Source organism: Hylobates moloch, unplaced genomic scaffold (genome assembly GCF_009828535.3).
Source record: "Hylobates moloch isolate HMO894 unplaced genomic scaffold, HMol_V3 SCAFFOLD_15, whole genome shotgun sequence".
NCBI lineage: Eukaryota > Metazoa > Chordata > Mammalia > Primates > Hylobatidae > Hylobates > Hylobates moloch.
Genome location: NW_026652290.1, coordinates 88905564 through 88977652, shown reverse-complemented (window position 1 = coordinate 88977652; position 72089 = coordinate 88905564).

The window sequence follows — 72089 nt, the reverse complement described above, 5'->3', positions numbered from 1 at the left end:
AGTGGTCCCTGGCTGTCTTAGGATCCAGGAGTTTTCCTAGATATACAGAGCATCCGGATATGGTGCCCCTGGTGGGAAGGATTGGAATAGGGAACAAGCCTTCATTTTATTTGTTATGGAAGATGCCTGCATCAGAGAAGGCTAGGACATGAGGTGGCAAAAACGATGCCAAGATCTGAATGGCTTAAAAGAACAGAGTTCATTTCTCATGCAGGCTGTATGTCCTTTGGGGGTTAGCTGGGGCACAGGAAGAAGCACTGTACTTCATTCTCATTCAAGGACCGAGACCAAGGGAGATTTCCTCTGTGTGCTGCTACACTCGCCGTGGCAAGAATAGGAGAATGTGGCAAATCATGCACCAGCCCTTAAAACTTCAGCCCACGGCCAGGTGCAGTGGCTCACGCCTGTAATCCCAGCACTTTGGGAGGCCGAGGTAGGAGGATCACCCGAGGTCAGGAGTTCAAGACCAACCAGGCCAACATGGTGAAACCCCATCTCTATTAAAAATACAGAAATTAGCCAGGCACGGTGGCAGGTGCCTATAATCCCAGCTACTCAGGAGGCTGAGGCAGGAGAATCACTTAAACCCAGGAGGCAGAGGTTGCAGTGAGCCGAGATCATGCCATTGCACTCCAGCCTAGGCAACAAGAGTGAAAGTGCATCTCAAAAAAAAAAAAAAAAACAAAACTTCAGCCCACAGGGGATATTTGTCATTCCTGCTCATATTTCATTAGCCACAGCATGTCATGTGGCCCTATGGGGGCAGTGAAGTGCAATATTTCCACGTGTCCAAAAGAAGGGCTAAAATATTTCATAAACAGCACAAATGACTACCAAAATGTATACTTCATTAGGATGGCTCTTGGTTGGCGGGGGTGGGTCTGAAATTATAGTGTGGCTGAACAGTTCAGTAATTCAACAGACAAGAGACAGTAACTCAGGCGTTGCCACCCTCACCTGACCACCTGACCTCAGTCCTCTCCTCAACCTGTGAATAGATTTTAAGTATCAATTTCTCTGATAAGCTGAATAATGCCACCCCCAAATATGTCCACATCCTAATCCACAGAATCTGTGACTATGTTACCTTATATTGCAAAATGGACTTTGTATGGGGTGATTAAGGATCTTGAGACAGAGAGGTTATCCTGAATTATCCAGGTGGGCTCCATGTAATCCACAAAAGCCCTTAGAAGAGGGAGACAGGACTGTGTGTCAGAGAAGGAGATGTGATGACAGAGTCAGAATAAGAGAGAAATTGAGAGATGCTGCACTGCTGGCTTTGAAGAGGGAGGAAAAGGTTAGAATCCAAAGAAGGCGGATAGTCTTTAAAACCTGGAAAATATAAGCAAATAGATTCTTGAATACAGCCTCCCAAAAGAACATAGTCCTGCCTACACCTTGATTTTACTAGTTAGAGCATTTCAGACTCCTGAACTCCAGAACTACAATTTGTTCCAGTAGCAACTGGAAATGAATACAATGTCCCAGAAAATGTGATGTAAGATGTAGAGGATCAGATGACAGTCAGAGCCTGGAATGGGCAAGGTTAGATGACCTGAAGCTCTATTGCAAAGATGCAGCATCTATATATGATAAGTATGAGTTTCACTCCTAGCACTCAAACCTATTGATCTGGGAGAACAAGCAGCTCCAACTCCAAAGGTAGTTCCAACAGGAAAAGTTACCTTTGAAATGAATAAAACACAACCTCAAATGTGCAATAAAACATGTTTCTTCTTGCTTTTCTTCCTCCTAACCTTCCCCTCTTCACATTTTCTCCTCTCAGCCTCAATTCCTTTCCATTTTAGTTGAACCCAGCAGCAGAAGCCAAAGCTGATGGGGGTGCTTCCATTATTCAAACACTTTCAACTGCAGACTATTGCATAGTTTGAGCATTGGAGAGGATATTTTAAAAGTAATAGAGCCAACCACACATCCAAAACTTAAATCTGCTCCAAGATTAATAGCCAAACACCTCTGATGAGTGGGAACTCACTGCTTCTCAAGATAGTCTTGAGTGGCTTGATAGAAATCTCATCTTCAGATTAGTTCGTTTTCATGCTATAGTAATGACATTCTTTTGATGAAGAGGATGGAAGAAGACTGAGACCTAGACATCTCCCAGGTACTAGAGGTCCCTGTAAAAATAACCTACAGCACAGGTACCAGGATAATGAAGGGAAGGGAGGAGAAAACAGACCCTAGGAAGTAGGAAGTGTAGCACATCCCAGGAAAAAAGCAAGTCAGAATTGCTCTTGACCTGCTCCAGCGTGTTTCTTCGTAACTGTGTAAGATCAAAGAGGCTACCTTTCAAAAATGTGTCCTAGAATAAATCAGCCCCATTGTTAAGTTATCTCATATTCAATACATAGCAGCCAAAGACTTTGAAGTAACTGCTGTTGTTTTAAGAATTGGCCCAAATCTTCATTTTCTTTTTTTTTGAGATGGAGTTTCACTCTATTGCCCAGGCATGATCTCAGCTCACTGCAACCTCCACCACATGGGTTCAAGTGATTCTCCTGCCTCAGCCTCCCAAGTAGCCGGGATTACAGGCGACCGCCACCATGCCCAGCTAATTTTTGTATTTTTAGTAGAGACAGGGTTTCACCATGTTGGCCAGGCTGGTCTCAAACACCTGACCTCAGGAGATCCGCCCACCTCGGCCTCTCAAAATGCTGGGATTACAGGAGTGAGCCACCGAGCCTGGCCCCAAATCTATATTTTCTATTCACTTCCAACCAAATCCATTCCAGGCCATTCTCTGCTCTGGGCTGGGTCTAACCCAGGAGGCTATCCTGGGAGGCTAACCCAGGAGGTCTTAGCCAGGAGGCTAACCCCAACGGCCAGCATCACGCAAGATCACTTGTCCTCTGGTTTCTGGTTGGATTTGGCCAATGGCAGACCCTTATAGAAGATAATAAAGTGGGAGGAGATGAGATTGGGTGATTTATTATCCTGCCTGGGCAAATCAATTTTGATAAATCACCCAGTTCCTCCCCTGTGGCTTCAGTTAGCCTCTTGTTCCAGTAACAAAAATTCCTTTCCCTACTCCTTTAAGTCCCAGGATGGTAACAATTTCCTGTTGCTGCTCTTCCCTGGGTGCTTAAACATCCCTTAGTAGTTCCCTAAAACCTGCCCACACATTTGTAAGTTGCTCCTTTATTGAATTCTCTCTAAAATCCCTGTTGAATATACCTTCTGTTTCTTATCAGGACTCTGGCTAATAGACTGGTCTTTCTGCTTGCACTGTTGCCATTCTCCTAAAAAGTTATCATTTTAAAACATGAGCTGCATCATGTCATTCCTTTGCTCAACACACTCCAGTGGCTTCTCCTCTCACCAAGACTCCTAACAACGACATATGGTCCCTATCTCAACCTTATTTAACCAATCACAACTTTATAGAACAAATGTTTTAATTGTCAGCAAATGAAAGCACATATTGATACGGTTTGGCTGTATCCCTACCCAAATCTCATCTTCAGTTGTAACTCCCACAATTCCCATGTGTCATAGGAGGAGCCCAGTGGGAGGTAATTGAATCATGGGGGCAGGTCTTTCCTGTACTGTTCTCGTGATATTGAATAAGTCTCACGAGATCCGATGGCTTTAAAAATGGGAGTTTCCTGCACAAGCTCTCTTTTTGCCTGCTGCCATCCACGTAAGATGTGACTTGCTCCTCCTTGCCTTCCACCATGATTGTGAGGCCTCCGCAGCCATGTGGAACTATAAGTCCAATAAATCTCTTTCTTTTGTAAATTGCCCAGTCTCGGGTGTGTCTTTATCAGCAGCATGAAAACAGACTAATTCACATATTATGCAACATACCTAAATATATAATTTCAAAACATATTAATATAATGGCCTGAGGAATAAAAGAAAAACATTTGTAATAAAATAAATTTCAGTTTCAAAATACTCAAGCACAACTACAATAGAAGACAAAATAAAGTGGTCAGAAAGTTGCACCTATATGTAGAACCACCAAAAACAAATACAGACATAATTAAATGGCAACTGACAAACTGGCAAAGACAAATGGATTGCCATCAGTGACATGATTTTTCTTATATGGTTGTGCCAGTGAGTAGTTCATTGCCTTTCAGTTCCAAATCTATCCTTCATTGCCTGCTCCATGAAAGTAAAGCTGAGTCCTTTAAATATTTTTTCTTTTTATAATGTTAACCTATGTCAGTAGAGGGTACAGCAGGTAAGGGATTTCCTTCCTGGTTCCCTTGTGCTACTCTTTGCAAGATCCTGTAGTGTTTTGGCTTTTACAGCACATAGTTCTTACAGCATGGGCAGCTTCTTCAGTGCCAGCTTCGTGTAGCATGACTGCTTCTCTGGGGTCCAGATCCTGCAGTGTATGCAGTTTCTTCATCACCCAACTCCTGAAGTGCCTGTAGCTCCTCCAGTACCAGACTCCTGCAGCATGACCGCTTCTCTAGCGTCCAGCTCTGCAATGAATAGTGGTCAGCAGCACCTAGCAGTCAATAGTTCCTTCAGCATACCCCTCACTCAGTGTGTGTGTGTGTGTGTGTGTGTGTGTGTGTGTGTGTGTGTAAAGTTGGGGTCTTACTCTGTCACCCACGCTGTATCCCAGTGATGTGATCATAGCTCACTGCAGCCTCCAACTGCTGGGCTCAATTCTCCTGCCTCAGCCTCCCAAGCTAGTAGGACTACAGCTGTGTGCCATCACACAGGACTTCTTTTAGTTTTTGTAGAGACGAGGTCTCATTATGTTGCTCAGACTGGTCTCAAACTCTTGGCCTAAAAGGATCCTCCTGTCTCAGCTCCCCTTAAGTGCTGGTATCCTGGGGACAAGCTACTGTACCCCACCCTCTCACTCATTTTATAGTCGATCATTTCTGAGCAACATTTCCCAATGACTGGCTTTCCCTAACACCCGATTTTTTTTAATGTCCCAAGGGGTGGATTTTCAGTGCTGAATCCCAGCAACTTCTTTACCATCTAATGAGCCATGGCCATGCCCTCTCCAACAAGTACTGGCTCTCAGCATGCATCCAGCCTGCGTGGGTGGGCCTTCTTTGCATGTTCACCCTCAGCCTTAGGGATAGTGGTAATCATATCCATCATTCCTGTATTCTTTAAGATTCTTTTCCTACTAATATGTCCCTTATTATTCTAATTCCATATTATAGTTAATAATAAATTATATTAAATTTTTCCTGTTTAAACTACCATGTGATTTATTTCTGATTAGATTCTGACATGTACAATTGTGAATAACTCTTAGTTAAGTTTCTGAGAAAATAAAACCATTTTCTTTTATATGCATAGCAGTTGCATTCCTAAGAAATTCCATAATTATAAAATACTACCAAAAAAAAACCCCTTTGTGTTTATATGTAACATACAGTTAGGTTCTAGACTCAGAAAATTTTAGTTTTTCACCTGCATTCAGGGATTCCACTTATAGCTATATAGATTGTGCTCGACACAATCTCATAGAGCCACCATGCCCAGCTGATCCCTATCAATGATGCTTCCAAAAATTCTGCCATCCACATCTGCACAAGTATATGTAGCACCTCTATAGTACACAAATACTCATCCATATATTTGAAAGTTACATGAGATATAAGACAATTCTTCACTGCAGGACTGTCCCACCTATTTCAGTACATCTAGCGTCCCTATTCTCCACTCATTATGACAGTAGCACACCCCAATCATTCTGACAACCAAAAATCCTCCACAAATTTACAAATTGCCCTCTGGGAACAACAGCCAACCAGCCAACATGTGCTTCTTTTTTTAATTTTAATTTTTTTTTTTACCGTGGTCATAACACTTAATGTGAAGTCTACCCTCTTAACACATTTTTAAGTACACAGTACAATAACTGTAGGCACAAAGTTCTACAGCAGATCTCTATAATTTATTTATCAGGTCTCATCTTTTAAACTCTCATTTTTGCTTGAATTATACCAAACTTCTTGGGATTTTTTTAAACAGTCCATGTTCTCTCCTTCCTCAAGAGTCTTTACAACTTACTGTTTCTCTGCATGGAACAGTTTTAGCCTTAATCTCCAAACATTCCTTCACTCCTTCAAATCCCTGCTCAAACATTACCTTATCAAAGCTATATAAATCAGTAATTCTATATCCATACCAGCACTTCTTTTCCCTCTTATTTTGTTTTATTTCATGACATCATGATCACTGTCTATAGCATCATTTATATTTGATGTATTTATTTTCCGTAACCCCTCACTAGCACTTAAGTTTCATGAGGCCAGGGACTTGACTGTTATGTTCACTATGGTATCCTCAGCACCTAGAATAGTGCTGTACTTGTGCTAGGAGCCCAATAATTATTTGTGCAATGAATAATGACACATGCTCATAACACTCATAATAACATACGCTCAGTAGCAGCCCTTTTTCCATTTTTTCATGTCAATAAATTCACTCACTTCACTTCCTCTATCACTTCCCAAAAGAAAAAAAGATCAGAGAGTTGTCGAGTTCTGTTTTAGAATATTAGATTACATTGATTTCTTGTACGAGAAGATGAATGCAGAGTAGTTTTCACCTGAGAAGATGTGTACTCTCACTAAGTTCATTTAAGATAAGCGTGCTTCCATAGAGGTTTGGAAGGAAAAGACAAGGATGCAAACTGATTCTGGCATGACACAGGCATTTGACATGCAGTATCGTATTTAATCTGTACAGACATCCTGAAAAAAAAAAAAAAGAAACTAAACCTACTTCATCTAAGAGAAAATTAAAGCTCACTGATATTAAGTAACTAGAGTGAAATTCAAAACCATGTTCGTCAGACTCCAAAATCTATGGCCATTTTACCACATGACTAGAATGAGACAATGAAATGCTGAACATAAATGCAATTTCCCCAGAATTTGGGCATCATTTTAAAGGTCACAATTTGGCCAGGCACAGTGGTTCACGCCTGTAATCCCAACACTTTGGGAGGCCGAGGCAGCCGGATCACAAGGTCAGGAGATCGAGACCATCCTGGCTAACACGGTGAAGCCCCATCTCTACTAAAAATACAAAAAAAAAAATTAGCTGGGCATGGTGGCATGCGCCTGTAGTCCCAGCTACTTGAGAGGCTGAGGCAGGAGAATCGCTGGAACCCAGGAGGTGGAGGTTGCAGTGAGCCGAGATCTTGCCACTGCACTCCAGCCTGGGTGACAGAGCGAGACTCTGTCTCAAAAATAAATAAATAAATGTCATAATTTCTAGATAAATATCCTGATTTATTTCCAAGAATATATATTCCACATCATTTATGAATATTATTTAGAAACACTTGAAAAATAAAGTCAACTCGTCCTCTTCTTTCAGTGAATTATGCAAGATTTTGGCTTACGCATGGCAAACTTTTGTTTGAAGTCAATTTATTAATTAAAGCACCTATTCTTCTGAATGAATTGCTCTGTTGATATTATTAACAGTTTATATTCTGCCTACTTGATTACCGTGTTCCAAAATAATAAATTTCTTTTGGCATACCAAGGCCAAGGTAAAATTATGAGACAGATTCTTCCATGCTCCTCTTCTTCCTTCCTTGTTAGAATTTGGCTCAAGGAGAACAGAAATACAAAGGGAAGACAGACTGCAAGGAGAGCTGCCTACTCAACAACAGATCTGACCCCTAAACGGTAGTAACCAGAACCCAGGTAGACCAATATCCATTCCAGTAGCCAGTGCTTATGTCTTTGGGCCAGTGTTCTTATCCATACAAGTCAAAGAGATATTAATCACTCCTATGTGGACCATATTGTGTGTTTTCTACATTATTATTTAATCTTCCCAGCCTAAAGATTTATTGTTAGCTCTAATTACAAATAAGAGGTTGAGAACCTCGACTAAACTTAGATATAAATGAGCTGGAAGGCAACCCAGGTCCATCTGACTCTAGGGCTCATGCCCTTGGCCACTGTGGTACAGGATAAGAACAACCCATGCCAGACAGGGAGGAGCGTCACAATTCCCAGTGGCCAGTTTTTGGAAGCATGATCCTTAGCTAGTGGCTACATAGGAAAGGGCTAGAATCTGCACCCCCATGGAAGAGCAAGACACAACCAAGTGTACCCAGGCCCCAGCTAAGTGTGTTAGGGTCCAGGGCAGGCTCCAAATCTCATCCAGGAGCTGGAAGGCTAAAGCAAGAAACAGACTCAGGGCAGGACACAAGAGTAAATCAGCACAACAGGAGTAAAGAAATGCACGTCAGGTATATGAATGCCTAAGTCTCTTCCCAGGTACACCACTTCCCCGGTAACATATTTAATCTGTGATTCCACAGGCCAATGAATCTCCTTCATATAAGGCACTGAGCGTGGCAGTTTGTGGATGGAGCTCTAAACAAGGGCTATCCTGTGAATAAAAAGCTACAGAAAACGATATTTCAACCCAGCAAAAATCATCAAGACCTTTAAACATGTACCTTTTTGACTTGATTCACTCAACTAACATTTCTTGAGTACACACAATGTACTAGACACTTTTTCAAGTTTAGGCTTTTGAGATTCCACTCAAATTCTAATAGTCTAAATATACATTTTTGCTCATCCTCTTTAGATTTGCACCTATTTGTAACTACCTATGTTCCTGAGATATATATCCTGAAATTTAACCTAGTAAGCGTTTTCCAGATAGAAAAAGAAAAGGAATGCCAGGCCAGGAAATATGTGGTATGAACAAATGTCCTGAAATGTGAAAGATCTCTATCTGCTTAGGGAAAGGTAGGATGTACAAAGTGGGTGGAACATGAAGTGGAGGAGGTGGTGCTTGGGGATTACAAAGTCGCCATCTTTATTTTATTCTGTGGGGAATTTTCTGGTCATGGAGGAAAATGATGTAGAAATAGCTGAAGTCAGGTGGGACTTGTACTATACCTCATATTACACTCATTCTTCCTGTCACTTTAGCTTTGCAGTTAATGTTACTCTGTGGAGGAATGTGCTTTGAAATCCAATCACTTCAATTTAGGATCTCTTCCAAGGAAGGTTTGATTTCTGTGAGAAAAACCTGGATGGATTCCCAGCTTCTCCTCAGTCTAGCCTTCATTCACAGCACGGTTTCCTCATTCTCTTTGATCATGAATTTTCAGAACATCAGATATAACCAATATTCAAACATGAGCTCAATAAACCCATCCAAAGCCAAATTAAAATGCTTTCACAATATTCCTCATTTTAGATTGGCCATGTCTTGAACTTATTCACTCACCAGACTGAACAGTCACCTCCTTTTGACCATCAGACCTGCCATTCATTGCCCCTGAACAAGAGTGTGCAACAGGGAAGAAAAGTGGAGGCTAAAGTCCAGCACCAGCTCTGCTCTTGAAGTTGTGTAGTCTGAAAAAAAAGGCAGTGTACACCTCACAAATACAGCATCTGGTTTTTCCTATATGAAGAAACTATTTAGGATACTAGAAGTTATAGGGCTCACCAGAGAAAAACAGGTTTATCTGACACATTTACTACTACTATTTCAACCAAAAAGAACAATGACAAAAGAGAAATAGTTTTTCCAGAAGAAAATGAGTTGAACTCTAGGACAATAACAAAAATGTAATTTTATATAAAATAATACAACATATGTAAATAAGTGCCTGTTATATCATAAAAGCAATGATGGTTACTTATTATGATTGGTAATAATGTTTGTATCATTATTATCATTTTGAGGGTATTAGGAGTATTTATGTAATTGACTTTTTTAAAAGTTGCAAATGAATCCATGGCTAATGTGCTGTTATTTCACTGTAAATTGAATGTAATGTTTCTGATCTATTAAAGAATACTTAAACTCATGATTTTTTTAAATCTGACATAAATATGGCAATGTCTTATCTTTTGACAGAACTGGGTGGCAAGGTACCCTGGAGTATTATTGTTGTTCATTTTCAGGATGCCTGAAATGTTTTATAATTTTAAATAATATACATATACTCAAATTTCCTCTGATAGAAAAGACAGCCTTGATACTGGAAGTGGGAGCAAGGAGTCTCTGGCACTAAGTCAAGTACCTGAGATCTGCTCCCGTTTACTATTGCGTGACCTTGAGCCGGTCAATTTACTACCTCTCTGACCAAGAGTTTTCTCACTTATAAAATACAAGAATTGGACTGGATGATATCTCAGGTTCTTTACTCTCAAATTTTATGACCAAGTCTATTTTTTGACAGCTAAAAAAAGATAGGGCTAATTTTAATGCATATTGTCTGTCCTTATATCTTGCATATAACTGATTGCAAATGCCTAGAAGCTAAAATGAAGGGTCAAAGAAGTGCCATCTGCTTCTATTACTGATTATATTATGAAGCTGCCTCAAGTTTGTTTTTTGTTAACATTTAGTGAAAAACAGAAGTTGGCAAGAAATGTGTTGTAAACAATGTTGCCCCCACACATTTATTGAATAATTCATAACCAGTATATGGTAGAAGCATAATTTTTAAAATGGCGTTTTCCCCAAATACCTGAGTGTTCTGACATCAGTAACAAATGATTTCTTTGGCATTACTTTGAAAATTACAGTGTTTAAAGATGATGTCTCAGATTCAATTTATTTTATTCTTATCAATTTTCATTGAATCAATTTTGCTGTATTATACTGGAATAAAATATTTGCCATAGTTGACTACCCCCCTTTATTAGTTTTTACGTATAGTTTTTCATTTTTTCCAGCTTTATTGAAATATAATTGTCAAACAAAAATTGTGTACATTTAAGGTGTGCAACAAGATGTTCTGATATATGTATGCATTGTGAAATGATTACAATTAAACTAATTAACACATCCATTAGCTCACCTAGTTACCATTTGTGTGGGAGGGAGAGAACAGGACACTTAAGACCTACCACCTTAGCAAATTTCAAATATACAACACAGTATTATTAACTGTGGTCCTCATGTTGTACATTAGATCTCCAGAACTTATTCCTCCTGCATAACTGAAACTTTGCACCCTTGAATTAATATCTCTCCTTTTCCCACAACCCCCAACTCTTGGTAACCACCATTCTACTCTCTGCTTTTATGAATTCTCCTTTTTACATTTCACATATAAGTGAGATCATACAGCATTTATCTTTCTTATCTAATATTGCACTATGTCTTCTGGGTATATCCATGTTGCTGCAAATAGCAGCATTTCCCTCTTTTTGAGCTGAATAATATTCCACTGTATATATACGCCAGATTTTCTTCATCTATTCATGCATCCATAGATACTTAGGTTGTTTTCCTATCTTGTCTATTCTGAACAGTGCTACAGTGAGCATGGGCATACAGATATCCCTTCAAGATTCTAAACTCACTTCCTTCGGATAAATATTCAAACGTGGAAGTGCTGAATCATATGATAGTTCTATTTAAAGTTTTTTTGAGGAAACCTCCATACTGTTCTCCATAATATCTGTACCAACTGGTATACCCACCAACAGTGTACAAATCTTCCCTTCTTTCTACATCCTTACCAACATTTGTTATCTTTTGTCTTTTTGATAATAGCCATTCTAACATGTATGAGGTAATATCTTGTGATTTCTATTTGAATTTCTCTGATTAATGATGTCGAGAACATTTTCATATTCGTGTTGGCTATTTGTATGTTTTACTTGGATAAATTTCTATTCAGGTTCTTTTTTCATTTTTTAATCAGTTGATTGTGTGGGGGATGTTGTTATGTGTCATTTTTTTTTTTGAATTTTTATGTATTTCAGGTATTAACCCCTTATCAAATACATGGTTTGCAAACATTTTCTCCCATTCTATACCTTGACTCTTCACTCTATTGACTGTTTTCTTTGTTGTACAGAAGCTTTTTAGTTTAATGCAATCACACCTGTCCAATGTTGCTTTCGTTTCTTGTGCTTTTGGAGTCATGTCCAAAAAATCATTGCCTGTAGCTATGGCAAGAAGCTTTTTCCCTATGTTTTCTTCTAGAAGTTTTACACTTTCAGGTCTTACATTTAAATCTTATTCCAGTTTGAGCTGATATTTGTATATGCATGAAATAAGAGTCCAATTTTATTCTTTTGCATGTAGGTATCTAACTTTCCCAATGCCATTTAGTAAAAGACTGTCCTTTCCCCATTGTGGGCTCTTGACACTCTTGTCAAAGATTATAAATAGGTGTCTATTACTGTAAACTTCTGACTTAGAACTGCTTTTGCTGCATCTCATAAGTTGTGATGTTGTATTTTTATTTATTTATTTATTTTTGAGATGGAGTCTTGCTCTGTCACCCAGGCTGGAGTGCAGTGGCACAATCTCGGCTCACTGCAAGCTCCGCCTCCTGGGTTCACGCCATTCTCCTGCCTCAGCTTCCTGAGTAGCTGGGACTACAGGTGCCCGCCACCGTGCCCAGCTAGTTTTTTTTTTTTTTTTTTTTTTTTTTGTATTTTTAGTAGAGACGGGGTTTCACCGTGGTCTCAATCCGCCCACCTTGGCCTCCCCAAAGTGCTGGGATTACAGGCGTGAGCCACCGCTCCCTGCCAAGGTATTCTTTTATTTCTCTTTTGATTTCCTCTTTGATGCATTGGTTCTTCAGGAGCATGTTGTTTAATTTCCACATATTTGTGAATTTTCCAAGATTCCTCTTGTTACTGATTTTTATTTTCATACCAATATGATCAGAAAATAAATTTGATATAATTTCAACCTTCTCAAATTGCTAAGACTTGTTTTGTGGCCGAACATGGTCTATCCTGGAGAATGTTCCACATGTGCTTGAGAAGAATGTGGATTTTGCTACTGTTGGATAGAGTGTTCTGTGTATATTTCCATTTGGTTTCTAGTGTTATTCAAGTCCACTGTCTCCTTATTGATTTTCTGCCTGGATGACCCAACTATTGTTTAAAATGGTATGTTGAAATCCCCTACCATCATTGTATTGCTATCTATTTCTTCCTCCAGTTCTGTTAATATTTGCTTTATATATTTAGATGCTCTGATGTTGAGTGCATATATACTTACAATTGTTATATCCTACTGACGAATTGACTCCATTGTCATTATATAATTACCTTCTTTGTTTCTTGTTGACAGGTTTACTTAAAGTCTTTTCTGTCTGAAATAAGTATAGCCACCTCTGCTCCCTTTTGATACCATTTGTATAGAATATCTTTTTCTATTTATTCACTTTCGGTTTATGAATCTCTTATAGGTAGCATAGCGTTGGATATTGTTTTTTTATCTACTCATCCATGCTATTTCTTTTGATTGGAGAATTTGACCCATTTATATTTCAAGTAATTATTGATAGGTAAGGACTTATCATTGCCATTTTATCAATTATTTTCTCATTTGTACTTCCCTTGTTTCTTCTTCCCATTCTTTCTATGTGATTTGATGTTTTTTTTTAAAATAGTGGTATACATTGATTTCTTTTCTTATTTTGTGTATCTACTGCAAGATTGTTTTTATTGTTTTTCATTTGTTTTTGCATTTGTGGTTACCATGAGGCTTACATAAACATCTTATATTTGTCTATTTTAAGCCTATAACAACTTAACTTCAATTGCATAGATAAACTCTACACTTGTATTTCTCCATACTCCCCAGATTTTATTGATGTCACAAGTTATATCTTTTATATTGTGTAACCATTAACAAGTTACTATAGCTTTAGTAATGTTTAATACTTTTGTGTTTTCATTTTAACACTAAATTTAAGATATGTACCACCATTACAGTATTAGAGCATTCTGAATTTGACTATATACTTACCTTTACCAGTGAGCTGTAACCTTTTATATGTTTTCACGTTACTAATTAATATCCTTCTGTTTTAACCTAAATAACTTACTTTAGCATTTCTTGTAAGGCAGGTCTAGCAGTAATCAACCCTCTCAGCTTTTGTTTGTCTGGGAAAGTATCTCTCCTTCATTTCTAAAGGACACTTTTGTATAGTATTGTTGGTTGGCAGGGTTCTTTTTCTTTCAGCATTTTAATGTGTCATCCCACTCTCTCCTGGCCTGCAAGGTTTCTGCTAAGAAATTTTCTGATAGCCTTGTGATGGTTCCATTGCATGTTATGAGTTTTTCTCTTGCTTTTCTATTGCTGCTTTCAAATCTGTCTGAGTGTTGAGAATTTGATTATAACGTGTCTCAGTGTAATCATCTTGGGGCTTATCCTATTTGAGATCAAGGTTATAAAAAGTTATAAAATCTGGTAAGATGCTAAGGCATAAAGTTATTATATAAAAGATGGTAAAGGACTAAGGCCAGTCCACAAAAAAAACTATTTAACTGGCAACAAAACTCCATGTTGTTAAATGACTCCAAAGCTCTTCTGGGTCCTGCATGTCTTAGTACTTTCAGAGACTTAGTTCCCTTAGTTCCCAGTTCTGCTCTGAGCTGGGGCCCCCCTGAGCTATAACCCCGATCTCTGCAACTCCAGGCTGGAGAGCTGAGCAGCTGTTGGGAGTAGCGCCTGTGGAGGCTCTGTTGCTAGGCAGCTTACACCTCAGGAAAGCAAGATTTAAAACATGTGGACACATCAGTAATATTTACTGCCTTAATTTTCCCTCTTGTTTATACTCTAAGAGTCTAATTTTATAACACCTGATATTTTGCACTTTTAATGTCTTTCTAGTATTTTTTTTTCTGAGTCTTTAAGTGGCCAGTTTTTTAGAGCCAATCTGAGGAATTTTAATACGCAATTATAAACCCACAATGGTCCATATATTTGGTTCCTCCTTTTCTGCCACCAACAAATTGAACCCTGGAATCACCAATAATCCACTAGAAACATAAGTGTTGGTGATTCAATGTGAATGAAAGAAAAGGGTAAAGAAAACTTAGACATATTGAAGTCACAATACCTTGAAAATGTGTGCATTGCAGATCTTCATTCATTCTTTTCTGGTTCATTCTCAGCTCCATTGTAATCTATTTGCAGAACTTTTCCTGATCCCACCTCCATCTCCAGGTTTGTTATGTGAGTCTCCTCTGTGCTTCTGTATTTCCTATGTCTCTCTCTATAATCGTTTTTACCGTATGGCATTAAAACTATCTATTTATATGCCTGTCTCTTCCATTAGACTATAACCTTCTTGAAGGTAAGAACTTTGACTTATCTGTCCTTTAATCCCCAACACCTAGCACAGTACCTATATTTAGTAAGTGCTCAATACATTTTTATGAAAAAATGAGTGTCTATGAGGCACCAAACATTATGTTGGATATCTTATAAATATTTGGATGTATATAATATTACAAAGTATAATCACATCTAATTCCAGCAAAAACCTTACGAGATAGGTATTCCTATAGCCAGTTTAAAGGGGTTACCATTGAACAGATCCGAACTGGAACTGAAATCCATGTGACAGAAACTCCAAAGCCCAGTGCCTATCACCACTTCCTATTGCTTGTATGAGCTATTGCCACTGCAAGATGCTGCATTATTCACTTTTTCTTTCCCAGAATAAGCCATCCATTTGTTCTCCTCCATTAATAGGTAATCAAGAATCAGTAAGATTTGCTTGCAATTATCTTGTCTTAAACATTACACTTAAGAATCTAGTCAAGTACCCATTTGTCTATTGATGTGCAAGTGACAGCATTAGCCATGTAGCTTCGATATAATAACTGAGACATAACTCTTAGAAATCTCATGAGCCCTTCAGTATAAGTTGTATAGGCTATATATGTAAAGCCCTGTCTTTTTTTGTTACTTATAAAATCTTGTTTTCATCTGCTGTATAAACGGCCTGGAGATGATGTAAAGATTCATCTGGCCATTGTGGGCACCATCGTCATGAATTAATAGATGAAATATAGTCTGCACACATACTTGGAAAACACCACTGTTTGTATTCTCTATAGTCTTATATTTTCCATTTACAGGCTACAGGATCAGAACGGAAATCTGGAATCATTACAAATGACAGCAGAAAAGCAGAGCTCATTCATTTCCAAATGGCAACAAATTGATCAGGAGACCAAGTTTCAGGACCCTGGTGCCCTACTCCTGAGAGTGAAAAGATTAAAAAGGATAAGACATTGCTGCTAAGGAGAGGAACTATCTCAGAAAACTTGGAAAGTGACTCCAAGACATATGGTCAAAGCATGGACTTCTAGTCAATTTCCCTGGTCCAGATGCAAGATGAGGTCATCCCCAAGGATCAAGATGAAGGCTCTGGGTTGGCATAAGAGTACGAGACACCTGGAAGGATACCCTGGATTGCTGTCTCAGGCAGAATTTGCTTTCATGGTATCTAAGGTCAAACCAAGCATTTTTATTCTTGGAGGCCCAAGTTGAGTCCATATATATGGGCCATTAAAACATTATTGTTAGAAGGAAGTCATTCATATCAACCAATTTGCACCCTTTGAATTTTTGCCTTCAGTATCCTCCATGGGATATTACGGCCCATTTGGAGACTACAAGTAGGAATCCAGGTTTCCAGATGATCTAGGAACCTCACCCAAATAAAAGATCTTCATCCTCCTCCTTGGCAATTCAAACTCTGGTGACAAGCCCAAATTCAAGGCTCAATCAAGGAAGTTGTTTCGGTCTAGTTCCCTTGCCTTGCCGTAAACTTAAAATCTGGCTCTATTGAAGAGTAAACAGTAATTGGACTCTTTAGATAAGTAAAACTTCTTTTTAGTTTTAGTGATTATTTTAATGAATAAGAAAATTTCTTCTTTAGTCCAACAGAAAGTAAGCACCCTATCTCTCCCTCACCTTCCATCTTCTTCTCTTCCTCTCTCTCTAATTCTTATTACTTTTTCTACATAATACTGTGTAAGTGACAACAGGTTGAAGAAGACAGTGCTTAGCAATACCATATATCTGCAGCTTAAGGTGTCACAAATTCAAACAATAAAAGAGGTTTTGTTACCAATGAGAAGAAACAGAAAAAAGACTCACCTAAAAGATTCAAAAACATGCATATTTTACTAAAATTTTCTGAATGCCCTACTACGTTATGCAAAATGCTTTAAGTGTTGTGATGATGAAAACGTTCTGAGTCGCACATAATGGCAACAGAATTTAAACTAACATATGCAAAGTCAAGGGAGTTTATTGGAAAACCTCTGAAGGGTTGCACCGAAGCCAGAATAAAGGATTCAGACTAGCTCAGGAATACAGCTGGGACTGGGGCATCTTCCAACCCAGAAGGACCAAATAGTGCATTAATCCTTTCCCAGGGAACCAGAAAAAAATTTCTCTTCTCACAGTAATTTATTTCTTTTTTTTTTTCTCTATCTGCTTCATTCTTCTTTCTAACTGCAGACATTCTTCTGCTCATAAGTTTATAGGATAGACCCTGACCACCGATAATCACTTAGTTTTACACTCTATAGTGCGAATACTCAGAAAGACATAACTCCCTATTTCTCTCTGCTCCCATCCAAATTTCTATTTAGACTCTTAAATGAGTCACTGAATTAAGTAACCCCTAAGTAGGCTTGAAGATAGTGAACTGCCAATAATAAATATAATTTAACAGATTTCATGAAAAATATATGACAAAATTTCCATGACATCCTTAAGGATGTGATGATAAAATAAGAAATAAGATATTATATTAAAACCACAGGGTTTACATCATTGAAAAGCACAACAGTTTGGACATTCCTAACTGGAATAGCAAAGACTTATGAAAAATGAAAACAGTAGAAAAACAAGAAAAATATTATTAAATATATGGGGGGGGTATAGCAGGAGGGTATTGGACGCTCTGGGATGCAGACACAGAGATGAAGTTAGGAGGTGCAAGAAGTTTTTGAGAGGATAACACCTGAGAAAGATAAAAGGAGGAGGAAGTAGGATTGGGAAGGACAAAGCTCAGATCACAATGTAGATTCGACCAAATCTCAGCCAAACGAAACGGAAGCTCTGCAGCAAAGACTGCCTGTTAGAGGAAGCCAGCATTGGATAGAAATGACCAGGGCCTAGCACCCCTGCCATGCTTAGTTACTGACTGGGGGCTGCCAGAGTTGAGTGCAGCCTTGGCTTGAAAGCTGAGGCGAGCCCTGAAAGCATTTGCAGCAACAAATGGTCCGCTGACTACACTCCCTGCAGCTGACTAGCAAATTCTTTCTCGAGGAGAGATTTAAGTGATACAACTCCACTTTAACAGTATATAAAAGTAGAATGACAGGAAAGTGGAAAAACGCCAGCATTCCTACCAACAGAAAAAGCATTTTCATTTTCTTGCACCTTTACCAACATTGAATATTACGATATGTGGGTGTGGTATTATTCTTTAGATGTTCAAGTTTACTAGTATAAAAATATGCATAGTATTTTCTTGTGTTTAAATATATATATATACAAAAACTTCCATAACTATTGTTACAAAAAACTGTAGAATGACATTTATCTTCTTTTTTTTTAACTGCACAGAATCCATTTCTTTCTGTAAGAGCACTCTGTTTTTTCTTTTGTTTTGTTTTGTTTTGTTTTCTGAGAGAATCAACTCTCTTGCACACTGTACCATCAATGAAAGAGAAACCCCAGCATTTAGGCTAAATTGTGTCTTCCCCTCCCCCACAAAAATTTTTATGTTAAGCCGGGCACAGTGGCTCACAACTGTAATCCCAGCACTTTGGAAGGCCGAGGTGGGTGGATCACCTGAGGTCAGGCGTTCAAGACCAGCCTGGCCAATATGGTGAAACCGTGTCTCTACTAAAAATACAAAAACTAGCTGGGTGTGGTGGCACGTACCTGTAAACCCAGCTACTCTGGAGGCTGAGGCACAAGAATTGCTTGAATCCAGGAGGCAGAGGTTGCAGTGAGCTGAGATCGTGCCACTGCACTCCAGCCTGGGTGACAGAGTGAAATTGTGTCTCAAAATAATAATAATAATAATAATAATAATAATAATAATAATAAAAGTTCTAACCCCCCGTACCTCAAAATGTATACATATTTGAAGATAGGATCTTTAAAGAGGCAACTGAGTGGAAATGAGGTAATTAGGGCAGGCTCTAATCCAGTGTGACTGGTGTCTTTATGAGAAGAGGAAATCAGGACACAGACACGTGCAGAGGGAGGACCATGTGAAGGCACAGGAGCAGAAGGTGGCCATCTGCAACCTCAGGGTAAAGGCGTGGATCAGATCCTCCCCTCACAGCCCTGAGAAGGAACCAGCCCTGCTGACGTCTTGATCGGGATCTTCCATCCTCTAGAAGCATGAGAAAATAGTGTATTTAAGCCTCTCTGTCTGTGGTATTTTGCTGGGGTAGCCCTAGAGTATAGTCAGTTTTCTCATTCCCACTATGAAAGAAAAGAGGAGCAGATCCTTCCCTCACACTCCCAGGTGTAACTGGGGAGCAGGCACATGATCTAAGCCCCACCAATCAGAAGACAGTTCTCAAGACACAAAATCCCAGAGTCATCCAGACAGGGGCACTGCAGAGGTTATTCATGGTTGTAGCAGTGGTGGTAGCAACACTGGCGTTCTGCTAGGCTCATTCTGGCTCTGAACAGCTTGCTATGCTCCCTAACTTCTTAGACATCACCCCCACCTATCGTCTGCTTCATTTCTTGTTTTTATTCCGCTCCCCGACAACATCCCTCCAGTAAGTTCCCTAGTTAAGATTTGATTCTCTTGGTTTCAACCAGGAAGCACAGCTGATATAGAAAGTCCATCCATTACAAAATAAACTAATTAGGCAACAAAACTTAGGGTGAAGAATTCCTTCTGAAAATATTCCAATCAACAGAAAAAGAGGGAATAATCCCCAACTCATTTTATGAGGCCAGCATCATCCTGATACCAAAGCCTGGCAGAGACACAACAAAAAAAGAGAATTTTAGACCAATATCACTGATGAACATCGATGCAAAAATCCTCAATAAAATACTGGCAAACCGAATCCAGCAGCACATCAAAAAGCTTATACACCATGATCAAGTGGGCTTCATCCCTGGGATGCAAGGCTGGTTCAACATATGCAAATCAATAAATGTAATCCAGCATATAAACAGAACCAAAGACAAAAACCACATTATTCTCTCAATAGATGCAGAAAAGGCCTTTGACAAAATTCAACAATGCTTCATGCTAAAAACTCTCAATAAATTAGGTATTGATGGGACGTATCTCAAAATAATAAGAGCTATCTATGACAAACCCACAGCCAATATCATACTGAATGGGCAAAAACTGGAAGCATTCCCTTTGAAAACTGGCACAAGACAGGGATGCCCTCTTTCACCACTCCTATTCAACATAGTGGTGGAAGTTCTGGCCAGGGCAATCAGGCAGGAGAAGGAAATAAAGGGTATTCAATTAGGAAAAGAGGAAGTCAAATTGTCCCTGTTTGCAGATGACATCATTGTATATCTAGAAAACCCCATTGTCTCAGCCCAAAATCTCCTTAAGCTGATAAGCAACTTCAGCAAAGTCTCAGGATACAAAATCAATGTGCAAAAATCACAAGCATTCTTATACACCAATAACAGACAAACAGAGAGCCAAATCATGAGTGAACTCCCATTCACAATTGCTTCAAAGAGAGTAAAATACCTAGGAATCCAACTTACAAGGGATGTGAAGGACCTCTTCAAGGAGAACTACAAACCACTGCTCAGTGAAATAAAAGAGGATACAAACAAATGGAAGAACATTCCATGCTCACGCGTAGGAAGAATCAATATCATGAAAATGGCCATACTGCCCAAGGTAATTTATAGATTCAATGCCATCCCCATCAAGCTACCAATGACTTTCTTCACAGAATTGGAAAAAACTTTACTTTAAAGTTCATATGGAACCAAAGAAGAGCCTGCATTGCCAAGTCAATCCTAAGCCAAAAGAACAAAGCTAGAGGCATCATGTTACCTGACTTCAAACTATACTACAAGGCTACAGTAACCAAACAGCATGGTACTGGTACCAAAACAGAGATATAGACCAATCGAACAGAACAGAGCCCTCAAAATAATACCACACATCTACAACTATCTGATCTTTGACAAAAATAAGAAATGGGGAAACGATTCCCTATTTAGTAAATGGTGCTGGGAAAACTGGCTAGCCATATGTAGAAAGCTGAAACTGGATCCCTTCCTTACACCTTATACAAAAATTAATTCAAGATGGATTAAAGACTTACATGTTAGACCTGAAACCATAAAAACCCTAGAAGAAAACCTAGGCAATACCATTCAGGACATAGGCGTGGGCAAGGACTTCATGTCTAAAACACCAAAAGCAATGGCAACAAAAGCCAAAATTGACAAATGGGATCTAATTAAACTAAAGAGCTTCTGCACAGCAAAAGAAACTACCATCAGATGAACAGGCAACCTACAGAATGGGAGAAAATTTTTGCAAGCTACTCATCTGACAAAGGGCTAATATCCAGAATCTACAATGAACTCAAACAAATTTACAAGAAAAAAACAAACAACCCCATCAACAAGTGGGTGAAGAATATGAACAGACACTTCTCAAAAGAAGACATTTATGCAGCCAAAAGACACGTTAAAAAATGCTCATCATCACTGGCCATCAGAGAAATGCAAATCAAAACCACAATGAGATACCATCTCACATCAGTTAGAATGGCCATCATTAAAAGGTCAGGAAACAGGTGCTGGAGAGGATGTGGAGAAATAGGAACACTTTTACACTGTTGGTGGGACTGTAAACTAGTTTAACCACTGTGGAAGTCAGTGTGGCAATTCCTCAGGGATCTAGAACTAGAATTACCATTTGACCCAGCCATCCCATTACTGGGTATATACCCAAAGGATTATAAATCATGCTGCTATAAAGACACATGCACACGTATGTTTATTGCAGCACTATTCACAATAGCAAAGACTTGGAACCAACCCAAATGTCCAACAATAGACTGGATTAAGAAAATGTGGCACATATACACCATGGAATACTACGCAGCCATAAAAAATGATGAGTTCATGTCCTTTGTAGGGACATGGATGAAGCTGGAAGCCATCATTCTCAGCAAACTATCACAAGGACAAAAACCAAACACCGCATGTTCTCACTCATAGGTGGGAATTGAACAATGAGAACACATGGACACAGGAAGGGGAACATCACACTTCGGGGCCTGTTGTGGGGTGGGGGAGGGGTGAGGGATAGCAGTAGGAGATATACCTAATGTTAAATAACGAGTTAATGGGTGCAGCACACCAACATGGCACATGTATACATATGTAACTAACCTGCAGGTTGTGCACATGTACCCTAAAACTTAAAGTATAGTAAATTAAAAAAAAAAAAGAAAAAAGAAAAAAAAACTTAGGGTGGAGAAAGTGTTCACTAATGGGGTAACAAATAAAAATATTATTTACCTTTCTCAAAACAAAACAAAATGAGAAAGCATTTCAGGAGGAGGTAGATATAAATTGCTGCCTTTTTTTTTTTTTTTTTAGATGGAGTCTTGCTCTGTCACCAGGCTGGAGTGCAGTGGCACGATCTCGGCTCACTACAACCTCCACCTCCCGGGTTCAAGCCATTCTCCTGCCTCAGCCTCCCAAGTAGCTGTGACTACAGACACGCACCACCACGCCAGGCTAATTTTTGTATTTTTAGTAGAGACGGGGTTTCACCATATTGCCCAGGCTGGTCTCCAGCTCCTGACCTCAGGTGATCCTCCCACCTCAGCCTCCCAAAGTGCTGGGATTACAGGCATGTGCCACCGCACCCCGATATACATTCTGACTTGCCTTCTTCCTCATTTCACTCTAGCAAGCCACAGGTAAAGATCTGTAAAACTTACTAGACTTTTCACAATTTGTTGTGGCATTTAAATTTGGGGGAGAGAAATTTTCCATTCATATTTTGAAAAGGAAGACAAATCAACGTCCTCCTGCACTGCCCCACAGACCAGAGCTCACAAATATAAAATCTCACTGTCTCAGAAGCCTCGCCTGCCCGCCCGCCCGACCGCCCGACCGCCCGCCTGCCCGCCTGCCCGCCTGCCCACCTGCCTTCCTTTTCTTTTTCTTTCTTTCTTTTTTGAGACAGTCTCCCCCGGTTGCCCAGGCTGGAGTGTACTGGTGTGATCTCGGCTCACTACAACCTCCCTGCCTCGGGCTTCCGTGATTCTCCCGCCTCAGCCTGCCTGGGATTGCAGGCACGCGCTGCCACGCCTGGCTGGTTTTTGTATTTTTGGTGGAGACGGGGTTTCGCCATGTTGGCCAGGCTGGTCTCCAACTTCTGACCTCGAGTGATCTGCCCGCCTCGGCCTCCCTAAGTGCTGGGATTACAGACGGAGCCTCACTCACTCAATGCTCAATGTTTCCCAGGCTGGAATGCAGTGGCGTGATCTCGGCTCGCTACAACCTCCACCTCCCAGCCGCCTGCCTTGGCCTCCCAAAGTGCTAAGCCTCTACTAGGCCGCCACCCCGTCTACGAAGTGGGGAGCGCCTCTGCCTGGCCGCCCCGTCTGGCAAGTGAGGAGCGCCTCTGCCCGGCCGCCACCCTGTCTGGGATGTGAGGAGCGCCTCTGCCTGGCCGCTGTGCTACCTTCCAGGTGTGAAGTGACAGCCTTTCTGCAGGTGTACCCAACAGCTCCGAAGAGACAGCGACCATCGAGAACAGGCCATGATGACGACGGTGGTTTTGTCGAAAAGAAAAGGGGGAAATGTGGGGAAAACAAAGAGGGATCAGATTGTTACTGTGTCTGTGTAGAAAGAAATAGACATAGGAGACTCCATTTTGTTCTGTACTAAGAAAAACTCTTCTGCCTTGGGATGCTGTTAATCTATAACCTTACCCCCAACCCAGTGCTCTCTGAAACATGTGCTGTGTCAACTCAGGGTTAAATGGATTAAGGGCTGTGCAAGATGTGCTTTGTTAAACAGATGCTTGAAGGCAGCATGCTGGTTAAGAGTCATCACCACTCCCTAACCTCAAGTACCCAGGGACACAAACACTGCGGAAGGCCGCAGGAACCTCTGCCTAGGAAAGCCGGAGACCTTTGTTCACGTGTTTATCTGCTGACCTTCTCTCCACTATTATCCTATGACCCTGCCACATACCCCTCTCCGAGAAACACCCAAGAATAATCAATAAATACTAAGGAAAAAAAAAAACTTTCTCCCAGCACAGTATGTAACATTTCTTCTTTTTCAGCAAAACCTCGAACCTTCTCTTTGTTCTTCAGACATACCAAAGATCACCCAGATTGTATGTGTGATTCACATGGCAATTCTTTCTTCCCAAATAAAACATTAAATTAAAAAAAAAAAAGTAAGAAGCCTCAGTTTACACAGCAAAGTGCATGTTACCTGGATTCGACACTACTTAAATAATTATATGCTAATAATGTTGATTAATGTTGCCTTGCTACTTAGACGTAAATCTCTAATAGGGTAACTTTCCTTACTCATATTTGGTGAAAAATTTTTTCAGGGCCTCGACAAAGGCATAGGAAGTGTCCTTTTCAAATTAAAGAGGCACAAAACTGAAAGAGATAACCAATGTGTTAGACACAAGCTACAATTTAAAATGGCACTAACACAGAATTAAAAACAAAAGATGACATTTTAAAATTTCGTGAATTGTTTTAAAATCTTAAATTTAGTACCAAAATTCCAATGACAATACATGTGTTTTCAAAATGTTCAAGGCAAACAATCTAACTGAGCAAGGGATAAGGAAACTAATTGAGATATAGAGAACATAGAAAACAATTTCCTATTTTTATAAGAGCATAGATATGTGTGTGTATCCATACGTGTGTGTGTGCATGTGTGTAAATGCATGAAATCAGGATCAGAAAGATAAGCACTAAACTGTTGAATGCTTTAGCTATAAACAGGCGTGTTTTGGAAGATGCAGTGAAATAAAAGAGTCTCTTATTTTATTCTAGATATTTGTTAGTTATGAAACTTTTACAGAAAGAATTTTTATGTATTAATTGTATAATAAAAGATTAATTAATCAAGTATATAAAGTGCACGTTAAAAACTTTGAATTTCACCTTATGCTTCAAGGTAAAATTTTTATGCCCAAATTATGGGAAGAATTAGCCCTGTCCTGCACTGAGCTCACCAAACCTCATCAGGAAAATGTATTTGATCCTCAGAAGAATGTTTGCCAAAGTAAGGTGTATGCAAGGAAGGAAAATCATAATTGTTAGGGGTTTCAAATCTATTTCATAAGTTGAAAGAAACTGAACTGATGAACACAGTGAAGAATAAATCAAAGAGTGATTAAGACTTTGCAAATATTTTAAATGACATTAAGCAAAGGAATCAAAAGGTTTAACTAAAGGATATAACCAGCATCAGTGGAAGTATAATGAGGCGGATTTTTGTGTCACTATCAGAAATTCTGACAATTACAGCTGCCCCAAAATGCAGTAAGTCATTATGAGGTAATTAACTCCCCATCTCTGGGTGGGGCTAGGTGACCCACAAAGACGCTGTGAAAAGAACGCTTGTACTTTAGTGTTGTACTAACTATATAGTGTCTAGGCTTGTTCTCTAATAAATTTTATCTGGAGTACCCTTTCTTCGTAGATTCAAATTATCATGCTCATGTTCTGTATTAGTTTCCAAGGACTGCCATAAGAACTACCCTAACTGGCTGGCTTAAAAGAGAAATGTATTGATTCACAGTTTTAGGAGCTAGAAGTTTGAATCACAACGCTGTTAGGGCCATGCTCCCTCCGAAGGCTCCAGGGAAGAATGCTTACTATGTTTTCTAACTTGTGATGATTGCTGTTAAACCTTAGCATTCCTTGGCTTTTAGATGCACCACTCTGATCTCTGCCTCTAACTTCACATGGCCTTCTCTCCTGTATGTCTGTGTCTCTGTCTACTCTTATGAAAACACCAGTCATCGAATTTGAATTCGTCTTAATCCAGGATAACAGCATCTTAATTTAAGCAATTTCATCTGCAAAGACCCTATTTCCAAATAAGGTCACATTCTGAGGTTTCAGGTAGACCTTTTTTTTTGAGGCGAGGAACACTATTCAATCCAGTGTATGTTGAAATTAGGAATTTTGGAATACTTTATTCTGAGTGAGTTGGTGCTGTACTTGAAGCCCAATCTTACACCCATAATTCTGAAGGTAAATGGAAAAACCATAGAGATTGGAAATGGGAGAGAAAGTATAAGTACTGTATACGGAAGATGCAGAAGAACTTGAGATGAGGAGCAGAAATAAGTATGGATAACTATGCTTTAGATTCTTCTGAAGCAAAGTACAAGACAGAAGCAAAGTACGAGATCTTCTGTAAAACTGGTGTGATTTTTTATAACCGTAATTTTAATATTCTTGGATGCCATTTACATGGCACCATGTATAATAGATATGTTAATATTAGTTTGCTTTCTTTGTAATCAAAGATAATGCTACCAAGAAAGTAACCTATTACTGTTTATAAATGTGGACTCTTGGCAATCTCTCTATGAACAGTCATTTCCTGGCATCCCACTGCAGCAAATTATTGAGAGCTGGAATGATTCCCAAGAAACTATATTGAAATTTACTCTATTTTCTCATTAAAGTCAGACAATTGCAGTGTAGAGTATAAATTATGCCTCCATTTAAATTACATGTTTTCCTTTAAACAAGGAAGAATTCCTTCCTATTGTAATCTTCATAAGTCTATCTATAAATCCATAAGCGAAAGGAAGAGTTTTAAAAAATATTCCCAAATAAATTTTAGCATGAAATTTTGCAGTATGCTAGCATTACATTCAATCTTGCCTAATTGAGAAATGACTATTCCATATAAGTGATTTTTCTAGTTAATTGTCAGAAACTCCTAATAGAGTTTGCTTTCTTTGAAATCTTAACTATTTTTATGAGACTACCCCTTAGGTGTATTCAACTGGCTTATATTTGTGAGTAAATCTTAGTACATTATATTTAATACTATTTTCATGGTTTCAATTGAAAGTTACATATTTGCAGTGGGCCGAGTGGTGACTCTGCAAAATTCATATTGTGAAGCCTTGACCCCCAGTATCTCAGAATGTGAATGTAGTTGGAGATAAGGTCTTTAAAGAGATGATTGAGCTGGGAGGAGTGGCTCACTCCTGTAATCCCAGCACTCTGGAAGGCTGAGGCAGATGGATCACTGGAGCTCAGGAGTTTGAGACCAGCCTGGCCAACATGGTGAAATCCCATCTCTACTAAAACTACAAAAATTAGCCAGGCACAGTGGTGTGCACCTGTAGTCCCAGCTACTTAGAAGGCTAAAGCAGGAGAGTTGCTTGAGCCCAGGAGGTGGAAGTTGCAGTGAGCTAAGTTTACACCATTGTACTCCAGCCTGGGTGACAGAGCCAGACTCTGTCTCAAAATAAACAAAAATAAATAAAGAGATGATTGAGTTAAAATGAGGCTGTTAGGGTGGGCCCTAATCCAAATTTATAAGAAGAAGAAATTTGGACACACAAAGAAACATCAGGCATGCATGCACACACATGTCCTCACATGCAAAGTACATGTTCTCACACAGCAAAGAATGTGGTCATCCGCAAGCCAAAAAGAGAGGTTTCAGAAGAAATCAAACCTGCCTACACTTTGTTCTTTAACTTCTAGCCTCTAGGAATATAAGAAAATAAATTTCTGATGATTAAACCCTCAGTCTGTGGTCTTTTGTTATGGCAACCTGAGCAAACTATACAATGTCTTAACTTCTGAAACCCGCAAATAATACCTTACATAACAAAGGAGTGAATAGTACTTTATATGGCAAAGAAGTGATAAAGTTAAAGATCTTAACGGGGAGAAACGCAGATCCAGGATTATGTGAGTGAGCTCCAAATGCCATTACAAGTATCTTTATAAGTGAGCAACAAGTGGAATTTAAAGACACACAGAAGAAAAGAGAGTATGAAGAGATCTGTCAAAGAAAGCCCACAGCCATTAGAAGCTGGAAGAGGCAAGGAAGAGACTCTCCTCTAGAGCATCTGCGGGGAGCGTGGTCCTCCCAACTTCTGGCTTCCAGATCTGTGAGAGAATACATTTCTGTTTTTTTAAACCACTAAGTTTGTGGTTATTTGTTAATAGCCCTGAGAAACTAACACGACAGTATATTTGATTTTGATATAGTCATGTCCTCATGACTCTTAGCATATGGAGAATTTCTAATTGACTCCAGACTACGCTGCAGTTATAATTGCACTGGAAGTATTTGCTCTTTTCTGACACTATCACTGATAAATGTGTTATTTTTATAAATCATTAATTCAAGACAAATTAATGCATCACAAATTATTTAAGAGTCAAAGTGCCTTATGACCTTTCCTTTCCTCAACTTTTCTAATCTATTTTTTCCGTAGATGTATTAAATACAAAGCTCCACATATTTAAAGTTTAAAACTAGACTTGCTTTAAATCAGTATTAGACAGCAAAGGGCACTCTATCTTCTATGTGGGGTAAAGTTTATGGCTTCGCAAGTATCATTTCCCTTTTTTAACAGCATTTTGCTTAACTTTCAATGAGTTTGTTGTCATTTACCGTATTTTTGAGGTTTTCAGAAGTCTGATCACTAGCTACTAACAGATTAGTGTCAATTTATCAAAAACATTTTCTAAACAAATATTGTTTTATGTCTTCACACAATGAAATTTTACCCTGCAAGTGTGCTATTTAATACCTTTATTGATTCTTTCAAACTCTGTTTAAAATCTTAAAAATCTAGAACAAACATTTTAATTCATTTAAGGCCAAGATTAGAGTTTGGATTGCCAATATAAAGTAAATTTATCTTCATAAAATTATGTTTGCTTCAGTATAATTTTAGCTAAACATAGAATTACAAGGCTCAATAAAGAAAAAGTTCATTTGGAAAACAATACAGTTTAAAATTTTTCTGTGATAAGTTAGTAACCAAGGACAATCAACCTCAATCTTATAAATATTTCATATGTAGCTACTTGATGCCATGCACACTGCTAAGAGCTGCTAGGGATTTATAGATGAGTAAGACATCTTGCCTTCAAGGAGTTAATAGTCAAGAGAATGGTTTGCAGAGAGACTGACGTCAAATGAATGTGGTCTTGTAATTTCACACTTTGAGTCTTCACCAAATAGACCCCACAATTCTGAAAATATATCAGAGAAAGAGAAAAATGATAAAAAGAAAAGAAAAAGATCAAAGTAGTGTTCAAATATAAATGTGTATCCCTACTCATATCTGTATCTATCTATTGGTGTCGTGTGTGTGTGTGTGTGTGTGTGAGTGTGCATGTGTGTGAGAGAGAGAGAGAGAGACAGAGAGAAAGAGAATCTCCAGATCTGCAGAGTTCCTGGACTAGAAGTTAGCAAAGGCAGCCATTTGCTTTGGATCTTAGTGAATAAAAGGAATGGAAGTGCTTCATGAATACAAGATCAATGTAAGCTTTACTGTTCAAAGCTGAGACTGGAATAAGACTCCAACACCTGTGAAAGGAGCCTGAAAAACCCTATACTTAAAACTACCTGGGGCCATAATTTATGTAAACCTGTATATCTAAAGGAGACAGATCTGACCTCAAGGTCAAGAACAGGAACAAATTGTCATCTGGTTTGTTGACTGGATCTGCAATATTATCACTATCAGAACAGGACATGAACTCAGTGAATTTGAAAACAGAAAATTAATACCAAAAATCAACAAAACAAAATGTAATTCTTTGAAATGATCAATAAAATTGATACGCCTCTAACAAGGTTAATTAAGATTAAAAAGAGAGATGACACAAATTGCCAATATCAGAAATGAAAGAGGAACATCACTACAGATCCCATGGACATTAAATGGATAATAAAGAAATATTATGAACAACTCTATGCCCACAAATTTTATAACCTAGATGAAATGGACCAATTTATTGAAAGACACAATCTGCCAAAACTCACAAAAGAAAAAATAAACAAGTTAAATAGCCAAATATATAGTAAAGAAATTGAATCAGTAAATAAAATCTTCCAAAACAGAAAGAACCAGACCTAGATAGGTTAACTGGTGAATTCTACCAAACATTTAAGCAAGAAATTAAACAAATTTTCTACAATCTCTTCCAGAAGATAGAAGCAGAGGGAATACTTTCTAACCCATTCTATGAGACCAGCATTAACAAAGCTAGACAAAGATAATACAAGGGAAAAAACTACAGACTAAAATGTCTCATGAATATAGATGCAAATATCCTGAAAAAATTAGCATATTGAAACCTACCATGTATAAAAAGAATTATACAACATGACCAAATGGGATTTATCCCAGATATGCAATAGAGGTTCAATGTCCAAAATCAATTAATGTAATCCATAAAATGAACAGGCTAAGAAGAAAAGTCACTTAACCATATCAATAGATACAGGAAAAAGCACTGGACAAATTCAACACCCATTCATGATAAAATATCTCAACAAACCAGGAAGAGAGAGGAACTTTCTCAATGGGACAAAAAATATCTTAAAAAATTTTTATAAAACCCTACATCTAACTTCATACTAAATAGTGAGAAACCTAACTCTTTCCACTATGATCGGGAACAAGGCAAGGATGTCCCGTCTCACCACCGATTTTCAACATTGTACTGGAAGTCCCAGCCAGTGTAATAAGACAAGAAGAAAAAAACAAAAGATATATTGAATGGGAAGAAAAAAATAAAACCATCTTTGTTTGCAGTTGGCAAAATTGTCTGTGTAGAAAAATTCAAAAGATTCACACAAAAAAATCTGGACTAATACACAATTATAGCCAGGTTGCAGGATACAAGGTTGATGTACAGAAGCTGCTCATTTTCCTATATACCAGCAATGAGCAAGTGGAATTTGAAATTAAAAACACAATGCCATTTACATAAACCTAATAAAATATGTATAAAATCTATATTCAGAAAACTACAAAAGTCTAATGAAAGAAATTTAAAAACTAATCAACTGGAGAGACGTTTTGTATTTATGGACAAGAAGACTCAGCAGTGTCAAGACATCAGTTTTTCCCAAGTTTATCTACAGAGTCAATGCAACCCCAGTCAAAAATCCCAACAGTTATTTCATAAATATTAACAAACTGATTTAAAATTCTGTATAGATAGACAAAAGACTCAGAATAGCTAACACTACATTGAAGAAGACCAAAGTCAGAAGACTGACACTACCAAACATCAAAATTTACTACAAAGCTACAGTAATCCAGACAATACAATATTAGTGAAAAAATAAATAGATCAATGAAACCAAATGGAGAACCCAAAGACAGGCCCACATATAATCAACTGATCTTTGACAAAGAAGCTAAAGCAATACAATGGAGGAAAGATAATCTTTGTAGGCCAAGGCAAGAGGATCACCTGAGGTTAGGAGTTTGAGACCACCCCGGTCAACATGGTGAAACCCCGTCTCTACTAAAAATACAAAAATTAGCCAGGTGTGGTGGCCCGTGCCTGCAATCCCAGCTACTCGGGAGGCTGAGGCAGGAGAATTGTTTGAACCTGGGAGGCAGAGGTTGCAGTGAGCCAAGATCATGCCACTGCACTCCAGCCTGGGTGACAGAGCGAGACTCCATCTCAAAAAAAAAAAAAAAAAAAAAAGATAATCTTTTTAACAAATGATACTGCAATAACTAAACGTTCAATGAATCTAGACACAGACTTTAAATCCTTCACAAAAAGCTCTAAATTGATTATAAACCCAAATGTGAAACACAAAACTTTAAAACTCAACTACTAGAAGATAATATAGGAGAAAATCTAGATGTTATAGAATATGGCAATGACTTTTTAGATATAACGCCAAAGGCACAATCCATGAACAAAACAATTGATAAGCTAGACTTCATTAAAATTGAAAACATCTGCTCTACAAAAGACGTTATTAACAGAATGAGATGACAAGCCACAGACTAGAAGAAAATATTTGCCAAAATATTTATCTTTTACCTGATATAGAACTATTACCCAAACTATACAAAGAACATTTAAAACTCACCGATAAGAAAACAAAGCAACATGATTTTAGAACGGGCAATTGCGCATGGATTGCTTGAGCAATCATCTGTCTGCCTGGGTGAGAGTGAGACAGGTCTCAAAAAAAAAAAAAAAATGTGGGGAGACAAAACATCTGAACAGAAACCTCACCAAAAAAAGACATACAGATGGCTAATAAGCATATGGAAACATGCTCAACTTCATTGATATTAGGGAACTGCAAATTAAAACAACAATGAGACACTACTATATACCTATTAAAGTGGCTAAAATCTGAAATACCAATACCACCAAATGCTGGTGAGGATATGCAGTAACAGGAACTCTCATCCATTGCTGGTGAAAATGCAAATTGTACAGCTACTTTGAAGACAGTTTAGCAGCCTCTTACAAAACTAGAGATACTCCACATATGATCCAGCGATCATACTCCTTAGTATTTACACAAGGGAGTTGACAACTTGTGTTCACACAAAAGTGCACACACCAGTGTTTACAACAGCTTTATTCATAATTGCCCAAACTCAGAAGCAACCAAGATATCTCTCAGTAGAAGAATGGATACAACACTGTGATATACACAGACAATGGAATTTTATTTACACTAGAAAGAAATTAACTATCAAGCCATGAAAAGACATGGAGAAACCTTAAATGCATATTACCAAGTGAACAAAGCCAATCTGAGAAGGATACATACTTCATGATTCCAAATATTTGACATTCTGGAAAAGGCAAAGCTATGGAGACACAAAAAGATGAGTGGTTGCCAGGGGTTAAGGGAGAGGAAGAGATGAATTGCAGGGCACAGAGGATTTCTAGGGCAGAGATACTACTCTGTATGATACTATAATGGTAGATACATATCATAATACATTGGTTAAAACCCATAGAAGGTACGACACCAAATGCAACTCCATTGTAAATTATGGACTGGTGGTGATAATGATAAATTAAGACAGGTTCATTGATTATAACAAATGTACTATCATGTAGGATATTAATGAGGAAGGTTATGCATGTGGGGGCAGGATGTGAAAGTGGATCAAATGTCCATCAACAGATGAATGAATAAACAAAATGTGGTATATGTACAATGGACTATAATCCAGCCTTAAGAAGGAAGTTCTGACCACATGCAATAACATAGATGAATCTTGAGAAAATTCTGTTAAGTTAAATAAGCTAGTCACAATAAGACAAAAACTATATGATTGCATTAATATGAAGTATCTAGAATAGTTAAATTCATAGAGACAGAAAGTTAAATTGTTGGTTGCCAGGGGCTACATAAAGCAATATATTAGTTTACTATGGCCGCCATAACAAAATACTAAAAACTGACTTGCTTAAAAATCAGAATTTATTTTCTCACAGTTCTGGAGGCTAGAAGTCAAAGAATAAGGTAGCAGGTTTGCTTTCTGCTGAAGCCTCTTTTCTTGGCTTGCAGATGACTACCTTCTTGCTGTGTCCTCACATGGTCTTTTCTGTGTGTATGTATGCAACTCTGGTGTCTCTTTTTGTGTCCAATTTACCTCCTCTTATAAAGACACCAGTCAAATTGGATTAAGGCCCACCCTAACAGCCTCATGTAAACATAATCATCTCTTTAAAGACCCTATTTCCAACTACAGTCACATTCTAAAATACAGGGGTTAGAACTTCAACATGTAAATTTTGGAGTAACTCAATTCATCCCATAATGGAGAAATAGAAAGTGGCTGTTTAATAGGTATAGAATTTCAACTTTGCAAGATGAAAAACTTCTGGAGATTGGTTGCAAAACAATTTAAATATATCTAACACTACTCACTGTACACTTAAAAATGGTTAACACGGTAAATTTTATGTGTATTTAACCACAATTAAAAATACTAAGTTTTCAAAAAGGTTAAAATATACCTGATTTAAAACAACAGAGGAAAGAACCAAACTGAAGTGACATAAATAGAAATTGCTCATTCGCACAACAGAGAAAAAATTTAACCTCAAATAAACAAATAAAACCCCAGAGCGCTGGAGACCTATGGGATGAGATCCTAAAATCTAACGTTTTTATTTTTGGAGTCCAATAAGGAGAAAAGAAGGAGTCGAGATTAAAAAAAAAAAAGTGAAGCTAAAAATAATATTTAAAGGAAAAAGTTCTAGTGTTTGACAGCATGGTAGGGTGACTACAGTTAACAACAATATATTATATATTCAAAAATAACTAGAAGAGAACATTTAAAATGTTCCCAACACAATTAAATGATAAATATTCAAGGTGACAGATATACTAAATACCCTGACTTGATCATTACACATTATTTGCATATGATACGTTTGCATTTACATATGACATTCTGTGTCAGATGCAAACATATCATATTGTGTCAGAATATCTATCATATGTAAAAGATAAATATGTATAAATATTGTGTAGCAATAAAAAGAAAAATGAAATGTTCACACAATCCACAAATGTGTAAAAAGAATTATGCTCCATGACCAAGTTAGAATTATTCCAGGTATGCAAAGCAGTTTCATCATTTGAATATCATTTTTTTTTTTTTTTGAGACGGAGTCTTGCTCTGTCACCCAGGCTGGAGTGCAGTGGCGCAATCTCGGCTCACTGCAAGCTCCGCCTCCCGGGTTCACGCCATTCTCCTGCCTCAGCCTCTCCGAGTAGCTGGGACTACAGGCGCCCGCCACCACGCCCGGCTAATTTTTTGTATTTTTAGTAGAGACGGGGTTTCACCGTGGTCTCGATCTCCTGACCTCGTGATCCGCCCGCCTCGGCCTCCCAAAGTGCTGGGATTACAAGCGTGAGCCACCGCGCCCGGCCGAATATCATTTTAATATATCAGCAGGATAAAAAGAAAAAAACATAAGGTCATATCAGCGGATGCAGAAAGAGCATTTGACAAAATCCAATACCTATTGATGACAAAAACTCTCAGCAAACGAGAAGTAGAGAGGAATTTCCACACCTTGATAAAAATCATTTTTAAAAAAAAACTTACAGCTAATACCATACTTAATGGTGAAAGATTAAATGTTTTCTAAGATTAGAAACAGATCAAGGATGTCTACTCTCACTGCTCCTACTCAACATATTACTGAGATTTTTAGCCAGCACATATGGGAAACAAAATGAAAAGAAAGAAAATAAAAAATAAAAGGCATATAGATTAAAAAAGAAGAAATAAAAAGCCCTTTCTATTTACAGATGATATGATTGCCTACATAGAAAATCTTAAGCAATCCATAAATAAATAAATAAATAAATAAATAAATAAATAAATAAATAAATCCTCCTAGTACTAAGTGAGTTTAGCAAAGTTTCAGAATACAAAGTGAACACATAAAAATCAGTTGGGTTTTTGACAATGATATTAACAATGATAATGCAGAAACCAAAATTAAAAACACAGTATCATTTTTAACTATCACAAATAAAATGAAATATTTGGATATAAATTTTTTAAAAAGTACAGAATCTGCATGCTGAAAATCACAAAATGCTGATGAAAGTAATCAAAGAGGACCTAAATAAATGAAGAGACATTGTGTGGTTCATTGATTAGAAGACTCCACAAAGATATCAATTCTTTCCAAATCAATCTATAATTTTAATGTAATTTCTATTAAAATCCTAGCAGAGCTTTTGTACAATAGACAAGTTTATTTTAAATTTTATGTGGAAAGGCAAAAGACCTAGAATAGCTAAAAACAATTTTTCAAAATATAATTAAGTAGAAAGAATCACTCTACATGCTGTTAAGTTTGCTATATAGCTACGGTGTTTAAGACTGTATGATACTGGCATATTGATAGACACAGCAATGAGATGAGAATAAGAAACCCAGAAATAGACCCACACAAATGAGCCTAACTGATTATTTAACAAAGGTTTAAAATTAATGCAACAAATGGTGCTGGAGCTTTTTAACATTCATTGCAAAAAACAAAAAAAATTAACTACCGCCACCTAAACTTACATCTTATACAAAATCTAACTCAAAATGGATTATGAACAGACAACAATAATTCAATTAGAAAATGGGTAAAAGACTTGAACAGACATTTCACTGAAGAGAATATAAAGCTAACAAATAAGCACATAAGATCTTCAACATCATTAGGAATTATTAGGAAAATGCTAATTAAAATTACAATGAGATGTCACAACACACCTATAACAGTGACTAAAATAGAAAGTATGATAGCACCAAATGATGGTGTGGCAGTAGAGACACTAGATCACTCATACTTATGGTGGAAACATAAAATGGCATGACATCAGAACATCTTAGAGTTCTGGTTTTCATAAACCCCTATCTGTTTCTGGTGACCAAGGATTTAATTTTCTTTCTCATGGGTTCAGATCAAAATTTATTTCTGCATTATCTTAGTCTTCCATCTTACAGGAACCACAAAAACTTGTTTGAATTTCCTAATACATACATACATACATATATACATATCAAGCAAAACTCTGTATATTTAAAAAATAAAGTTTTTTTAAATTAAATACATCTATCTGTGTGTGTATACTCAAATGCACATACAAACAACTTTATTTTTTTTAATGCATAGAGTTTTTCTGAAAATAAAGATTTTGCTTATTTTCATTTTGTTCTTTTTACCTTTCTAAAGTATAAAAATAAACTTCATTTTTAAAAATAAATAAATGTATTTGATATCAACATAACCTTTAGAAAGTAAGATAATTCCTACATTTATCATCTTCATTTATCATCTTTTATTTAGCTTTTAAAAATAACAAAAATTTCAAAAATTTCTTTCCTACTTCTTTATTCCATTCCTCAACATTATCCATATGTTAATTTTTCATTAATCAAAATAGGACTTGGATCGTTTAAAGTCTACCTTTGAGTGTGTTACCAGTTCTATTAAACCAGTCATTTTCTAATCTCTTATAAATCTTTTCCAATTTTATGCCTCAAAAAGAGGTCATTATCTAAATTCTGGAAGGCACCTAGAGACGGAAATATTGGCCAAAATTAATTAAATGAGCCCACTGCAAGAAAGCTCTTTTGTTCCCTTCTGGAAATTTTAAGTTATATGTAATATTATTTTAAAAGCACAAATCAAATGGTAAAATTAGACTAAGGGGATACTATCATATCAATTTTTACGTTGTCCTTAGTTCTGCTATTTTGACTTCTATCCTCTTACTGGTAGACTTTAAGACTTAAAAGCTCATTATAAAAGATTTCAATCCCAGTTTCCCTGACTTTAACAATCCCCAGAAGTGTGAAATTTTTTCCTTTTTATTCCTACTGTGAGGGTAAAACAGTTATATTATTCCTAGCGAATTTTCCCAATGTTAGCATTCAATCTGAATCAATTGAGATAAAAAATCTTTGTGCTACATCTGCACTCAAAACTAGACACTTAATTTTCAAGATACCATATTTTAATCAGTCATCAGGGGACTCTTATCTGTCTCCAGTCTGGCTGTTTCAGAGGTAATTGGCATTAACACAGCACTGAGGTGATTCCCAATCTAATCTCAATGTTAGTGAATTAGTGTATCTAAAATTGTAGATATAAAATGACCCTGAGCATCTAACCTCAGAAGTGGTGGCCTGAGACCAAGTTCGAATATTCTTATGGGGGGAACACTTTATAGGCTTACCAAGGATGGAAACAAAACACAGTCCTTCTACTTTTCATAGGAAGAATAACAAAAGGGTGATCCATATGCCCTAGATAATTACTAATCCCAAACATCCATCCTCCATCATTGTCAGAATAGCCAATCAAAGAACAGCACCAGGTCAGTATTTTTCAGCTTTATTAATGTAAGTATATCCCTATCAGGAACTGAATCCCTAGTAGAGAATTAGAAGGTCTTCCCTGGGATATCCATTGTGCATATCACTAACACTGCAAATCCAGGGAGAAAACTCACAAGCTTGAGTTGGCTTTGCATTCTCATTCTATAGCAAAGTGGAAGCAAACCAATACTCTAAAGTGTGACACGGGTTAAATAAGGAAAGCTTCAAACCACCTAAATAATCAAGTTATTGCAAATGGGAAAATGTCTTTTGAAAACAAAATGATAAGCGCTAAGAATAGTTTTACATTTATGAAGTGCTCAATTAATATTTGTTAAGTTTAACTGATAGATTAAATTGATCCAGTGTCAGTATGTTAATAAAAATTTAAGAACCGGGGTGGAGAGGTGGAGGGCAGAAAAAGCCCTTGATTTGTAGTGTTGCAGATTTCTGTGGTGAAAATACTTGCACCATGGTTAATGCTTCCAACGTAATGTCTGAACCTGGAATTGGGAAGAGATGCTAACTAACGGCTCTCACTGGCTGGTTGTATGGCTTGTTCCAGTACTCCACTGTGAACAAGACACAAAAAAAGACAGTCAAAAAATATGTCTTAAGTGCCTATTAGGTGCTGGGCTTTACCTTAATCATCATGAGTAATTTAGGGACAAGAGATATGTCTCATTCACCTCTGCATATTCCTTCAGATTGTCAAATATGGTAGATGCTCAAAACACATCTGTGGACAGAACTGGTATATCCACTTTTCACTCACAGTGTTCATGCTTGGAGTTCTGTATGGCTCCTTCAGGATTCACCCGAGTTCACCCAAACTTCAACCTACATTTTTCAACTCCTCTAACTACTAACATTGATGCCCAGCCAATGTTTATATTTTCTCCTGGTCCTGCCAGCTTGTCAGTTAACCCAGCTCTTCTCAGCTTGCAGTCTAAGATTCCTATGCTGGCTACACGTTCACCGCTCTCCCTGCGTCTGGCCCTCAGTGGCTTCCAATCCTTCCCTCCCATATTCACCCCCAGACAGGTCCCACCCAGTTAGCTGCACAAGCAGGACTCACATACCTGGAACACTCAACATATCTTTCTTTTATTCTTCTTGATTTCTCAACCTGTCTTTGGGAATTTTGTGGGGGGACTAGTGAAATTCATCTCTTTTTTCTTTTTTTTTTTTTTTTTTTGGAGAGGTAGTCTCGCTCTGTCACCTAGGCTGGAGTGCAATGGCACCATCTTGGCTCACTGCAACCTCCACCTCCCGGGTTCAAGCAATTCTCCTGCCTCAGCCTCCTGAGTAGCTGAAATTACAGGCACCCGCAATCATGTCTGGCTAATTTTTGTATTTTTAGTAGAGATGGGGTTTCACCATGTCGGCCAGGCTGGTCTCAAACTCCTGACCTCAAGTGATCTGCCCACTTCGGCCTCCCAAAGTGCTGAGATTACAGGTATGAGCCACCTTGCCCAGCCCCATCTACTTATTCTTGATTCTAATGTCTGGCCTTCTGTCTCATTTGCCAAGGGAACCACAGCTTCTTCCTGAAGAATCTCTAATCTTCTGTTACTGCTTATAGCTCCTCAGGTGCTTTTGCTCTTTACTTTGGCATTATGCTGGGTTACTCTTAAAATTCCTTTTAATTAGCTATGTTTGAATGTGATTTTATATGAATATTCCCTGAGGTGTGATACTGATTGACTCTTTTTTTATGAACAAAATAAAATGTCCACTGATGGGATTTGCCTGTAGTACTTAGTGAGTCATCCTCTTTCAAACTGGGCTTCAATCAAAGCTACATATCCTCAAATAGCTAGGTTACTTCATAATGATTCTTTTTTTTTCTTTTAATTCAACCACTGTATCCCATTCTTTTCCAAAAATATGGAGAACTAGAATGTCTTGTTCTGCAAATTAAATCCTAGAAAAAAATTAGAAAACTCCATTAAGTAAACCCAATAGGAGGTATGAAAACTAAAGGCTAAGAAAATGTGTAGGTATTATCAACTGTACTCAAGTTTTCACTCTAGCCTTCCTTTGGAAGCTTCCTCTGCTTTCCCCAGCTAATTTCTGAAAGTGCTAGACTGCATTGAAGAGGAGCCAGGCCCTGCTCTGATGGAGCTTAGTGAAACTGGGACAGAGATCACATCCAAACTCCAAGCTCAGTTGATTCAAGCGGTGATGATAAAGCATTCAGGTCAAGACACCTGCTGATTTGGGAAACCTGGTCTTTGGGATCTGACAGGGTAGCATCTCTAGCAGCTCAAAGGCTCGTACAGTAGCCCTGAAAGTCTGGGTATAAGCTCAAGTTAGAAGTACAGGGGTGAAGTTAAGGAGTGGAGGGAAAACCTCAGGTTCAGCCTTACAAAGTAAAAGGTAAAATTGGAGAATCAAGCCAACCATGGAGGGGAGTGCCTGAGTGTCTCAGAGATATTTTGTGCCTGAGTCTGATGTGATTAACATATAAAAGCTATACGTATTTAATATATACAACTTGTTGAGTTTAGATATAAGTATACACCAGTGAAACTATCAACAAAGTTTCCTACTGCCCTTTTTATTTTTTTAGTATTTGTATGTGTTTATGTGTGTTAAGAACACCTAGCATAAGATCTACCCTCTCAGCAAATTTTTAGTATACTGGCAGAGGCCTTTTCAACCACATGCTTGCAACTGGGTTCACACCTATTACCCATAAAGTCCTTGCAGAAACATGAATTCTTCAGGACAAATGTATTAATATTATTCAACTTTAGAAATAATAACTTATTTTTATATTTTCATGTATGAATTTACTGTTTACCATATGTGAATCGGGTTATTATTTCTCTATGGGGGAGGTGTACATGGAATGGCTGAGATATAATGAAATCTGACACTCAAAACAAATGTTAAAAATAAGAATTATTAGCAAATAACCTCAGTAAAATAAATGGTATGATAAAAGATCTTAGATCTTCTAAGTAGAATTTTTTAGGTTATTGTTTTATGTTGAATAGTTGCATCTTTAGAAAAATCTATAAAATGTGAGGAGGAAAAGGTTTTAAATTGAATAATGTTAAAACTATTATATTTCAGTGAATTATATTTTGAGTCAAAATTTGGTATTTATAATGAGCTTCAAGAGTACAAGATTTTTTTAAATGTATGCTGAGACAATATTTAAGCTAAAGAGACAAATTTTGCCAAATGCTTGTACAGAGATGAACAAGCAAATGAAGAGATCCCAACAAAAGGGCTCTATTTTGTAGCATTCCTAAACCTTCATTGATATTCCCCATTCCTGAAGTTGCAAAGTCCTTGATTATTTCAGTATATTGTTTCATCGTAAGATTGTTATAAATATAGGGGTTTTAAAACTCTAGTTAGAAAATTATGAATTCTGGTTGTTAGCTATCTGTAGGCATCAAAGTAGACTTCCCAGAGGGTCAGCATTTTACAAACAGGTGTAGAGCCACAATAAATTAAAACTTAGAGTAAAAATCACCAGTCTTTTGAATTGTGGGAATTATAAAATAAAACTTTCCCACTCTGGAGATGGCACTGCCAACATGTGTTTTTAGTCATAAACATGTCACATTTTACTGTTTCACACCAATCTACATAACTATACTCTTTCCTCATACAAGAGCAGAATCTGTCTGCCTGGCAGTTAGGTGCTGGTAAACAGTGTCAGAAAAGCAAGTCTTCCATTATTTAGTCATGAGAAAAGCATCAGGAGAGGTAGAACCAAGAACCAAATGTCAATGATATTGCCAATTCCTACTAAACCCACTGAAACAGGCAACTAATCCGTATATCCATTGTTCACTCCATGACAACTGCTGCAAGAAAATCCTACAAGGTGATCAGGCTTATCCCAGACAACCTCAGAGAAACTCAAGAAGCACCAAATGAACAAATCACCTGACCTCAAGAGAAACCACAATTTCCATGACCATCCTTGGCTCAAAGAGGAGAATTTGGCCTAATAAGTAGGGACATGGTATATTTAGTAATGAGCTATTGTGTTTATTTTCAAATTCTTGATCCATTTCTTCTCCTACAGCGCCTTGCTTATCAGCACTCTTTAGTCACTAAGGGCTAGCTAGCATCAGCAGTTGTAAGGCTGCAGCAAAAATTCTCAAACCTCATTTGCACAGTGTGTTTCTTGAGCATATCATGGGTGACTGCCAGTTCCATTTATCCTCAACCCTGACTTTGGTTAGGAGGGTCTCCATTCTTAAAATAGTTCCCAAATGGCTCTGTGCTACCATGCAACAGACATCAGCTCTGTCTCAGGAATTTTTCTTGTTTTCAGTTTAACTTCTATGAGACATTATTTTAAAGCAATTCACATATTTTGGAACAGGTTTCACATTACCACTTTGTGAAAAAGTTAATGAGCTTTCATTGCTAAAAGTAATTTGGAGTCATTAGGTATCAAAAAAGAGCATGGTCCGTTTATTCCAACCTGAATTTGTTTGTATCTTATTGACCCTCCTTCTAGTAAGCATTTGCTTTACTATCCACAGAGCAGGCATAATGAGCAAGTCCCCTTGCACTGACTTCATGCAATCTAATGTTAGGTACATGTGAGAAGCAGGAAGTACATTTCAATTCCATTCAGCAAGAATCCACAGTATGCTTACAATTTCCCTGAACTATGCTAAGCATTTTGAGACCTATAAAACTGTAAAAAAGATTATTTGACCTCAAGTTGCTTATAATCTTGTTGCAGTAACTCATAAATCAACTGGCAAATAACACAGGATGTCATAAATTATTAACGTAACCAAGAAATTCCTCCCACATGTGTGCACGCGCACACACACACACACACACACACACACTTTACACTGTGGAATGCTGAAAGGATTCCAAGACTGTAAATTCCATCTTCCTTCTCTTCTTCCAAAAATGGCCCTATATTTTCACAGTATGCTGGATTGTCAAGCCCTGAAGGAATAATGCTTAACATTCCAAAGAATTATCCCCACTTTTCCCTCACATCGTTGGGCAGTTGGCATTTATCTTTATATATGGTGATAAGGAGATGGAAACCAGAAATGGGATCCATATCACGGAATTCAAGAGAAAGGACTTTGAAAAATACAAAGAGCTATATGAGTGTAAGAAACTGTTAGATGATTGTCTAAAGGCAGGAACAAAAACACAACATCAAGAGGATCATTTTGTTCTCAGAAAAAAAATTGCAGGAGCATCTACCCAAGCCTGTAATAGAAAATTGGCCTGTGGAGTTACAAGATTGGTTACAAGATTTGATATAAAATAATCTCATCTTACCTATCAATCATTCCATGTGAACTATATCCAGTATAAGCTATGCTTATACTAACTGGTTAAACAAAAGGATCAAACGTAATTGTCATTTAATCTGTAACAGTGTTTTTCAATTAGATTATAATGGATGATCCTAGTATATATGAATAAAAAATATCAACAAATTATTACATACATAACTGCACCATAGAACACTATATTTAAAGGTACATTATTTGTTAAAAGAAAAATGGTATATATGTAAACCACTATCTGTGACTGCTCAATGCAATAACTGCATCCATTACTACCCCAAGTTGAAGGGAATGAATGAAAAGACCACTACGCTGTAAATCGCTTAGAAGCAGAATTTACTTAATTGAGAAATTATGTTCAGGCTAACCTATCCAGATAACGTCCTATCTATGTGGGGCAAGTTAATAGGAATTCCGTGCTAGCTCCATGAATTGGTTCAATAACAGGAAAAAATACAGATGAGGAGGAAGAGAGAACTGACAATGTGAAGTGACAGGTGTCAAAAACAATTCCTTTGTACTTATTCAGAGCTCCTAATCCATCCATACACATCACGGGAAATGTGACGATGTCCACGCACATATCATTAGATTCGCTCTCCAAAATGTCAACAACTACCAGAAATTAAACTCTCACTGTAGGCCAGCTTGGTTTTTAAACACTATGTCTAATCTGGCAGCAACACCAGGACATAGGCTTCATTGTTGTACAGCTTTACAGATAAGGAAGCTGGGACTCAAAATAGTTGAATGAGTTGCCCAAAGTCACAAAGCTATTAAATGACCAAGACAGGACTGGGATGAAGCTCTTGAGTATAAAGTTTCTGTAACATGTCCACTGTTGCTAGCTGTATTAGTCCATCTTCACGTTGCTAATAAAGACATACCTGACACTGGGTAATTTATACAGAAGAAGAGGTTTCATGGACTCAAAGTTCCATGTGGCTGGGGAGGCCTCACAATCATAGTGTAAGGCAAAAGGCACATCTTACATGGTGGCAAACAAGACAGAATGAGAGCAAAGAGAAAAGGGAAACCCCTTATAAAACCATCAGATCTCATGAGACTTATTCACTACCATGAGAACAGTATGGGGGAAACTGCCCCCATGATTCAATCATCTCCCACCAGGTCCCTCCTATAACACAAGGGAATTATGGGAGCCACAATTCAAGACGAGATTTGGGTGGGAACACAGAGCCAAACCATATCACTAGCTGTTTGCCAGTAACAGAGAGGAAAAAGATTCAGAAATAACATTTGTCTCTGTCTGGGCATTTGCCTTAAACTGCAAGCTTCTGGAGGGCAGGGCAGCATGTGTTCCTACCTGGTTCTCCTTATATAGCTCTAAGCAGTATGAGCAGGTGCTGTGGAATGTCATTTGGTACTGAGAACAATAAAGAAGCAAGAACACAGATGATGGTAGGAGCCTAGCTTGCTGTCCTGCCTCTGAATTTATAAAAGGTCTTAGGAATGACACGCAGGATAGGGACATATACAGCCTCTGAGCCTTGGTAACTACATACAACTCACGATGCACACTGTCAATCTTGCTATGTTAACCGGCAAATGTCCAAAGGAGGCATTAAATCATTGCCAGAAACCACTCAGCTCACATTACGTTGTACTGAAGGGGGAGGAGGGGCAGATTTCAGAGTCCCACCTTCTTCCAAACCCCCCCACTCTCCTCTATGTCTGCCCCACAGCTCAGGCCTGGAATTTTATGTGCAGCAAAAAATCAAAGTAAAATAAATGCTGAACAGCGATTGCTGTCATTGCCTTCCCCGCAGTCATTTCGCTATTAGCTGTTGGAGGAGCAGACCATGTAGGTTGACGAGATCTGAGTAAGGATGAGAGATGAGATGTCAAGGCAGGGAACACGGCTGCCTTTGCGAGGCGGCTTTGACGTGCGCTGCAGACATCACACGTCAGCTCGGTGGAGACAGCAAACCCAACTGCAGCCGCAGAGAGGAAGCAAAAGAGGACTGTGTGAAAAGATCAGCATATTCAGCCTGCCAATTATTTTCCTCCCTCCCCAACCCCACCCCCAAACACAAGTTCCTTAATATTAATAGTGCTGGAAATCTCAGCAATGAGCATGTTATTGGGGTGAAACCAAACATTACTCTCCAAATGAGATCCTGGGTGTGAACGCAGAAGGTCCTCTCTGTCTCCCAGGTCAGAACATTATCTGAGGCCAGCAGCTCTGCAGCAGCTCTTAACCTCAAGAGAAGGGCTCGGCATTTCTGGTTCCCCAATAAAGCCACAGCACACCCTGGGACTGTTCAAATTACAGATACACACACACACACTCAAAGGAGATTATTACTAAGCTTGGGCTACAGCTTAAGAGGCATAAGTGGCATTCTCTTATTCCTCTGACTTGAATCCCTACACCTGTTACCCAAACCTCACTCACTGTTCTCCTCCACAAAAACACATTGTATCTTTGACATTAATATCAGTTTTGATATCAGAAGAATATGTGCCCAGGCAGCAGCATGACATATGTTGAAAGAGCTAGAACACTTGGAACTCTAACCTACTTTTATGAGACTTTTTTTTTTCTGCATAAGAGTCCCTTAGCCCATCCTTAAAGAAATATGACCAGCACCCATTCCCATCATTTAACTTTCCCAGATTAGAATTGAAACCTCTTCCCAACTGTACTGCAGGAGGAGAAACTAATAGTTCTTTCTAAAGATTAAACCCTCTTAACCTTGAGGTGAAGAAATAAATATTATGTTGTTAAAGGATGAACCCCAGTCTAATGTCTATTAAATTCTTCCTGGCAGATCTTCCAGAGGTACAATGGGCAAAAGGAAAGAATAACATTTTCAATTTGTTAGATAAATGTAGGCAGGATTGGAGGAAAATAAATGAAGAGTACTTGCTTAGACCCTCGGATTGCTAATAACACTGGAACATAATCTGAAGGGTTATTTAACCCCAGAGAGTTCGGGCTAGTGATGGAGGTCTCTGTGGGAGCAAGGTTTAGTCTCTGGATAATAGGCCTGCAAGGCCTGGGAAGTTAGCAGTGCCCCAGCAAGCAAGATGCATTTCAGAGAAAATCCTAATGGAAATTGGGAAGTCATCTATCAGTAAAGAACTGAGTGATCTCATCATGGGTTAGGGAGAAACAAGCAATTTCAGGAGCATTCGGGTAACTAGGATTTTACACCAATATAGGAAATACCAGGGCTAGGATTGTAAGACTGGTGCAGGGGCTCCTGATAACTATTTATTCGTGCATTAAGCCATTATTGTGTACCTATTATGTCCTACACTCTGTGATCATTGCTGCTAACACAAAGACAAATAGGATGTAGTCTTTAAGCAGCTTACCACGTCTACTGGGAGAGATAGTGAAGAGTCAATACATGACAATTTCAGAAGGGAATGCTTCTGAAATGGAGTGAGGATCTCTCCAGATTTAGGAGGGCATGGGTGTCTACAGTAAGCAGAAACATTACAAATTTTTCTAAAATCTGCCATACTCCAGATATAATTCTCCATCTGAAAAAAAGTCACGAGAGAAACTTTAAAGGAAATGTGAACTAGTAATTATATTATACAAGCTAATCCCACAAATAATCATATGAAACATAAAAAATTTCATTAACACCTAAGCCCGTCTGTAATTATTTTGTCTCATTCAATAGCACATCATGACTCTGTTTCCATGGCTCCAAAACAACATGTAAATTTGGTCAGGTCAGTCAAATAAAAAGTCAAATGAGTTTTTAAAAGACAAAAAGACACAAACTGAAATGGTTGCTATCTTCATCCTTTACAGGCACAATCTAAAACCTATTTATTTCTCTTTGTTGTCTGTTTGCTTTAATATTGATTCTCAAATCCCTTTCTCTACTATTTTATATAATACACAACTTAGCCTGAGTTAAATTGCATGTAATATCTTAATACATCATCTTCCAATCATTAATTTTCATCAGAGAATGTCAGCAAGGAATTATGTCAGATTACTTGGACCAGATTTTTTCTCATAAATCCATTCTAACCTCTATATAGCCTTCCTTTCTATCAGAAATTTTCCATCTCTCTTGGAAGCTTCTTAAATTTTTTTGAAATTAAAGTTAAACTTACTCAAACTGCTCTTGTCTTTCTTCTTTAACAAATGTTTATTGAGTTTCTATTATTTGAAAAGCATTGAATAAAATATTGAGGATTAAGGACAAATATAGTCTCTGATTTATAGGTAGAGTGAGATTTTCCATGCTGTTTTGAAGAAAAGGCAAAAGTTATCCCATAATGACAAGAAGTTGTTCTCAGTTGGAACTGGAACCAACACCTCCTTGAAAGACTTGTTGAGAGGCCGGCCCAGTGCAGAATTTCCGCCGACTGTTCAACCCTCCACCAATCCCCACATCAAAAAAAAAGTCAACCATGGGGCCAGATGAGGTGGGTACTACAGTGTTTATGAAAAGAAGATAAAGGAGTAAGAGATGCTCCCCTATGAGAAGCCAAGATAATTATTTGTGAAGCCTGGAGGTTCCAGAAAGATGGAGTTACTGACAACTGGTTCCCTGGCTGGGGGCTTGCTGAGCTGCAGTACCCCTAGGTCCATGCTGGCAACACCCCAGAGACGAGCATGCTAAGGGATCCTTAGGAGAGAGTTCTAGAACTCTGAAGGCATGTTGGTGTTATTTTTTGGTCTGTTTCCCCAACTGTGGAGAGGAGGAAGTAAGTGCTTCAGAGGTTTATCTTAAAGTTTATAGGTCATTCTTGAATATAAAGAAGGCTGCCTATTTCTGGCTTAGAGACTTATAAGGGATAGAGACCACTGGAGCAGCCCATGCCAATGGAAATTAAAGGGGTTGGCATTCCTAGGCAGCCTTTCCCAGCTCTTCACAGCCCTCAGAGCATGTGGAAAAGCATTCCACTTTCATAGAATAGAGTACAGAAACGAGCTGAGAATACCCTGGCAGTTTCTGAGCCAATAGATAGGATGTCTAATCCAAAGAAGTGTACTGCTGGAGAAGTGAAGGGATACATGGCTATTCCTTGAGGGAATGTTTCCGTGACAGAGAAGGCTGGGGCAATGATAAATGCCACCCAGTGAAGACCAAGCACACCATCTGGTTGGAAACCTTAATGCCAGCAGACGTAATCAACATCCTCAGCTGGAACCAGATTGGCCTAAGGGAAGATGTGAAACCACCACACATGGGCAGTCAAGTAAAAACACTTCTGCCTCCCCATATGCTTGCTTCCATCTTGCCTACCACACCATAGAAGTCAAGAAAGGACTCTGGGGAGAGGGGACTCAGCACCAGGCCTCAGCCCCACCTCCTTCACATCCAGCTTCCATGGCAACAGCTGAGGAGAAGATGAGGTTTGATTCAGATTAATAGTAAAGTTTTAAAATAAACACATTTAAGTCTCCAACTAGTGATCATTATTTCATAAAATAAAATAATTTCTTGTATAGGTCAATTAGTTGCTACCTACACATGTACAGGCTTATTTTAATTTTCCTGTAATTTTTATATATTTAGGAGGTACAAGTACAGATTTCTAACATGAATACATTGCATAGTGGTGACATCTGGGCCTTTTGTGTACCCATCACCCGAACAGTGAACATTGTACCCAATAGGTAACTTATCAGCCCTTTCCCCACTCCCACTATCCCACATTTTAGAGTCGCTAATGTCTATTATTCCATTCTGTATGTCCATGTGTCCCCATTGTTTAACTCCCACTTACAAGTGAGAACATGGGATATTTGACTTCCTGTTTCTGAGTTATTTCACTTAGCATAATGGTTTGCAGTTCCATCCATAGTGCTGCTAAAGACATTTCATTCTTTTTTATGGCTGAGTACTATTCCAAGGTATACATATGCCAAATTCTTTATCTAATCCTCCATTTGGGGACACAGGTTGATTCCATACCTTTACTATTGTGAATAGTGCTGTGATAAACATATGAGTACAGGTAACTACTTCTTTCTTCTTCTTCTTCTTCTTCTTCTTCTTCTTCTTCTTCTTCTTCTTCTTCTCTTTCTTCCTCTCCTCCTTCCTCTCCTCCTTCCTCTCCTCCTTCCTCTCCTCCTTCCTCTCCTCCTCCTCCTCCTCCTTCTTCTTCTTCTTCTTCTTCTTCTTCTTCTTCTTCTTCTTCTCCTTCTCCTTCTCCTTCTCCTTCTCCTTCTCCTTCTCCTTCTCTTCTCCTTCTCCTTCTCCTTCTCCTTCTCCTTCTCCTTCTCCTTCTCCTTCTTCTTCTTCTGATGGAGTCTTGTTCTTTTGCCCAAGCTGGAGTGCAGTGGTGTAATCTTGGCTCACTGCAACCTCCGCCTCCGGGGTTTAAGCGATTCTCCTGCCTCAGCCTCCCGAGTAGCTGGGACTACAGGTGCCTGCCACCATGCCTGGCTAATTTTTGTATTTTTAGGAGAGACGGGGTTTCACCATGTTGACCAGGATGGTCTCGATCTCCTGATCTCCAGTGATCCGCCTGCCTTGGCCTCCCAAGTGCTGGGATTACAGGCATGGGCCACCATGCCCAGCCGAGGTATCTTCTTGATATCATGATTTATTTCCCTTTAGGTAGATACCCAGTAGCAGGATCGCTTATACACACAGAAACTTAAAAGTTGCGTCAAATGTTTGGTTACTTCAACAATTATCAAGATAATTGGCATTTTTTCCCTTTCATCAAATTGTTTGTCATCATCCTTCTGTTAATCACTAAATATGACTTATTATAACTAGAAAAGAGCACATAGCATATACTGAAGGTCCTAAAATAAAAATTGATTTTAATGGATTGGTTTGGATAAAAAATATTCAAATGTACTTTATTTTCAGTTTTCCAAAAATGTCACTAACATATCCTTTAAAATATTCACATTAATAATAAATACTATATTTCAAAAAAATACATTCATTGAAGAAGTAAAATGAAGGAATGAAATACAAAATGTAAAAAATATTGCTTCTTTATGACTTCCTTGCAAAAATTATTTGTGTCTAGGTATAACTGATTAGTGTGGCTACTTTGACTAAAGGAGAATAAGTAACACTGCAAGAAAGGTGAAGTGTATTTTAAGAATACAAAAGAAATCTTGAATCTCAGAACCGGTGGAGAATTTTGCAGAGATTTCAAGAACCTAGAAGCAAGGAAGCCCTATAATCCCTCTCTTGGGGCCTCTCAGTTTCTCTCTGGATTCTTGTTCCATTGTCAGCTTTTCACTAAAGAGACTCTTAAGCTGTCATGGTTTATACCGGCCCATAAGTTTGCTACAACACTCAGTATCCTGACTCTTTGACCTGAGGTTCCACGACCAACTGGCAATTTCCCATCATGTTTCTTAGTTCAAAGAAAAAAGCGAGAAAACCGTACTGGTTCATATTTTCTTTCTAAACCAAGAGATAGCAGCCAAAGCTTATATGGGCTACCCTTGGATCTTCATCACTCAGGCTTTTTCAGCAAGGTGGGACATAGTACTTGAAGAAATTGAGCCCCCAGTGAATTCTAGTCCTAGGTCCCACCATAGAGAATCACTTAACAGCTGAGAAAAGGATTTTGACTAAACTTTATTTATATTATGCATGGTTTTATTTCTATTGAATTTCATTACAAATAAAATAGCCTTTTAAAAATCCATCTTATAATCTCACTTTGCAGCAGAAATTGAATCCCTTTAAGAAAAGACTTTCCATCTTATTTTTGGACCATGACATCACTGGGGTCATCAAAGATTTCAAAGACCCTACAGGTCATCTATCCCATATTTTCTCACTTATCAGTCCCCAAAATTTTACTGGAATTTTAAATTTTTTAATTGCAAGTAAATTATTTACACTTAGTAGAATGGAAAATACAAACCTTTTCATAGTATAGGTAAAAATGCATTTAAATCACCTGAAGAAAAATTGCAGTTGCCTCTACACTCTTAAAACCACTTCCTGTATGGAAAAGAGAGCTCATAACCACAAAAGAAATTCCACCCAGAAGGAAACTCTTTCTGTCATCGAACCTAACCACATCCCCTCTTGTTCTTTACTCAGTGGAAATTAAAAATAATCTTTCTCAAATGAGCTAAGAAAAGCAACACCTCCTTTCTTACACAGCTACCTCTTACTAAGTGCATCCTAAGTTAAAGACTTTTGTTACATATTGCTGAATTTGACTCAAAATTTGGAGGTCCTCATGAACTCAATTTTCTCTTATCTTAAAAGGTTCTCAGGGTCAACTACAGGACTTCCTTGAAGCAAATCCAAATGACTTTGCCTTTTGGGTACGACATCTTTTTTTCATACAGCACCCTCAGTTTAACCCCATGAAACAATGAAGCATAAGAGGGCAAGAACTAGTGGCTTCTACAAACTAAATGTTAGTATTTTGTTTCCATATAATAGGCCTAATTGTAATATACTAACTAAAATATAAGAATGTATTTTTATTCTTCCCTGCTTTTGAACAGAAAATAACCAAACTATCAGTTCTATCTAATTAACAATGCCATGCTAATTTCACAATAGTATTTCCAAAACGACACACAAGGTGAATATGCTTCCGGAAAACATTAAAGATAATTCATTTGCAATACATTTGCAAAGATGAGACTCCAGGAATGAGTAATAACAAACGCAGATCCAAGTGCATTTGGAGGATCAGGAATGGATTGAACAGCACCTCCATTCTCCCCAGGTAGGACAGAGTTGACGGGTAAAATTAAGTAAGTTAAAATGTTCTGATGCATTCCTGAAGTATGAGCAGCCTTCTCCAGCCACCTCTAGCTCATTCTCCTCTAGTCCATTCTTTCTCTTCCCAGTCAGGGACCCTGAAGCTGGTGTTCTTACAAGAAGTGCAGTCTTATCAATAATTCCCACACATGGCTGGGCACCAAAACCACCAGGATTAGTTGCGAAAAACACAGGATCTTGGGACTGCCCTGGTCGTTTTGAATCAGAAACCTGAAGAAAGATATAGTTAATCTGTATTACCTAGCTAATTCCTAAGCAACCAGCCTGGTTCCAAACCCAAATCAAGCACTTGGGAGATTCTGCCTGCATGTAATGTTTAGGTTCCCTTCCTCAGGTTGTGTGGCTATTGGCAGGAGAGTAAGAAAATCAAAAGGATTTCAGTAAGCCAATAGCAAAATTGGCAAAAAACAATACAATTCATACACACACACACACACGCACACTGTGCAAATGGCTGTTTAACACATGAAAAAATGATCCTCCTCATAACAAGACTAATACCTATGAAAACCACACTGAGATACCATTTCTTACCTGTCAGACTGGCAAAAATTAAAAAGTAAGACAATACATTCTGTGGGTGAGGCAGCAGGGGATACAAGAACTCTCACACATTTTTAGTCAGGATGCAAACTGACGTGATCTTAACGGAGGGGAATTTGGCAATGCCTGACAAAATTACATAGAGTACTCATTTGCATCTGAACCCAGCAATCTCTCTTCTAGGAATTTACACTGAAGAAATACTTCCAACAATATCAAAATATGTATGCACATCTGTTTCCAATAATTGCAAAATCCTCACTCATCCTCTACCATTTTACCTGTGCCCTGTTCATGACTAGAAAAACACATTTCAGTCAACAAGAGCACATCCATGTAGATAAGATCCTAGAGATACCTAAATTTGTGGTATGAGGAAAACTAAAGTTATACTTAAGAAAGATGGCCCCCAAAAAAAGCCGTACCTGACAGAGGCTGCACCAGTGCTTTCCAGAAACATTTTTCTCATGTACAGAATTTTCTTTGGATGAGATACACCCTAGAAAATTAAATATGAAGAGAAAGAAGATTCCAGATCTTCTTCAGAGTCTCTCTGCACTCACTCTGAGAAGCCATCTTGGACTTCTAGATGTTGGCCTTCCCGCGTGATTCTGCCTCTGGCTCTGCCTACCCTGCGGTGCTCTGTTTTTTTGTTTGTTTTTTATTGTACTTTAAGTTCTAGGGTACACATGCACAACGTGCAGGTTTGTTACATATGTATACATGCGCCACGTTGGTGTGCTGCACCCATTAACTCATCATTTACATTAGGTATATCTCCTGTGGTGCTCTTTGATTTAGTGTCTCGTTTACACATAATTTCATCAAGGGCATTAAAATTCCCTTGCCAGACCCTCAGGAAGCTTTTCTTCACATACCCACCCAAGAGCCAAGCAACTGGCTTTGAATGTACTTTTTTGTTAATTAAAAAAAAATACATTACAAAATTAAGGCAGAGGTTACTGTGTAATGACAACTATGGGAAGTAGAAAATGGTGGCACGTAACAGCCTGCATCCCCACTACTCAGAATTAAGCTTTTTTTCCTTTCTATTGACTTTTATAATTTTTTTGTAATTGATTTTAAAAAGTTTATGTATGGTGTACAATATGATGCTTTGATATATGTATGCATTGTGGAGTGAGTAAACCAAGCTAATTAGCATGTCCATCTCCTCACATACTTATTTTTCGTAGTGAAAACATTTCAAATCTACTCTCTCAGCAACTCATGTATACATACATTGTTATTATCTAGAGTCAACATGCTGTTTAATAGAGCTCCAGAACTTATTGATCCTGTGTAACTGCAACTTTTTATCCTTTAACCAAAATCTCCCCATCCCCACCCATCCTAGCCCTTTGTAAACCCCCATTATATTCTCTGCTTCTATTAGTTTGACTTTTTGGAATTTCGTACAAGATCATGCCATAGTTGCCTTTGTTGTCACAAATGACAGGATTTCCTTTTTTAAGACTGAATAGTATTCCATTGTGTACATATACCACCTTATCTTTATTCATTCATTCATTGATGGACACAGGTTGATTCCATATCTCAGCTAATATGAATAATGCTGCAATGAATATGGAAATGTAGATTTCCCTTTAAGACACTGATTTTGTTTCCTTTGAATATATGCCCAGAAGTGGAATTGATGGATCATATGGTAGTTCTATATTTAACTTTTTGAGGAAAATCCATACTCTTCTCCATAATGGCTGTACTAGGCTTTTATTTTTTATTGCATTTTTTTCAGGCATACTGTCTCAGCAGCTCTCACTCAGTAATTCATCATTAAATAGTTTTTTGAATTCAAATTTATAGAACTTTATTACAATTTAAAGGTATACGTGTGTGTGTATATATGTGTGTACATATATGTGTATATATGTGTACATATGTGTATATATATATATAGCTAAGTTAACAAAAACAGTAAGTGGTCAAAAATTTAGTGCATCCTAATTAGTTTCTTCCATTCCTCCAAAAGTTAGGGCCTAAAATAATGCAGTAACTTCTGGAGGAGTAGCAATATGTATACTGGATTATGCTTTCTTACAAAAGTGATTTTTTAACAGGTACCAAGTAGAAAGAATCTGCATCATTTTAGAGTCCCCTGTGTGGAAGAATCTGTTCTATTTTATGTTTGTTGATTTGAAAGGGTATTTCAGAAAGAATGGGAAAATGAGCCCAGGAGATCAATATTCTGAACAATTAACCTATAAACAAATAAATAACACAGTATATGGGCTACTTAATGTCACATCTCTACAGACAGACAACAATACATTTGTAAGCAAGCTTGACATGATGGATATAACTAGATTAGTGGCATACTTTGCCGAAACAAAAGCACATGTGCTTTCTTTCATTGTTCCACGTTGTGAGAGATGCTCTCTGCCTTTCCCTCTCTTTAATCCTCTCACCCTGATCTTCATCAATAATTTGGACATTTATATAACAGCTTTGCAAAAGAAAAAGCAGAGGCAACCTTACCCATTGTGAGGCTCAAGTTTAAGCCATTTTTTTTAGGACTCCAAGGGAAATACCACACAAAAGACATAAGAAGCTATGGCTTGCCTAGTTTCCTGAAGATGATGTTGGACCTGTATATGCACCCACAGCTTACCATTTTGGTGACATACCAATGGTTCCCAACTATGACTGTACATTAGAATCTACTCGGAAGTTTGTAAAAATACTCACTTCTCTCCCCACCTACCCACCCAGCCAATTGACATGGAATCTCAAAAAGTTGGGCTCAACACCTTTAGTTCTTAAAAACTCTCCAGATTTTTTTAAAAATCTATCCCTGAGGCACAGGGATAGTTGAGATCAACTTCATTAAATAAAGAAATCTCCTTTTTGTTCCAGTCCACAAACTATATCAATAAGCCCAAAACTTTATAAGCCACCAATATTACCCTTTCTTGCCTGCTGGAAAAGTCTAAGTGGAATTATTACTTAAGATACTTTGACTGGATCCTAGGAAGCATAGGTTCTGAAAGATATTCATTTATGCCAGAAATAAAAATTATCTTTAAAACCAGAATAGAAAATTTTAATGACCAAGAATTTGCAGAAAACACATTGATAACATATCTCCTAGAGATAAACCAATTTCAGTAAATTTGAAATATATATCTATTCTTAAATATCTATTTTTATATTTTAGAAAATATGTTCTAGTATTATTACCTACTTGTTTAGGTGTTTTGAGTTGCATGAAATATAGAACCATATTAACATAGAATTGAGATATTTATATAAAATGTAAAACCTTACACAGTTGTCCTAAATGAAAGAGAAGAAATACAAGAGATAAAGTAGTGTTATTTTCCTCGACTTTGGTCCTTCTCAACTCTTTATCATAGTTTCCCTTTCTATGAGTGGTAAGAATTCATGAGATTGTAACATAGAACAAATCTTCCAAAGAGGATGACACTGCTTTTTAAATAACAAAGACTAGATTAATTATTAAAAGGAAATATAAAGAAATTTACAAGGGAGACATTTCATGAAAAATAGCTACCTGTTCTTTGAAAGAAAGAAAAGGTGTAGCATATTCTTTATCGACTGCTTCCTCCTCTGGGGGAAAAGAGAGGTAAGTGCTTTGACAATATTTATGTGAGCAGGATGAAATAATGGAGACAATGCCAGCTGCCAAGCAGATCAAATCCATGGAAAAGAAAAATACAAGCAGTAGGTGTGGGGGGAAGAAAGAAAAGCATTAAAAATTAAAGCCAGACAATAACTGCAAGAGAGAATTTAACATCTGAAAAGACTTTTGAACTACAGATAGTGCTAACAATGGAAGATGCGTCTAGAGAAAACAAGGTAAGGGAAAGAGTAACCGAAAAGAGTTTTAAAAAATAAGCAGAATAAAAATTATATCATTTGGTTTTATCATTTTAATGACCGTAAGCCAAAGGGTAAGGTTACAGGCAAAGGTTTATTTCACCTCTGTACTTTCATCAGTTCCCAAGTCAACAAATATGTGGACAGAATAAGACAATCTTGAAAGCAAAAAAATGAAAATGGGCACTAAAGCTCAATGCGTAGGTTATTGTTGACATGTTTAACCTTTGCTTTCAGATACTTCAAAATATTTGCTTTTGGAATATTGTATCCCAATCTGTATTTTGACTCAGTAGTCCATTGGCCAAATTTTTGTCCAGGCTTATCTTCAGCTTTTTTAGTTTCACATGGCAAGGGAAACAGGGGAGTAATCTGCCTGCTTTATAAAGGCAAGTCCAACTCAGCCCAGCCTGCTGTTGCTTTACAGGTTGCCTTGGGGCGGAGTGGGAGAAGTGTTGCTGAAGAGAGAGAAGAGACTTCAGTGGGAACCTCATTTTTCTGCACACCAATACTAAAGCAATGTGCTGCTTTGAGATGAAATAAAATTGTAAATAGTTCTCACCTTCATCCCTCTCCATCCCCAATTTGTAAAATAAAAATATGATGGTTTTTGTTTTGTTTTGTTTTAGTTCATGTTATTTTCTTTGTGGAATGTGTGACTGTTGGTAGCAATTTAGAAAACTGGCACTTTTTGTATACTTGAATTAAATACGCGTTTGTCTTTTATTATTTCAGCTCAGGGAACTCTATTCCTAGATCACTGTCCCATAGGACTATGCAATAGGTTATAACAATTGACATCAAAGAATACTATTGTACATGCATTCTATGCAAGGAATGCTGTTATACATGCATTCAAACTAAGACAGTGGTAAAAGTGATCATTGTTATGTGAAATCTTTGCTGAGATTTTTTTCTGAGAGTACATATAAATAAGCTCAAAACACTCATAAGTATTTATTTCAATTTTTCTATAAGTAAAACATTCATATAAGGCTGTATTTTATATTAGCTAGTGATTAATAAATAATTCAAAATTCCCCATATAGGTGCTTTGGATTTCAAAGTTATCAATAATCTTTGAATTTTTAGTTTCCCAGAAGACAATGGCTGACTACTGGAGGAAGAAGTAACTTACAAGTACAAAAGCTGTGAACATTTATGCAACTAACCTAGTACTACTGAGTAAAGCTCTCTATGCATTTAGTCAACGGCTATTTATTAAGCATCTACTCTGTGCCTGGTACTTTACTACAATCATTTCTTAGGCTTGTCAATGAAACTGAATTTTATTTGCCTCCAATAAACTCCCAGACAAGAGGAGCAACAAAAAGTTAAACCATTATTATATTAGTGGCCCTTATAGAGTGATCCCAGATCAGCATCACCAGGGAACTTGCCAAAAATGTAAATTCTGAGACCCTACCTCAGACATTCTCAATTAGCAATCGCAGGGCAGACCCACCAATCTGTAGTTTAGCAAATTCCCTAGGTGATTCTAATGAATACCAAATTTGAGCACCACCGTATTAACACATGTACTTCAAGGCAGTCACCACACCATGAATAACTAATGATGTGTTCTTTAGTCCTCCTTGGGAACTAGTTCACACACTTCCAGAGGTGATTATTGAGATTTGAAAAGTGAGGCAGGTGACTTGGGAAGGAAGTTGTAGGCAAAAATCAATGGGATAAATAAAAACCTGTAAGAAATTATTTTGCATATAAGGTTTAAATGTTTGTTGTATCCTGTTTAAATGAGATTTTTTTTAATAATGTCCTCGAGTAAGTTGGGCTTGTAACTGCAAGCCCTAAAAGAATTTATTCTAGTTGTGTGGCGATTGCTACGGACATGAGATGATCGCATATGGCAGAAGGGCAAAGTCCAAGTATGTTGCCTCCATATATGTTCTGCTCACTGGACAATTTATCTGGGGCTGAAAAACTTTTAACTGTTGAAAATGTTGTCATGAGCTTGATGTGCTCCTGACTTGCAGGCACTGTGTCTCTATTATTCTCACATTTTGGCTTCTGTCTTTGGAAAAAATAATTGATGGTGAAGGAACTCAGAAAATATATGTATATTTTATGTCATTCTAAGTGGTCAAGTGCCGAAAGCAATATTCAGCCAAAGCTGTAGCTGATGCCTAATATCAAATTCATCATAGCTTCTGGGATTTGACAATAAATCTTAAATTTTAGCAAGAAATTATTACTACAATTTTATTATTAATAGTTCAGGAGTCGATTTTTAAATGCTGGATATAGTGCAGGAACAATCATTTCTTAGCCTTGTCAATGGCTGAAATGCTTCTGTGGTCACTGTACTGTAAATTTATGATACTAAGTAGACACTTAATTTCAACCAAGATAAGTAGAAGAACAAGATATCTCTTGGGTGTCTCACTTTTCCCCAGCACTTATTTCTTTTCTTCATACTCTCTACAATTCTAAATCAAAGATGATTTATTATAGATGTTGTTGAACAAGATTTTGAACACTTTTTTCTTCATAAAATATTAAGATGGAAAAGTTGACATTCTGCTTTAATTCAACCTCAGAAGATGTGAAGAATAATCAAATAGACTTTTTTCTTGAAAGACAGGACTAATGCATGTGGCTACAAAGCTACAAGAGAGCAGAAATTTATTCTGTTCACTGATGCTCTCAAGTATGTAGAAAAGTGGTAATAAGCACATAATAAGCACCCAATAAGCATTGATGGAATAAATGGAAGGTCAAATGAATTTAAATAACTACAAACTAAAAACGGTTCTTAAAGTTTATTATTTGTTTATTTTTGAGATGGAGTCTCACTCTGTCTCGCTCAGGCTGGAGTGCAGTGGTGCAATCTCGGCTCACTGCAGCCTCCACCTCCCAGGTTCAAGCGATTCTCCTGTCTTAGCCTCCTGAGTAGCTGAGACTATAGGTGCATGCCACCACCTGGCTAATTTTTTGTATTTTTAGTGGAGATGGGGTTTCACCATGTTGCCCAGGCTGGTGTTGAAGTCCTGACCTCAGGTGATCCACCCGCCTTGGCCTCCAAAAGTGCTGGGATTACAGGCATGAGCTATGGTGCCTGGCCTAAAGTTTATTTTGAATATTACAAATCGTAGTATGCCAAACAACTCCACAGTACTCAAATTATGGTATAGAGCCATGAAAACTATTAAAGAGAAGATAATGAGGATGAACCAAAAACTAAAGCATACTTTAGAGCCACAATAATTAAAACAGCAGGATAGTAATGGAGGACTACGTGGACAGACTAAAGGAATCAAATAGGAAATCTAAATGTAGCCTCAAATACGTGTGGTAATTGGATGTATGATAAAGGTAAAATCTCAAATCACTTGGCACAAAGATGGGCTTTTTAATGAATGGAGTTGAGACCTATGGATAGCCATATGGTAAAAGATCAAATTGTTTTCATACCACATACCAGGGCAAACTCCAATGAATCAATAATATAGTAGAAGAAAATACATCAAATCTTTTCAAGATCTTGGAATGGGAAAGACTTTTCTGTGACTTAAAATCTACAAGCTATAAAATAAAATGTAAATTCCAATGCATAACTGCATTAAAAAACAAACTTCTGCACAGCAAAAAATCCAAGCTAAAAGATAAATGAAAATATATATGTATTTATGATTCATATAATGGACAGGAGTTTATCTTCTTAATATATGAAAAGCTCTTAAAAATCTAGAAGCAATAAAAACCCAATGGAAAAATGGATAAAGGATATAATAAGAAGTCTCATGAAGAAAAAAAGGATACAAATTGTTCTGAAATATACACAAATGCACTCAACTTCAAACATAAGAGGTGCAATTTTTCATCTATTTATTGGCAAAGATCAAAAAATTTGACAATACATTATGTTGGAAAGGCTTTACAGTAATAGGTGCTTGCATATCTTGCTAATGAAAATGCAAAATAGTACAATCCCTATGGAAATTGGACAATGCATGAAAAATTTACAAAAACTTTGACCAGGCAATTTAGGAATTTGTCCTTGAATACTTGAAATATATAAGATTATACATTATCTAATTTTAAAATTTAAGAAAATATGCAAATGTCCACCAAAAGAAAACTGTTCAAACAAACTATGATGTTCTCAATGGAACAATACCTAGCCATTAAAAAAAGAATGAGGAAGCTCTCTTCATACTGATGTAGAGAGACCTTCAGGTTATATTGTTTAGTAAAGAAAGAATGACTGTTTACGTGTTTACAGTATGCTACCCACTGAGTAATAAATTACAGAAGAATGTATATTTGCATTTGCTAATGTCTACAATAAGAAATACTGAAAGTACATGCAAAAAGATATAGAGGTAGAGAACTGGCAGAGACAGGAGTAAAGCAACCTTGATATGTTTGCCTCTAGTACATTATTGATTCATTGGAATTTGCCCTAGTACGTGGTACGAAAACAATTTGATCTTTTACCATATGGCTACCCATAGGTCTCAACTGCATTCATTAAAGCCCATATTTATGCCAAGTGATGTGAGATTTTACCTTTATCATACATCCAATTCCCACATAAAGCAACTTCAAAAGCACACATTTAGTATACTTTTTCCAATCATACATTATTCTTTAGATGTAAAGAATTGGAAACAATAAAAAGAAATTGTGCAATCTATATTATTCGTCTCTGTATAATCATTTAAATAATTTTAAAGGTCTATTGACTGACAATGACTAATTTTTTCTAAAATTATACTCCTAATAAAATATTTTTAATATTTATATTAACCATAATTTTCTCAGTTTCAACTTTAAAACAAAAACTCTTTTGTGATCATAAAATTGTAGCATTTTACTTTTGTATTTGTTTTTATTGATGAAAGTTTTTTTGATATAACTTCAACTTTTATTTTAGATTCGGGGGTACAAGGGCAGGTTTGTTACATGGGTATATTGTGTGATGCTGAGGTTTCGGATATAAGTGATCCCATCACCCAGGTGGTGAGCATAATATCCAATTGTTAGTTTTTCAACTCTTGCTTCCCTCCCTCCCTCCCCCTCCAAGTAGTCCCCAGTGTCTGTTGTTGCCATCTTTTTGTCCATGAGTACCCAATGTTTAGCTCCCACTTAGAAGTGAGAACGTGCAGTATTTGGTTTTCTGTTCCTGTGTTAATTCATTTAGATGCCCTTAAATGCTCTTAAATTCACTTAAATGCTCACTATATGACAATGACCTCCAGCTGCATCTGTGTTGCAGCAACGGACATGATTTTATTCTTTTTTATGCTGTATAGTATTCCATGGTGTATATGTACTACATTTTCTTTATCCAATCCATCACTGATAGACATCTAGGCTGACTGCATGTCTTTGATATCGTGAATAGTGCAGCAATGAACGTGCAAGTGCATGTGTCTTTTTGGTAGAATGATTTGTTTCCTTTTGGACATATGCCCAGTAATGGGATTTCTGTGTTGAACAGTAGTTCTGTTTTAAGTTCTTTGAGAAATTGCCAAACTGCTTTCCACAGTGGCTGCCCTGATTTACATTCCCATCAATAGTTTATTAACTATTCCCTTTCTCCATAGCCTCACCAGCATCTGTTATTTTTTGACTTTTTAATAATAGCCACTCTGCCTGGTGTGAGATAGTATCTCATTGTAGCTTTGATTTGCATTTCTCTGGTGATTACTGGTGTTGAGCATTTTTTCAGTGTTTGTTGGCCACGTGTATATCTTCTTTTGAGACGTGTCTGTTCATGTCTTTTGCCATGTGTTTTGTTTGTTCATGTCTTTTTTAATGCGGTAATATGGTTTTTGCTTGTTGAATTTTTTAATTTCCTTATAGATTCTGGATACTAGACCTTTGTCAGATGCATAGTTTGTATTTTCTCCCCTCCTGTAGATTGTCTGTTTACTCTGTTGATGGTTTCTTTTGCTGTGCAGAAGCTCTTTAGTTTAATTAGGTCCCACTTGTCAATTTTTGTTTTTGTTGCAATTGCTTCTGAGGTCTGAGTCATAAATTATTTCTCAAGGCAGATGTGCAGAATGGTGTTTTTTAGGTTTTCTTCTAAGATTCTTATAGTTTGAGATCTTACACTGAAATCTTTAATCCATCTTGAGTTAATGTTTGTATATGGTGAAAGGCAGGGGTACTGTTTCATTCTCCTGCATGTGGCTAGCTAGCTATTACAGCACTATTGAATAGGGAGTCCTCTCCGCATTGATTACTCATGTTCCTTGCTAGCTCCACACTCCTGCCCAATCTCACAATTTTGGGAGACCCACACCAACTCATTTCATGATTTCATTCAGTCTTCTATCTTTAAGTGCTCACTATATGACAGTAAGTACCAAATTTAAATCTCTAGACCAGATCTCTCTTCTGAACTCAAAACTGAACATCTAATCTTCCTTCCCAGAATGACCCACTCAGTCCTCATTTTAATTAATGGGGAATAATCTTTGACTCCTCTTTTTTAAATCTCACTCTTCTGAGATTTGATCAGCTTCACTTTCAACCTTATCTACTTGTCGCTGCCTTCGCTATGACACTCATTCAAACTACCACCATCACTAACCTAAATGACTGCAATAAGCTCCTAACTGGATTTCCTCCTACAATCTCCTTTCCACACAGCCCCCACTTAACACATAAATCAGACTGTGTCATTCCTCTGCTCAAAGTCTTTAATGGCTCCCTTTCTCACTCAGGAGTGAAAGCCCTCGGAATGTTCTACATATTCCCATATGATCTGGCTTTCCATTATTCATCTAACTTTGTCTCCTATCATTCTTCCCTCATTCCGCAATCCAGCACATTGACCTTACACACTCCAGATATCTGCTTAGCGAACTCTCTCTCCTCCTTGAAATCCTTGCCCAAACGTTACCTTCTCAATGAAATCTCTCCTAAAAATCCTATTTAAAGGCACACCATGCCTCTTATCCCCAGTATTCCAAATATCTTTGCTGTGGGCATTTTTTTTTCAAGCCACTTATTGCCTTCTATGCAGTTTGCTTATTTATTATGTGTATTGCAAATTTTTATGTATCCTTTCTCTACAACATAAGCTCCATGAAGGAAGAAATTTTTCTCTGCAGGCACCTCAAGTGTTGCTGCCACATAGTAAGGACTTGATACAATATTTGTTAAACGAATATATGAATTTGTGTTAAGAATAGAGCAGAAAAATGTCTTGTTTGGAAATAGGCAAGTCAACTATCAAATAGGAGAAGTCATTATTTTCTGTCAATTTTAATTAACACACAAAACTAATATTGAAGGGGAAACACTAAAGAAAGATTAAAACAGAGTTTGAAAATAGTCTTTAAAAGGAAAAAGAATATAAATAGCTATTTTCAGCAGACTTCTATTGGTGGATATCTAGCTTATCTGTAGTTTAACGATGCATCGATTTCCATTTTTACTCATATGTGGTTGCCTGCATGTGTAACGTGCCTCTAGAATGAATTACTGGTAGTGGACTCACTGGGTCATAAAGTATGCACAATTTAAATTTTAAATGACATTACCAAATTGCCTTTTATTAGTGTGCACCTATTTACAATGACATTATCAGGGTATATATATGCTTATATGTTATAAGTTTTCTACAATAGCCTCTTTAGTATTGCAATAAAAGAAATATTAATATATGCTCATGAAAAACATAGCCATTTTAATTATCGGTATTTTCAAAAAATATTTCAATAAAGTATAAATATAATGACCAAAAGGGAAGTGAGAGTTAAATGGGGAATGATGACTGAATGAATTATGAAGAAATTAATAAATGGCTCTATGAATTAATGGAGGGATGGGTGGATAGATAGGTGGGTGAATGGGTGGGTGAATGAATAGACAGATGAATGGGTGGATGGATGGGTGGATGATCGATGGATGGAGGGACGGATAGATGGATGGATGGATGGATGATCAGAGGAATATTGAATGAGTAGGTACTTGGCAAGAGGTGGTAAATATGCAAGAGGGGCAAATGGGAAAACAGAGTTACATGGTTCTGTGGAATAATCAGGACAACATCAGAAAAGTAACTCTGATAGAAAAAAAAGCTAATTGAAGGAAACAGTTGAAAATCATGTTTTGTTTCTTTTCTAACTAATTTCAAGAGAATAGCATGAATTAGAATATAGGAAGCATCAACAAAAGCTTCCCTTCTCACAAAGCAAAACACTCATGACTGCTGGAATAAAACAAGTGTCAGTATGAAGCTGACTGGGAATCAGATGGTGATGTTTCTAAAATTAAATTGTAAACTATGTTCTCATCTCACGCATCCCAGCCTAGTGACTGCTTCAGAGATGCAGAGTAACATAGAAGATTTGGGCATTAAAAGTAATGACTAACTTTTAGCACAGGGAACTCTTCTCAAAGAGGGAGGATGTTTTAAATCCATAAAAATCATTACGGAAACCATAGAAACCCCTGATATTACCTGGTCACCCCAATCAGCATATCTCAGATTCCCTTTCCTTCACAGAAAAGTGACCCCAGGCCCTAATGTGTTCTGACTGGATATTACCTTCCTAAGAATATGTGACATCGAAAATCCTCTTTGTCTTTATTGCCTCTATACAAATTCTAGTTCTTTCTCTTTCTAATCAACGTCAGTACCCTGAGATTATTAACAGAGCCTCTCTCAATCCCTTGAACAACATATGTCTTTAGAGAATTATGAAAGAATATGTTAAGAATAAGAAAATTTGCATGGAACTATGCCTGGCTGACAAAAAACCAGTGGGAATGAAACAATCATGTCCTTAGAAGTCAGAGAGACCTGAGTTTGAATCTTGACTCTGCTATTTCTAGTTGGATAAATCTCCGAGCCTCTAGCTCTTCATCTTGAAATACTTAACACTGATGTGTTATATATTAAGTTGGTCTGTAGAAGCACTAACACATTATAGCCTTCCATTTTTGAACAATGGTCCTCTAGATAAAATACAAAGGGAAACCAGATGTGTCTTTGTAATCTGTCATTATATATTGATTATTGATTTGGGGAGTTGAGTAATTTGGAATTTACTTATTCCAAAAAATTTACCGGTCAAGAAAGCCAAGTACTTCTGTCAGTTGTTACACATGCAGATAGCATTTTGGTGTTCTTTCACTGATGAAGTTCAGGGCACCTTCTAAATTTATGAAACATCTGTTTAAGCAGCTGGTTATTCATTAAATAAAAATAAAAATGTACCACTTTTCCCTGGCAATGCTAATAAATGGGAACAGGTGATGATCCCAAAAGAGATTATGATTATAAATGAACGTATTGAAATTCTTCACTATTTTTATAGAGGCATCAAAATAAAAATATATAAAAAGTGAAAAAGGAACTCATGGAGCCCCTGGAATACACTGGGGACCCTAGGGTAATGGCTTACCTGCATGTCCCACTCCACCTAGATACCACATTCTACATGGAAATTCACCAGGATCAAAACTAATATTCTTTCTGCCTCACTCCCTAAATTTACCACCTGAAAATTTCTAGTTAGTAGCAATAGGGCAATTTCTAAAACTCAAATTCCAATCATTACTACATGAAAAGGCAACATTTTGTGAAACTCATGTTGAAAATTCTGCCTCTAACTATGGGGACTAAGCAATAATTTATGAGACAGGAAAATGGGATTCTACTCGTTTGACAAGTAAGGAAACAGAAATTAATTGACTTGAAACTATACTAAGCGTTTTGACCTAAATGATCATATTTGATCAAAAACTCAAGGTTCAACTTCCAGCTTCCCATCAGTTGTCAATACCTTTTTATTAGAAGGGTGCTTAGAAACTAGAAAACAAGTCAAGTCATTTGAATTTAGCAGTGCAACAACTGGGAGATGGTTTTCTGCTTTGCTCCTTATCCCTCACCTTACCCAAGTGACCAGTGAACTTTTCTGCACCATTTTCTCTTTGCAGATTCCCCCCACAAGCATGGAACTGAAAAGTTCCAGCACCCAAATGGTAAAGCAAGGTCAATAAAAAGGACAATACTTCCATTGTGAGCCAGACTCAAGAGTTGCTTTTAGAATTTAGGAGCAAGAAATGCTGAACTGTTATGAGTTGCTGTGATGATGCATAATTAGACAGTGATTTAACACAGAGCTAAAAAAAATAAAAATGACAGTAATCATGGGGGGAAAGAATAAAATAGCAATGAAAGCAGTTAAATGAGCCGAACTGCCTGATGTTTTGTGATGTGTATCTGTTAGTAATTTGTCAGACGGTAACAATAGAGGTAATTTCACAAATAACAGGGATTCATCAATTCACAATAGCACTCACTGGTATTTAAGACCAAAGAAAAGGAATTGTATCTGGCTTATCAACTTAAAGAAATAGTCATGAAACTTGGGCCTAGCCTGCACATTACAAACTGAAATGGAGAACTGATCCTTAATCAGGAAAATTCAAAGCTGTACAAATCTGAATTATAATGACTTTCAAGGTAGATAATTGCTTTGGAGAAAGTTGCACAAAATTAAGAAAAGGTTAATAATGGTATTTTATGGGTAAGACAGATAGACTGCTTCCTGTCACCTTCAGAATACTCTCTGGCTGTTGAATTCCTCTCCGGCTTCACTTAAACACCCATCAAAAGCATTCAAAATTCTAGCCATGGAAATCCACCCTCATTACCCCCCATCGAGCTTAGCTTTTCCACACCTGTGCACATGTGATTTCTCCTAACATATCACTAGGATAGCAACTCATCCCTCAATGTTGAGTTCAAGTGACATTTCTCCCAAGCTACTCCTGCTGACTGTGGTCTCCTTATCCTCCAGAATGCCCATAGATTGCTGTTCTGTACTTCCATCCCACCGCATGGCATTAGTCACTCTATAATAACTGGTTTGTAGCTCTTTCTTTCACACTAGCTGGGAGTTCCATAAGAGCAATGATTGCATTTCTTTGCTGTTTCCTCAGTCCTTGAGACATAATACATGCACAACAAATGTTGATGAATGAATGAATGAGAGAATTAAAGTATCAACAGTGAGAAAAATAAGTATTGAATCACTCTCCCCACTATCATTCTCTTCCCAGTATCTATGAAAGATACATAAGGGAACTGTCCATAAGTTCCTCCTTGTTCAAAAATTGCTTCTAACTCAAGGGATAATTTCAAAAACTTTTAAGAGTATGTTGACTCAAAATGTCCCTACAACTACAGTTGAACGAAAAATAGGAGAGTGATAAAAAATACATGCAATATGGCTTATCTTATTTAAATCTGGCATTTGAAAAGATTTATATTATACTCCATGATAAAATGAGAGTAGCAAAATAATCCTAGCTAATGATTTTCCTTTTTTCTGTTATTCAGCTATCTATATCTATTATATATGTTTAATTAGAAGTTGCTATAATATTTTATGTTATGTTATATATATATCAGATATATATGTTGTATATCTATATGTCATATATATCAGATATATATGTTGTATATATATGTCATATGTATGTGTTGTATATATATACAACACACATATATACAACATATATAACATATATATGTTGTATATATATATAAACACACACACACACACAGAGTATATATGTTTTATATATAGATATATATATGTGAGATGTGGTCTTTCTCTGTTGCCCAGGCTGGAGTGTGGTGGCATGATCATACATTGCTGCAGCCTCGGATTCCTGGGCTCAAGCGATCTTTCCCAACTCAGCCTCCAGAATCACTGGGATTACAAGTGCAAGCCACAGAATTGCTATGATTTAGAAAAATCTCAAAGTTGTTGAAACATTAAAATGTGAGCCTTCTACTGCTCTTTTTTCCTAAACCACAAGACATTTTTAAATCTCTTATTTTCAGTGTTACTGTATAACAAACAGCACCTTGATTTTCCCCAAGAAAACAAAGTGCAACAGAAAAATGAGCAATGTAGTAATTAAAAACCAAAGTAAAAAATGATATAAGCCTTTAAAAAAAGTCATAAAATGGTATGTTTACTTGAAGAAAACAGAATATTTTATGTGCATCACTATTATAGGAAGTAAAATTTACAATTTATCAATATGAGCATGTAAAGGGAGATAAACAATCCTGCACTGATGCAAAATGATTATGCAAATAGAAAAGCTTTTAAAATTATTGCCTATAATCTTTCAACATAGGATAATTGGCTTTTCCCCTTTGCCTAAGCCGTCTTTAGTCCAGCAATTGTGTTTCAATTTTTTCCTTCTTAGTCACAACCAATTTATTTTTTCATTTTCCTTCTTAGGAATCATCATAATCTTTATACTCATTTAACCCCACTGGAATGGTAGAATGATTACCCGAGTGAATCAGTTCTGGCTCAAAGAAATCATTTAACATTTCCTGAAGTAAAATGAATATGATTTGAGAGGATGGGGTGAGGGAGGCCACAGAACACTGGAACAAGGGACTGAAGTACTGGGGGTTTCTTGTAATTGTTAAGTACATAAAATCCACATACTTATAGAACAAACTGATCATTGCTTGGTGTGGCAAAATGGCATTTTACCATGTTTACTATATCCAACTTTCTTTTTTTGTCAACTTTATGGAAGTGGAGCCCTACAGAAGGGAAATCATAATGTAGAAAAATAAAATATTTATGCCTTAATTCAGAAAGCACAATTCATTCCAGATTTCAGCGCACAATGTGAGCACTTTATAGTACTTTATGATGCTAAGGCAAGGACTATGGGTGCTTGTGTCCCACCTGAAACAAGATTAGGCAAACATCACTAAACTAGCATTGGCCTGTGGGGAGGGAAATGTTTTTTCCTCTCTTCTCAACAAGCATATCATGGACTCCTACTGCAGAATATGCCCACAATCCCTCCATTCTTTCCACTCAGTTCCATTCATGGTTCCCAAAGACACTGCTGAGATAGCCATCTGAGGAAGTCAAGCCAATGAATTCATTCCCTGGATGTTTGGACTTGAAACCAGAGAGAGCCAAGACACTGTCCCTTCAGGATCTAGCACCTATCAGGGCTATGTTTTCATCCATGTGCAATAACTGTTAGTGATAAGAGAAATGAATAAACACGAACTATAAAGGAAACATTCCTCATTGTCCTTCCACTAAAAGAAGAAAACCACCAGACAGGACTTGTCTATGTAGGTACTTATCTTCCGGCTCTAACGACACCACTGTTGATAAGAACAGAGGCCCAACAGGCCTTCTTCTGATATCTTTCCATTCCTCAGTCAGTAGCGCCTCTATTCATCTAATGGTATTAGGAACCTGAAAGCACCTCAAATCTCTTTTTCCATCATTTACTATATCCAATCTAATTACAAGCCCAGCTGATGGCAAATCATAATTATCTCTGGAATCAAATTCCATCTCGAATACCACTACTCTGATTCCAGATACATATATCCCTCCCTGACTTCAACAATAACCTCATAATTATTCTCCTTAAACCAATAAGCAGAATTAAACCCCATACTTATTTTATTCACACATGCAACCAGAGAGATCTTTTCCAATGTATATCTAAAATCATGGGATCTTCTGCCACCACGTTATGTTTAAACTCTCCAGTGGCATCTTATGCCAAGCTACATAAAGACAAACAGGCTTAAAATGGCCTATAGATCCTAATTTGTTGACCCCTGCCTATCTATTAGCACCACCTTGCACATCGACACCACACTGCCCAAACCTATAAATACCAGGGGAATCCTTTTTAATCAATCAACTTTTCCTTATGAGGTGGCTATGGTTCTTGAGTTCCCTTTGCTTCAAACAGTTGTTTAGCCTGACCAGCATCACTGACTATAAAATATATTCCATCACTCCTGGTGGTTACCAGGATGGATCTGCCACACAGCCAGCCCCTCTGTTGGTACTATCGCCAAGGTATAGAAAAGAGTATAGTCTGCTTGACAGCTATTACGCTTTGTTTAAATGCAATTTTAAATGCAGGCGTTTCTAAGTGTGTTATTCATGCCAGTGATTTCTGCAAAAAATAAACATTTTGTAAAACTGCTAAAAGACTTCACAAATTGAGCAAAGCAAAGAATTTTTTGCAGGACAAGAGGGAGTAGAACAAATTCTGAGAACTACCTAAAAGAACTACCTAAATTCACTCAGAGATGGGTACTCATTAAAAGTGCAAACTCTTGTGTTTAATCCAATATCCACTATATTAGAATCTCTTGGGGCCAGGAACCTAGAATCTGTATTTTAATAAGTACCTCAAGGTGATACTTTTCCACCTTAAATAAGTGAAAGTCAAATGAGAGAAGAGTTCCCAGGATCAGACCCTCAGGAATATCATTTAGAGGCCATGTAAAGAAGATGGAAAGGACGAGAGAGGTTATAAAAAAGGCATCAGAGGCAGAAGATAAGCCAGAAGACAAGTGTCATGGAAGTCAAGAAAATGAGGTTTTTTTTCAAGGAGAAAGAGGCCAACTTAGATGAATAGTAATGTGTAGACTTGTAAGATGAGAACTTAATGTAACCCGCCTTCGGCTCCCTGCAACTTAAAAGTTTCTGTTTGATTTGGCAACACAGAAATAATTAATGACTTACTGTCACCAATTTCAGTCAAGTGCTAGAGATGAAAGTCATAATAGAGTGGGCTAAACACTGATTGAAAAGAAAACTGAGAACAACTCAGTACCCATCAAAAGGAGAATACACTTGTAAATATGATCAATTCACCCTGTGAAATGTCATGTAGAAGTAAAAACGAATTAATTACAGCCACATAGTGCAATGTAGAAAAATCTTGATAATATGAGTAAAAAATTGTGTCCAAGAAGGCTACATTGAAGCAACAGTCTTCATGTAATTTCAAAAATAATTAATATTAAATATTATATATTTTACACGTGAATAATTATTTGATAAAATAATTTTAAGGTAAAGGAAATAATAAACATAAAATGTCAAAACTTGTTCCCTTTGATGTCAGTTAGACAGAAGAATGTGTTTTTAAAATCTATTGCACAGCATGATGACTATAATTAACAATAATGTAATGTGTATTTCAAAATTCCTAAGAGAGCAGATTTTAAATGCTCACACACACAAAAAAAAGTATTTGAGAGATAGATATGTTAGTTATCCTGATTTAATCATTCCATAATGTATACACATATCAAAACATCACATTGTACCTCATAAATATATACAATTACTATTTGTCAATTAAAATAAAACAAAAAGGAAAAAAATACTTGGTCCCTCTGAGAGATGGGAATGTAGGGGAATCGTATAAACAAATAGCACATAGAGATATGTGAACATGTGTTGTTTCATTCCACATGTGTTTATAATATCATTTCTATCACATGTATTTATTATATCATGTAAAAGTAAATACATGGGTTCCATTTCTGGCATGACAGCCTAAGAAGCTCCATGGAGTCCCCCCTCCCTGATGCTAGAAAAATTGGTAAAAAAAAAAAAAATTTATGGAGAAAGAGCAACCATTTAAAGTCTCTGGAAAGAATCCTAAGGGCATACAGCAAATGAAGAAATATTTGTTCAATAAAATCTACTAAAATGTGGTAAGAACAGCAAGAGCCTGTGGTTATTTCAACCAAGACCTATTCTTCCCATTCTTTCCATCCTCTCATCCCCCCAGCTCTGTGAGATGGAAACTTCTCTCCAGGCTGGGACAGCTGAGAACACAGGGTTCTCTCCCCTACCCAGCTCCCAGTCAGAGGGCTCTGTTCCCAGGAAAGGCAGGGTGTCAGCATTTCTCATCATTCCCCCAGCTACCTGTAGTTGATTTTAAGTTCTAGGTGAGTATAGCCAAGAGGTGCGTGCTCCCTTCTTCTGTCCAGTCCTTACTTATAGGAGGGAGGCTCTATATTGGGTTGGACGCCACTGAAAATACTGAGCCCCTAATCACCCTTACCCTGGTTCAGTGGTAGAGTTTATACACAGGGAGAGGCAAACCAAAAAGACTTGAGACCTCTGTCTGCCTCCAGTGAGTGCTCAGCTCCTAAAGTGAGAGTGT